The sequence below is a fragment of the Anolis sagrei genome, chromosome 1 (assembly GCF_037176765.1).
Source record: "Anolis sagrei isolate rAnoSag1 chromosome 1, rAnoSag1.mat, whole genome shotgun sequence".
Lineage (NCBI taxonomy): Eukaryota > Metazoa > Chordata > Lepidosauria > Squamata > Dactyloidae > Anolis > Anolis sagrei.
The window spans coordinates 316272217-316323487 of record NC_090021.1 but is presented as its reverse complement, the minus strand read 5'-3'; the positions used below and the strand labels follow the sequence as shown (position 1 = coordinate 316323487).

At 40.1% G+C, this 51271-nt stretch overlaps 1 protein-coding gene across 2 annotated transcripts; it reads left to right on the top strand.

Moving 5' to 3' along the window:
• The first annotated feature begins 6939 nt into the window (after nucleotides 1-6939).
• Nucleotides 6940-49030, top strand: LGMN (legumain). Of its 2 annotated transcripts, none has more exons than XM_060756531.2 (14): nucleotides 6940-7080; nucleotides 24268-24446; nucleotides 30963-31060; nucleotides 32320-32401; nucleotides 34401-34486; nucleotides 35300-35375; nucleotides 37689-37751; nucleotides 38401-38467; nucleotides 40455-40573; nucleotides 42494-42583; nucleotides 44273-44473; nucleotides 45927-46097; nucleotides 47224-47291; nucleotides 48164-49030. In XM_060756531.2, the coding sequence occupies exons 2-14, from the start codon at nucleotides 24303-24305 to the stop codon at nucleotides 48201-48203; spliced, it is 1305 nt and encodes a 434-aa protein (XP_060612514.2). In that variant the 5' UTR covers nucleotides 6940-7080; nucleotides 24268-24302; the 3' UTR covers nucleotides 48204-49030. The 2 variants fall into 2 exon arrangements, with proteins under 2 accessions (XP_060612514.2, XP_060612505.2); XM_060756522.2 differs by having other exon boundaries at nucleotides 6941-7061.
• Nucleotides 49031-51271: the final 2241 nt, after the last annotated feature.

Below are 51271 nucleotides of genomic sequence, written 5' to 3'. Positions count from 1 at the left end.
CTCAACAGAACATTTTCCCAGGCTCAGCCAAGCCTTCAAATGCTAATGAAGGTGGTCAGTTGAAACATTCACACCTAGCTTCAGCAGAGAGCTCTTTGCCCCACCCCAGTCATTCCACAGATATATAAACCCATTTTCCTATTTCCAACAGACCTCCTGAGGATGCTTGCCATAGATGCAGGCGAAACGTCAGGAGAAATGCCTCTAGAACATGGCCCTATAGCCCGAAAAAACCTACAAGAACCTAGTGATTCCAGCCATGAAATCCTTCGACAATAGATCTCCCTTTCTTTTTCATGTGAGAGTCAGTTTGAGACTCAGGGTTCATCTACACCAGGCAGGGGGAAACTTAATAATAATAAGTTAATAATAATAATTAAAAAAAAACTCTAAAATTACAACAGCAAAACAACAGAGAGTAAACAATCGGGCACATCTAATCACCTCTCAACAAAAGATTCCCCCAGGCACTGCCAAGCCATCAAATGCTAATTAAGGTGGTCAGTTGAAACATTCACACTTAGTTCCAGCAGACAAGAGTCCTTTGCCCCACCCTGGTCATTCCACAGATATATAAACCCATTTTCCTACTTCCAACAGACCCCACTACTTCTGAGGATGCTTGCCATAGATGCAGGTGAAACGTCAGGAGAAAATGCTTCTAGACCATCGTTTCTCAACCTGGGGGTCGGGACCGCTGGGGGGGTCGCGAGGGGACATCAGAGGGGTCACTGAAGACCATCAGAAAACACAGTATTTTCTGTTGGTCAAGGGGGTTCCGTGTGTCAAGTTTGGCCCAATTCTATTGTTGGTGGAGTTCAGAAAACCCTTGTATTGTACGTGAACTATAAATATCAGTAATTACAAATCCAAAAGGTCAATGTCTATTTCCCCCAAACTCCACCAGTGTTCACATTTGGGCGTATGGAGTATTCATGCCAAGTTTGGTCCAGATCCACCATTGTTTGAGTCCACAGTTCTCTCTGGATGTAGGTGAACTATAACTCCCAAACTTAAGGTCAATGCCCACCAAACCCTGCCAGTATTTTCTCTTGTTCATGGGAGTTATGTGTGCCATCATTAGTGGAATTTAGGATGCTCTTTAATTGTAGCTGAACTATAAATCCCAGAAACTACAACTCCCAGCAGTATTCTCGGGTATTTGTGCCCAGATTGATCCAGTGAATGAAAATACACCCTGCATATCAGATATTTACATTACGATTCATAACGATAGCAAAGTAGCAATGAAAGTAATTTTATGGTTGGGGGTCACCGCCACATGAGAAACTGTATTAAGGGGTCACGGCAATGGAAAGGTTGAGAACCACTGCTCTAGACCATGGCCATACAGCCCAAAAAAAACCCTACAACCCAATAATAATAATACTTTATTTATATACCGCTTCATCTCCCCAAGGGGACTCACAGCGGTTCCCAAGTAACATCACAAAACATAGAGTAAAAACAACATAACCATAAGATTAACAAACAAAATATATGCATAAAAATTGTCGCCATAACACACATATATTAAAAGTAATTCTGCCTGTTCAAGGCAATGAAAAATAAACGTCCGGGCCAAGATTTGTGCAAGCCCAAAAATTCTAGGGGACCCGGGAATTAAGTGTAATGCTATATCAGGCAACAATAATATTAGGTACGGGTCTGTGGCTGTTCATTCCGGGGCCGATTAGAGGAAATGATCTGGATAACTGGTAGGAAGAATAAAGCCGTATTAGACAATGTGTGGGTCTGAGTTAAAACTGGTCATTTTCAAAGGCTTGTTGAAACCACCAGGTCTTCAAGCTCTTACGAAACTTGGTCCCTCAACTTCAACTTCCACAATTCCTACCAGCCAACCTTAAAAACTCTGGCATAGACACTGAGAACTGGGAAGCCCTGGCCCTTGAGTGCTCCAGCTGGAGATCAGCTGTGACCAGCAGTGCTGAAGATTTTGAAAAGGCAGGAATGGAGGGTGAAAGAGAGAAACGTGCCAAGAGGAAGGCATGTCAAGCCAATCCCGACTGGGACCGCCTTCCATCTGAAAACCAATGCCCTCACTGTGGGAGAACATGCAGATCAAGAATAGGGCTCCACGGTCACCTATGGATCCACTGCCAGTATATCAATCTTGGAAGACAATCCTACTCGGACAACGAGGGATTGCCTAAGAAAGGAATTGTAGGAGTTGAAGTCCAAAACACTTGGAGGATCCAAGTTTCCCCATGCCTGATCTACATTGTAGTATTAATGCTGTTTTGACTGCCATGGCTTGATGTTATGGAACCCTGGGATTGGTAGTTTAGTGAGGCACAAAGCCACTACAAACAATAGTGCACCAATCACAATAGTGATAGTTGTTTGTTTTTTTACAATTTATATGTTACAATGTATATAAATAAAAATGTAACGTTTGTTTGTGGGATCAACATAACTCAAAAACCATTGGACAAATTGACACCAAATTTGGACACAATACACCAATCAGGCCAATGAGGGACCATCACTCATAAAAACACTGAAAAACACAGCATAAGCAACACACACACACACACATATACACATATACACAAATATATACACACACAAAACACATATACACAGGCTAGGCCACAGCAATGCATGGCAGGGGATGGCTAGTCTATATAAATAACAATGCAATGTTCGTTTGTGGGATTAACACAACTAAAAAAGCACTTGACGAATTGACACCAAATTTGGACACAATACACCTATCAGGCCAACAAGTGACCATCACACATAAAACACTGAAAAACACAGCAGAAAAGACTTAAAAATCCAAAAAAAAAAATTAAAACTACAACACATGCACAAAACCACACACACACATATATACACGCAAACACACATACACGGCCATTCTAAATTGCTCGATAACAGGGGGGAGGGCCTCCACACGTTCTCTCGAGCTAGTCCTGAGAGAACTTCTGGACACCCATCCCAGAAAGTGCACGCTTTCTGGGGTGGGTATGGACAGGCCCCAGAAACATTTGTGTTTTTTTAACATGGATTCTTCTGGGATAAAGGCCTGTCTGGACCTGGCCAGAGATAGCTAAAGATTGCAAAACTACATTAATTCCTAGCATTGAACCATGGCAGTTAAAGTGGTTTCAAACTGCATTAATTATACAATGTGGATGCACCCATAAGCCATACTGTGGTTCATTGAAGAGATTTCCTAACAGGTAAGCAGCCGCAGGAGATTACTTCCATGTCACAGAAGCACTGAATTTGCTTTGGGTTGTATGTTCAGCTATATTCCCAATAAGTTCAATTGAAACTCTATTGGACAAGATAAACACATCTAAGTTTGCTTCCCCAACTGCTCCCAGACTCACTGGACATACTAGCTATTAATAACTGGTCCTCCCTTCACTTGTAATTTCCACTCAAATCTATGGAGTTAATATAATGGAACTGTTTTCAGAAGGTGATACATATACAGGTCAAGTATCCTTTATTCGAAATGTTTGGGATCAAAAATGTTTTGGATTTTGGAATAACTGTATTTGCATATGCTTACATAATGAGATATATTGGAAATTTGAACCAAGTCTCATTTATGTTTCAGTTCATACAGATAGACCAAAAGTTTAAATGATCTTGTGCATGAAACAAATGTTGTCTATGTTGAACCATTAGAATGCAAAGGTTTCCATGTTTCAGTCACACATTTGGACAGTAATGGATTTTTAAATATTTGGGATTTCAGAATTCTGGATAACTGATGCTCAACCTGTACTTTAATGTGTTTTCCTAGTTGTTTAAGGAAACAAATATCAAACTATCATTTGTCTCAAGTCTACATATACGTACACACACACACACACACACACGTTTTCAGTCTTCATCCACCAGGGGACACTCTTTGAAAGCTTCCAGACTCCCTCCTGGGAAGATGAGGGCTATTTTTAATTTCAATACAATTCTGCTTTAATTAATTAATGTATTGATTCAAGTAACCCAGATGGGGGTGGGAGGGAGGTGGGTGGGGTGGGAGGTTTAAAGGGGTAATTAATTAAGATATACGGTAAAGGGAGTCACAACTGGAACCTGTATCCTAGCCATAAAGTTAGTAAACAGTTTTATGTTATCTTTTAGATGGCTAAGGTTCGTATTGTATTGTTTTGTTATCTGTATGAAGAAATTAATAAAAATTTTTTTTAAAGGAACTAAATTAAAAAAAAATCCCCCAAACTCTATCTGTGTTCATATTTGGGCAAATGGAATATTCGTGCCAAGATTGGTCCAGATCCATTGTAATTTGAGCCCACAGTGCTCTCTGTAGGTGAACCACAACTCCCAAGCTCAAGGTCAATGCCCATCAAACCCTTCCAGTGTTTTCTTTTGGTCATGGGAGTCCTGCGTGCCACGTTTGGTTCAATTCCATCATTGGTGGAATTCAAAATGCTCTTTGATTGTAACTATAAATCCTAGCAACTACAACTCCCAAATGACAAAATCATTTTTTGAGTGATGGTCACTCCTTGGATTAGTAGGTGTCTTGTGGCCAAATTTGGTGGCAATTTGTCCAGTGGTTTGTCCCACAAACGAACAATACATTTTTATTTATATAAGATATGAAAGACTTAGTAGCACAAGAGTTATTCGTTTTTGAATGTATTCCTACACATTAAGCCCCCCAGCCCCTACACTGCCATATAATCCAGATTATAAAAGGAGATAATCCACTTTAGCTGTTTTGAACTGGATTATACGAGTCTGCAGTGCCATATTATCCAATTCTGAGCAGACAATCTGGGTTTTACATGGCAGTGTAAAAGGGGCCAAAGAGATGTCTTGCCAATGGGAACCAAGTCATCCAGGGATGTAGTTTGGTTAGGCTCAGCAGGCACTACTTAGCAAGCTAAATAGTGAAGCAAACTACAACACACAGGATCCCATAGCATTAGTTTTTATTGTTTCTATTGTGGTGTTATATTGTTTTAATGCTTAATCTGTATTTTGTTATTGTGTGTACTGACTTGTTGTAAACCGCCTTGAGTTGCTGATAGGCTGAGAAAGGCGGTATACAAGTATCTATATAAATAAAAATGTAATGTTAGTTTGTGGGAGAAACATAACTCGGAAACCACTGGATGAATTGACATGGAATTTTGACACAATACACCTAGCAGTCCAACGAGTGTCCATCATGCCTAAAAGCATCATCCCCTCCCCCCAGTGGAATAGACTTAAAAAAACCCAAAATACACCATCCATATACACACACACACACACACACACATATATCTTGTAAGCTGCTCTAAGTCCCCTTTGGGGTAAGAAGGGCAGCAAATAAATGTCGTAATAAATAAATAAATAAACACATACGCTCATATACATATACACATGCACACATTCATACACACACACACACACACATATATGCACAAGCACACACAAATATACATATACACATATATACATACATGCACACATACATACACATGTACATATACACATATATATACACACACATATATATACACTAATATGCATATAGACAAGCATATACATATGCACAATATACATACACATAAACACATACATACACACACATATATATACATATACACATATATATACACAAATATGCATATAGACAAGCACATACATATACACAATATACATACACATAAACACACAAACACACAAATATATATACACATACACACACACATATATATATACACAAATATGCATATAGACAAGCATATACATATGCACAATATACATACACATAAACACATACATACACACACATATATATATACACATACACACATATATACACAAATATGCATATAGACAAGCATATACATATACACAATATACATACACATAAACACACAAACACACAAATATATATACACTAATATGCATATAGACAAGCATATACATATGCACAATATACATACACATAAACACATACATACACACACACACATATATATATATACACATACACACATATATACACAAATATGCATATAGACAAGCACATACATATACACAATATACATACACATAAACACACAAACACACAAATATATATACACATACACACACACACACACATATATATACACAAATATGCATATAGACAAGCTCATACATATACACAATATACATACACATAAACACATAAATACACAAATATACACACACACACATATATACACAGATATGCATACAGGCAAGCACATTCATATACACAATATACATACACACAAACACACAAATACACACATATATATACACACAAATATGCATATAGACAAGCACATACATATACACAATATACATACACATACACACATATACACACATACATATATACACAAATATGCATATAGACAAGCACATACATATACACAATATACATACACATACACACACATACACACATACATATATACACAAATATGCATATAGACAAGCACATACATATACACAATATACATATAAACACACAGATACACAGATATATATACACATACACACATCTATATACACAAACACACAAATATACACATATACACAAATATATACATACATAAACACATATACACACAAAACACATATACACAGAATGGGCCACAGCTATGCATGGCAGGGGACGGCTAGTAGTAAATAAATAAATAGTAGTATTGAGCCATGGCAGATAAACCAGTGTTAAAGTGCGTTAATTCTACAGTGTAGTCGATGCAACCCCCTCCCCCCCAATATATTGACACTGAACTTGTTTTGGAAGCTCTGCCTCCAAATCCCGGCATGCTGCGAGCCCAATCCCTGGGGAAAGGCCATCCTTGCGCAATGGGGGCGGCTCCCAGGGAAATCGGCTGTATTGGAAGGCCATTGGTCGCCAGGCCCGTCAATCACGCCTTAGCCCCGCCTCCGTCCCGCTCTGGTATAAAGACCTTGGGCTGGGTGCTGACCTCCCTCTGCTCTGCCGCCCACGGGCTTGTCTGCTTGCTGGAAGAGGAGATTGGGAAGCCGGGCGGCCAGCAAGGACTTGCACCGCCTTTCCCTGCGTAAGGAAGGGGCCTCCAGGTGGGTGGCTTTGTGTCTCTTTGGGGAAGGGGAATCCCTAGGCATGGGCCAACTTGGGCCTTCCCTCCAGGTGTTTTGGACTTCAACTCCCACAATTCCTAACAGCCGGTAGGCTGTTAGGAATTGTGGGAGTTGAAGTCCAAAACACCTGGAGGGAAGGCCCAAGTTGGCCCATGCCTGATCTATACTATATTTCGAAATCCAAAACATTGTGTGTCTTTCTATTGCTTTTGAGTTGGAGTATAAATCAGACTTTCTTGGAATCTAATGTTTCACCCATTCACTGGGTGTACTAATTGTTTGGGATTTGGGGCTGAGTCATCCCCTCCTGTCTTGCTAGAATAATGGGAATGATTGGGAGAAAGCTTGTTAAAATCTCACAAAACCTCTGTAACCTCTGTAATAATAATAATAATAATAATAATAGGAATATGTTTTCAAAGATGTCAGCATTTAATGTATTTGCTACCGATTTGCTACCGGGCCCAATTTAAGGTGCTGGTACTATCCTACAAAGCCCTAAACGGTTCCGGCCCAAAATACCTTGCAGACCGCATCTTGGCCTACGAGCCCACGAGGACCTTGAGATCATCCGGGGAGGCCCTTCTCTCGATCCCGTCTGCCTCACAGGCACGCCTGGCGGGGACGAGAGAGCGGGCCTTCTCGGTGGTGGCCCCCCGGCTGTGGAACGCCCTCCCTGCTGAAGTTAGACAGGCGCCCTCCCTTATGGCCTTTCGTAAGAGCCTGAAAACATGGCTCTTCGAGTTGGCCTTTAACTGAGTGCTATATCTTGGCAATGATGACCGGAATGGACCACGACTATGAGACTGACTATGACCCATGATATGACGAAGCGGATTTTTAGTATAAGTATATGTCAAGTAGTAGTAGCATGTTATGTATTGTTCTGATTACTGTAAATTGTCTTTTCTATGTTGTTGTTCACCGCCACGAGTCGCCCCCTGGGCTGAGAGTGGCGGTAAATAAGTGCAAGTAATAAATAAATAAATAAATAAATAAATAAATAAATTTAGGTTCTTGTGGGTTTTTTCGGGCTATAGGGCCATGTTCTAGAGGCATTTCTCCTGACGTTTCGCCTGCATCTATGGCAAGCATCCTCAGAGGTAGTGAGGTCTGTTGGAAATAAGACAATGGGTTTATATATCTGTGGAATGGCTGGGGTGGGGCACAGAGCTCTTCCCTGCTAGAGCTAGGTGTGAATGTTTCAGCTGATCACCTTCATTAGCATTTGAAGGCCTGCCTGAGCCTGGGAAAACCTTTTGTCGAGAGGTGTTAAGATGTGCCTGGTTGTTTCCTTTCTGCTGTTTCGCTGTTGTAATTTTAGAGTTTTTTAATACTGGTAGCCAGATTTTGTTCATTTTCATGGTCTCTTCCTTTCTGTTGAAATTGTCCACATGCTTGTGGATTTCAATGGCTTCTCTGTGTAGTCTGACATGGTGGTTGTTGGTGTGGTCCAGCATTTCTGTGTTCTCAAATAATATGCTGTGTCCAGGCTGGTTCATCAGGTGCCCTGCTAAAATTACAACAGCAAAACAGCAGAGAGGAAACAACCAGGCACATCTTAACACCTCTCAACAAAAGGTTTTCCCAGGCTCAGGCAGGTCTTCAAATGCTAATGAAGGTGATCAGCTGAAACATTCACACCTAGCTCTAGCAGGGAAGAGCTCCTTGCCCCACCCCAGCCATTCCACAGATGTTTAAACCCATTGTCCTATTTCCAACAGACCTCACTACCTCTGAGGATGCTTGCCATAGATGCAGGCGAAACGTCAGGAGAAATGCCTCTAGAACATGGCCCTATAGCCCGAAAAAACCCACAAGAACCTAGTGATTCCAGCCATGAAAGCCTTCGACAATGTATTTATTTATTTACTTTACTTATATACCACTGTTCTCAGCCCGAAGGCGACTCACAGCGGTTCACAACAAATACGAACAGCAAAAATTCAGTGCTACAGTATAGAAACAGTTAACAACCTAACACATGACACAATTAATAAACAATTACTACAATACCCATTCACTGTCATCTCATCATCAATGTAACTGATATAATAATAATGTAATGGCACAAGCCAGTCAAAGTGGTCCCAGTGGTGATTGACACACTGGGTGCAGTGCCTAAAGACCTTGGCCTGCACTTAAACACAATCGGCGCTAACAAAATTACCATCTGCCAGCTGCAGAAAGCCACCTTACTGGGATCTGCACACATTATTCGGCAATATATCACACAGTCCTAGACACTTAGGAAGTGTCCAACGTGTGATCCAATACAACAGCTAGCAGAGTGACCTTGTTTGCTATGGACTCATCCTGTTGTGTTTCAAATAATAATAATAATAATAATAGTACTACTAATAATAAGCTGACACGATATGAGGATTTAAAGATCAAACTGCAAGGACTCTGGCACAAGCCAGTAAAGGTGGTCCCAGTGGTGATCGGCACACTGGGTGCAGTGCCTAAAGACCTTGGCCTGCACTTAAACACAATCGGCGCTAACAAAATTACCATCTGTCAGCTGCAGAAGGCCACCTTACTGGGATCTGCACACATTATTCGCCAATACATCACACACTTGGGAAGTGTCCGACGTGTGATCCAATACAACAGCTAGCAGAGTGACCTTGTTTGCTATGGACTCATCCTGTTGTGTTTCAAATAATAATAATAATAAGCTGACACAATATGAGGATTTAAAGATCGAACTGCAAAGACTCTGGCACAAGCCAGTAAAGGTGGCCTCAGTGGTAATCGGCACACTGGGTGCAGTGCCTAAAGACCTTGGCCTGCACTTAAACACAATCGGCGCTGACAAAATCTGCCATCTGCAAAAGGCCACCTTACTGGGATCTGCACGCATTATTTGCAGATACATCCCACAGTCCTAGACACTCGGGAAGTGTCGGACATGTGATCCAGTTCCAGAGCTGGGGGGCCACCACCGAGAAGGCTCTCTCTCTCGTCCCCTCTCGTGCTTGTGACAGGGGTGGGAGTGAGAGAAGAGTCTCCCCAGATGATTTTAGTGATCGTGCAGGTTTGTAAGGGAGGCAGGATTTGCATCCAGTGGCACAGGAAGTCTGTCTTGCTGCATTAAGATCTCAAGGTGGTAGAGATGTTTATAATTTGAGGGAGTGTTCTGTGGAAACCTGGAATTTCCAGAGACTTGTTTGACCTCAGTAATGGAATGGCTCTCTCAATTAGATCAATAATGGATAGAATATGCCTACTGCTGCTGTTCCTTCTCTAATTCATCATTGCAAGCTTACTGTGCATTTATTAGGGCAGTTTTTTTTTGCCAAATATCCCCCAAATTGGGCTAGAGTTCACCTTGGGTGCACCTGTGATGTAGAATTAATGTAGTTTAACTGCCAAAGATAAAGGTTTCCCCTTGACTTTAAGTCTAGTCGAGTCCAACTCTGAGGGTGGGGTGGTGGGGGTGGTAGTGGTGGTGGTGCTCATCTTCATTTTTAAGCCGAAGAGCTGGCGTTGTCCATAGACACCTCCAAGATCATGTCGCCAGCATGACTGCATGGAGCGCTGTTACCGTCTCACAAAAGCGATATCTATTGATCTACTCACATTTGCATGTTTTCGAACTGCTAGATTGGCAGTAGCTGGGCCTTAACAGCAGGAGCTCACTCTGCTCCTTGGATTTGAACCACCAACCTTTTGGTCAGCAAGTTCAGGGGGGGCTTTTAACTGTCATGGCTGAATGCTGTGGAATCATGGGAGTTGTATTGTTGAATGCTATGGAATCACGGGAGTTGTAGTTTTTTCAAATTCTTTAGCATTCCCTGCCAAATAATTTTGTATATTTCCTAGCTGTGAGTTTTCTGGGCTATAAAATAATAATAATGAGACTTTATTTATATTCCGTCCTATAACCCAGAGGGGACTTAGAGAGGATACAAATCAACAAAAAGGCATGCATTCAATGCCTCGCTACAACAACAAATACATAATAATGCAAAAATAACCCATCATATAAAAACACATTATAACATGATAATTAGAGTTAAATAAAACATAATCTATCAGATAACTTATATCTAACCTAAAACATGGACATCAAGTATTCGCATTAATTAATAGGAGTCAACAAAGGTTCGCTACAATATGTAAGTTGATTACTGGTATGTGGCTAGTCATGTTAACTGGGCTGACAGGTGGGCCTCATCACACTAGAGAATGAATCCACTTTAAATCTGGTTGCTGCCTCCTGTAGAATTCTGGGGTTTGTAGTTTAGGGAGGAGCCTTTGATACCCTCCCTAAACTACAAACCTCAGAATTCTGCAGGAGGCAGAAACTAGATTTAAAGTGGATTCATTCTCTAGTGTGATGAAGTGGAGGGTCTACAAAGCCCAAGTACAATAACAGTTCTCAAGCAAAGATATATCATCATCTAATCCTCCTAATGAGCAAATGTAAGTTCTCAGTTGTTTTTTGAAGGAACGAAGGGAATTACAGACAGGAAACAATCAGAACTAGCTAACACCTTCAAACAAAGGATTTTCCCAGGCAGGAAGCAGCCAGTCTTTGAAGCTGCAAGGCTATTCAATGCTAATCAAGGTGGCCAATTGCAACATTCATACTTGCCTCAAGCAGACAAGAGTAATTTCTCTCACCCTGGACATTCCGGAGATTATATATATAAACCCCACTTGCCTAGTTTCTTTTTTTTTTTTTAAATAATCTTTATTGAGGTTTTAACATACAGGTATGCTTATAGGTAAAAAGACAAAAAGGATAAAAGAAAGGGAAAAAAGGAGAGAGAAGAATATATACATATTTATATATACAAACATGTACATATACTTATACATATTTATATATACAAATATGCACATATATAGGGGGAAGAGGGGTTAAGTGTAAGGGTGGGGAAGAACTAGAGGAGGTGGGTGGAGGGGGGGGGGCAAAAAAAAAAAAGAAAAAGAAAAGAAAAAGAATTAAAATAAAAAGTCCAAAAGTAGGAGTATCTCGACCTCCTGGTGTCTTCCGAAAATCTTCTGTTCATCTTGTTTAATCTTATCCTAAAGTATAAGGTAGAAGTAAAAGAAGAGAAAAAAAAAGAATAGTCCTTTATTTTTTCTTCTCTTCTGAATTTCTTTCCCCTCTTCTTTGGTTTCCATCCTAGATTTCTCCTTTCTCCTCTATATCATTGTCTCTTTCTTCTTTCCCCTTAAGTATTCGATGACGTCTTTCCAGTCTGTTTCTTTTCTTCCAGTTTCCTTGTTTTTCAGTAGTAGAAAAGTAAGTCTGTCGAAGTTACTAATGTCCAACATTTTTATTCTCCAATCATCTTCTTCTGGTATTTCTGTTTGCCTCCATTTTTTTGCATAACACATCCTTGCAGCCGTTAAAGCTAGAAATAGTACTTTATCTTTATTTTTTTCTAAATTGTTATCGTACATACCCAGTAGGAACAACTCTGGTTTCATTGGTAATTTTATTTTTAACATATTTTGTATTTCTTTTTGTATCTTCTTCCAATAGTCTTTCGCTTTTTCACAGGTCCACCACATATGAAAATAGGAACCTTCTTTCTTCTTGCATTTCCAACAGGTCGAACTTGTGTTGTTATATATTTTCCCTAGCTTTTTTGGAGTTAGATACCATCTTAGTGACATTTTAATCCAATTTTCCCTAAGATCGGTGGCGTATGTATATTTTAGCCTTTTCCTCCAGATTTCCTTCCACTCTGTTTGTCTAATGTTTCTTCTTAAATTTTCGTTCCATCTTTTCATGTAATTTTTATCCTCTTTAGATTCTAATTGCCATTCTAAGAGTTGTTTATATATTTTTGTTATTAGTTTCCTTTCTGTTTCTAATATTTTGTCCCAAAATTCTTTACCCTTTGAGAACCCTATTTCTTTATCCAATTTATACTTCTCTTTGATTTGCCAGTATTGTAACCATGATATTTTTTTCTCTATGGTAATTAATTCCTGTTGTTCCTTTAATATTAATTCTCCCTGATAATATTTCAAAATTTCTTTATATTTCGGCCAATCGTTCCATCCCATACATCTCCTTTGAGTCGCCTCCAATGGTGATACCCATAATGGTGTCTTTGTATAAAATTTCTTTTTATATTTTTCCCATACTTTCAGGATTGCGGACCTCACAAAGTGATTTCCAAAGTTTTTTTCCTTTTCCCTCCCACTTGCCTAGTTTCCAACAGACCACACGACCTCTGAGGATATCTGCTATAGATGTGGGTGAAATGTCAGGAGAGAATGCTTCTAGAACATTGCCATACAGCCTGGAAAACTCTCAGCAACTCAGTGATTCCGGCCATGAAAGCCTTCGGCAACACAATTTTGTTTATGTATAACAGTTCCATTAAGGCACAACAGCAGAGAATTAGTCAGATTTATAGGAAATAGGTGTGTCAGTTATTGGCTTGAGGAAAGGAATCTCTTGTGTTTTTCTCTCCATGCAAACTATAGTTGTTTCTTGTTTTGATCACGCTGCCTTTCCTGTGGAGGTATCTGACATTATTTTATTTATATGGGTCTCGTTAAGAGAGAAGTGTCATCATCATCTATGATCTTGTGTCAGCTGCCAAAGTTGTCCGCTAGGCAGGTTTAGTGAACTTTTGGCTTTCCAGTTTTGGAGCAGAAGTTCCCGCAAGCCATACAGGGTGAGGCTAATGAGTTGTAGGCCAAAATATTTGGAGTTCCCTAAGTTCCCCCATCCTTCCTGAAATGGCACAACTTTATTTGCAGAGTGGTGGATCTTGCAATCTAGCCTTGCTTGTTAGGCACAGTATATGGGTGCACACTCTTTGCACAACCTCCTGGCTGTAAATAAAATCATGGGGTGCATCTACACTCTGGAATTCTTGCAGTTTGACACCACTTTAATTGCCATGCTCAAGGCTGTGGAATCATAGTTTTACAAAGTCTTTAGCATTCTCTGCCCAAAGGTGTTGATGCCTCACCAAACTACAACTCCCGGGATTCTATAATTTGAGTGGTATCAAACTGCAATAGTTTTACAGTGTGGTTGCAGTCAGGAAGTTCTTCTTAATGTTCAGGTGGAATCTCCTTTCTTGTAGTTTGAAGCCATTGTTCCGCGTCCTACTCTCCATTCAGCAGAAAACAAGCTTGCTCCCTCCTCCCTCTGACTTTCTTTCACATATTTATACATGGCCCTCATCATGTCTCCTCTCAGCCTTCTCTTCTTCAGGCTAAACATGCCCAGTTCTTTAAGCCGCTCCTCATAGGGCTTGTTCTTCAGACCCTTGATCATTTTAGATGCCTTGGAGGAAAGGATTGCTGCCATTTGTGTGTGCTTTAAGATTTTACTTGTGTTTTCCCACTTCCAGATTTCAGAAAAGGAAAGCTGTCCCATAGCAGAAATAAGTGGGCATGCTTACATTTCAAGAAGCAGGGAAACGTTAATGTCAGAATATAATATCTCCCCAAAGGAAATTAAAAGCACACCTCTGTAGGGAAAGGGATGCTTAGGTTTCTCTTAGTGACCTAATTTTTGGGTAACTGTAGACACTCTTTCAGCCTGCAGCCAAATTCAATTACAGGTAATTACTTAAGGGCTACATTCCAGTGCTGGGCAGGGCCAAGGGCAAATTAATGAGAATAAGACTATCTATATTAACTTGAAGCTCTTACTGTCACTGGGCTTTAGGCTTCCATGGCTGGAATCGCTGGATTGCTGTGAGTTTTCTGGAATGTATTGCTATATTTCAGAAGCATTCTCTCCTGATGTTTTGCCCATATCTATAGCAGGCATCCTCATAGGTTGTGAGGATGCCTGTCAAAGATGTGGGCGAAACGTCAGGAGAAAATGCTTCTGGAACATGGCCCTACAGCCCGAAAAACTCTCCTGACATTTCATTCATGTCTATGGCAGGCATCCTCAGAGGTTGTGCGGTCTGTTGGAAACTAGGCAAGTGGGGTTTATATATATGTGGAATGTCCAAGGTGGGAGAAAGAACTCTTGTCTGTTTGAGGCAAGTGTGAATGTTGCAACTGGCCACCTTGATTAGCATTCAATGGCCTTACAGATGCAAAGCCTGACTGCTGCCTGCCCGGGGGAATCCTTTGTTGGGAAGTGTTAACTAACCCTGATTGTTTCCTGTCTGGAATTCCCATTTTCTGAGTATTGTTCTTTGTTTAGTGTCCTGATTTCTGGCATCAGTGAAATCCAGAAGTTAGAACCTTAGCATATTCTATAATTGTGTGGTGTACGATATAACAAATTTTGCAATCTTTTCTGTTCCTGATTTGAAAGTGTTATTTCCTGTTTAATTGTGCAGTATTTACTTTGAAAGTAGTTGTTACATCCCATAAACTTTGTTTTTGTGGCTGCCACAAACTACGTTGAATTGGTTGAGACTCTGAGATATTCATTGAAAAACTTTTGCAAAATATACTGCAGGATGTCCCGTGAAAACAAAGTTTTTGCAGTTTAATAAACTTTCTCCATGTTGTTATGATAAAACCAATTATGAAATTATTTTTAATAACCCAGGAACAAAAATAGTGTTACATAGTGTTATTGAGGGGCCCCAGATCAGACCTTGGACCCAGTGGCTGTGCAGACTGGGGTGTCTTGTAGTTTCCATCCACAAAAGGATTGTTCACAGCCTCCTGTCCAGGTGGTAGTGGTGGAAGCTTCCATTGTGTCCTTTCTTCCATCATGCCCAGCAGACACATTTCTCATAAATCTGCTTTGTCATTGCTGGGAATGGAGTGAACTTTGGTCTGATGGCTCGAGGAAATGTTTAGCTGCCCTGAGACCCCATGGGGAGAGGGGGCAGGACAGAAATAAAGTTTTGATTGATTGATTTACATTTGTTCTTGAACAGGATCTGTCAATTCTAGTTACAATATGCTTTGAGCAAAATGGAAATACAAGTTGGTTCTTCATAGAAAGGGATTTTTTTTGTTCAGCTAGTGCTCACCTAATTAGATAGGAATACAGTTAAATATAGTAGAGCAAAAGTGCTGTCTTTAAATAAAAGTACATTGCAAAGTTTGGAAGGCAGGATAGATGTGACTGGACCACAGTACTGGAATTCCCTGGTCAGCATGATTAGTGGCCCTGGTGGCTGGGAAATTCTGAGACATTTAACTGAAAGTGTTTTTTCCAAGTTCTTTATTCTTTACTGATTCTCTGGATCAGGAAGGAATTTGTGCATCCCTCCAGATGGGGTTGAAGTACAGCTACTATTATAGCAGGTAGTTCAAAATGATGGAAATTGCAGTCCAGTAACTTTGGTATTTCCTCAGGTAAAGTAAAAATGTTCCCCTGACATTAAGTCCATTCGTGTCTGATTCTGGGGGGTGGTGCTCATCTCCATTTCTAAACCAAAGAGCTGGCGTTGTCCATAGACACCTCCAAGGTCATGTGGCCAGCATGACTGCATGGAGCGCTGTTACCTTCCTGTAGGAATGGTACCTGTTGATCTCACATTTGCATGTTTTCGAACTGTTAGGTCAGGAAAAGCTGGGGCTAACAGCAGGAGCTCACCCCATTCTCCAGATTCGAACCGCCAACCTTTTGGTCAGCAAGTTCAGCAGCTCAGGTTGCTGTTCCCTGGATTCGAACCTTTAACCTTTTCAGTAAGCAAGTTCAGCAGCTCAGTGGGTTTAACCCACTGCGCCACTCAGGGCTCCTTTGTATTTCTTGCTGTGGGTATAAACTCCCATTAGAAGATGCCACTTCAGGAAATATTATGGGAAAGATGAGCAACAAAAAAGTTGTATTTACTGGAAATTTGTAGTTTCTGTACGAAACATACATTTCAGTTTGAGTTATGTGATGGACATCTTGAATTTCACTCGATTGTTTTCAGTTAAAACTGTTGTGTGACTGTAATGATCATATAGTGTAAGGTTGCTTTCTCCTGCTTCTTTTTTTAAAATATATTTTTATTTGGAATATGTTGCTCTTAAGAAGAGCTGATAGAAAGAAAGAAAGCTTCTTGAACCTTCATTATAATCAAAACAGTGTCTTTTTTGTGGTTGCACAATACTGTCCTCAGGGACTTCCTTTACTATGAAGTACCTGAAGTTGGCTTAATGCAGGTACCCGTGTTTTGTTTAATTTTTGTTAGCCCATAATTGGAAAAGCTACTTTTTGGGCTGCAGCTTCTCATATCTTGCAGTCATCATGGCTATTGACAACACTAAGTGGTGATTCAAGGGGCAATCAGAAAAGTAATGCTTTCAAGTTTTGTATTAGAACCTCATCACACTAGAGAATGAATCCGCTTTAAATTCAGTTGCTGCCGCCTGCAAAATTCTGGGATTAGCAGTTTAGGGAGGAGCCTTTAACAGCCTCACTAAACTACAAACCCCAGAATTCTGCAGGAGCCAGAAACTGGATTTTGAGTGGATTAATTCTCTAGTGTGATGAAGTCATTGGAAGAGTTTTGAGGCAAAAGCTTGAAAATTAAGAGGTGCTAGCTTCCCTTCTTCACTAAAAGGAGGGTGTGCAGGAGTAGAGAGAAAACATTAATGAAGCCATACAATCCAGAATACCGTTTAAAAACTCACAACTGTGTATTTGAGTTGCATAGTCAGCTGATGGTTAAACTAGCTCCTCTTGTTTTCTTAAGTACAGCATGTGATGCCAGAAAAATGTGATTTCACCTTGTCATTCAGGAGTTTCAACACCACAGAGAGGTTTGGTTTAGTCACATTTCTGAAGCCATCTGGTCCCCTATGCCAGATAAACACCATTGACCCACTGCAGATATTTATTATTTATTTATTTATTTCATGCATTTCTACCCTGCCCTTCACCCCTATCCTAAGGGGAACTCAGGGCGGCCTCACACAAGTATCATATGATGCCAACAGCATATAAACAATCAAAAATTACATTTAAAACATTAAACATCATTAAAAATACATTATACAATTCATTAAACAATAAATTAAACATGCCAATTAAAACCAAATCCAAATCAGGGTAAATCCTATGTCGCAGATAATTCCAATTGCCGCTGTCCACTAATTGAACGCCTGGTCCCAAAGCCAAGTCTTCAATTGTCTTCTAAAGGACAGGCGGGAGGTGGCCAACCTGATGTCCTTAGGGAGAGAGTTCCACAGATGGGGGGCCACTGCTGAAAAGTCCCCACCAACCTGTCTCTTGTCCCCACCAACCGTGTTTGCGAAAGTGGTGGGATTGAGAGCAGGGCCTCTCCTGACGATCTTAAGCTTCGTGATTATTCGTAACAATAAATTAAACATACATTCAGACAGGTAATCTGGGCCAGAACCATTCAGGGATTTAAAGGTTAAAACCAGCACTTTGAATTGCGCCCGGAAGCTGATTGGCAGCCAGTGGAGCTGGCGTAACAGAGGAATTGTACACTCCCTGTATGTTGCTCCAGTAAGTAACCTGGCTGCTGACCATTGGACTAATTGAAGCTTCCAAGAGGTCTTCAAAGGCAGCCCCACATAGAGAGCGTTGCATTAGTCTATTCGGAATGTAACAAATTCAATGGACAATTTTCCTGCAAGGCCCTTGTGGTCTCTTCCAGTTCTATGATTACATTTCACATTCTTAAATGGCAGTGACACAAATGCACATGCTTCAGTTTGACCAAAATCACATTGCTGCCATTTATTGATATGAAGCACAATGATCCACAGTCACGGGAAGTCACAGATATATATCTTATGGATCGATGGGTACCATAAATTGTTTATGGTGACCAAAGCAAAAGGATGGCAGAGAGCTCCAAAAGGATCTTTCCTAGACAGGCAGGTTGGGCATTAAAATGGAAAGTACAATGTCATCTACTCTAAAGTGATGCACAAAACCAAACATGTAAATATCTATACTCTTGAGGTCTGGGGTAGCAATGACTTATTTTGAGAGAGATCTTGGTTCTTGTGGTGGATCTTTTATCCAGTGTGTGCCAGCTATAAAAAAAAATACTATTTTGTGTTGGGTATCATTAGTAAAGGGGCCGTAATAGTACAGGGGATTAAACTGCTAAGCTGCAGAACTTTATGACCGGAAAGTCGATGGTTTGAATCCGTGTGTTGGGATGAACTCCCATTGTTAGCCTCAGCTTCTGCTAATCTAGCAGTTTGAAAACATGTAAATGTGAGTAGATCAATAAGTACTGCTCAGATAGACTTGTGTTGAGTCACTTCTATCAGGAGTTTTTTCCACCCAAACCTGGCAAGCACAAATTCTTACATAGATGCATTTTACATGCAAAATATTTTTACAAAAACTAGTTAAGATGAATCTGGAATATTAAAGGCTACACATGTTTGATGTGCAATCAGATATATTTACTAAGGAGAGATAGTAGAGTTCAGATGAGAGGCAGTCACCATTTGGTGGTTTGCAATTCAGATTATCGGCAATTTTGTTTGCTATTGTTTCCTTCTAATCTGGGATTTGATATCTGATGGAGTCATAGCCTGAATATCGGTGGCATACACAATGCAGGAAGATGGTGAACCATTTTCTGTAAAGATAACTTCGTCTCCATTGTAATCTTTAAGCTCTTGGCTACCAGCAGACTTACAGAATTGTTTTTGGTAGGACACTTCCTTATCAGGAATTAGGTATCTCAGTCTCATGACTGGAGCAAACTGCATTTGTTTGTAATTCTGCAGCTAAAAACTAGGAACTGAACTTTCACAAATGCCTATGTAAACTAAATTCAGATTACAGTATTTGAATTTGGGTGCGTCATGAGGTGGCGTGGTTTGCTGGAAATGACAGCCCTGGGGAAAATGGAAGGCAATAGGAGAAAAGGAAGATTTATTTATTTATCATGTCAGGAACGAACCAAACAGTTGTATTCCATTTAAACCAAACAAACAAACCACAAAGTTTGCAGACTTGGTATTCTATTAAATGTCCTTTGACCAGTATCTGGCCACTTGGAGTGCCTCTGGTGTTGCTGCAAGAAGGTCCTCCATTGTTCATGTGGCAGGGCTCAGGTTGCATTGAAGTAGGTGGTCTGTAGTTTGCTCTTCTCCACACTCGCATGTTGTGGAGTCTACTTTGTAGCCCCATTTCTTAAGGTTGGCTCTGCATCTCGTGGTGCCAGAGCGCAGTCTGTTCAGTGCCTTCCAAGTCGCCCAGTCTTCTGTGTGCTCAGGAGAGAGTCTCTCATTTGGTATCAGCCATTGATTGAGGTTTTGGGTTTGAGCCAGATTAACGGAAGATTAAACCAAGGAGCGCATGTTTGCAAGACTTTAATCAGAGTTAGTAGTGATGGCAAACCGGCAGGTATCTCATTCATAGAGTCATCATAAGTTGAGGCCAACTTTTCATAGACCTAATAAAATATGAAAATTGTATCCCGCTTTAGGCACAATAAAACTTGTTAGACCTTAAGGTACCACAAGTGACTTTCCCCTCCAGTTCTAAGACTAGCCATGGGTCTTCTTACATTTAATATGCGCACTATCATCACACATCACCTAGCTTCAACTGGTGGTGGAAGAGTAGCACTGAATTAACTCTAGGTTTCTATTTTTTTTTCATAATTTTTATTAAAGGTTTTTTTCATGCACGTCATTGGGTAAAAACATCACATAGGGTAAATCTTAGGGAAGGCAGGGAAGAGTAAGGGTTGATTGGGGAAAAGGGGAGGGAAGGAATAGGGTGATGGAGGTTGTATTTTCGTTCTTCTTTGTAATGGTGCAATAAAAAAAAGTTTTGATCTATAAAACTCTGTCTTCTTCCATATAAGCCTGCCAGGTACTTGAAATCTTTAAAGTATTTATTTAAATGAGGCCCTGTTCCATGTCTCGGTACTTTATGAAGTTAGGTTGGAAGTTACACTTAAGAGTGTTCCTATGGTAATCCTCCCATACCTCTGCATCTCCAAGATAGTGGGAGAAAGAAGGCACGTTCTTTTATCATACTCACAGCATTCATTTTGTGGGGAGTATAAAGGTAGAAGCTTGCAGTTGAAACTGAGAAGACTAGCAAACACAGTTTGTTGTATATCTCATAACAGGATATGCAGTGAATTAAGACAAGAGGAGACACCCCCCCCCCCCCGGTCCATTGACTCTTTTGACCCTTCAATAGCATGTCTTTATTATCTATCAGTTCCTTCAAAATAGCCAAACAGACCCTTTACCCACATTTGGTAGTGGTTAAAATTAATTGTATAATTAATTCAATATCTAAAGGACATTATGGTGTTGGCAAGTACAACCCCCACCACTCCCAAACAATGTGGTTAATAGTGATAGTCATTGTAGTCAAAATCATCTTGCAGAGGCTGATCTGGCCTCCCTCCTTTTTAAATGTGTGTATGTAAACAGCTCGCTCAGCAAATTCTCTTCTTCCTGTTATGATCACTTTTGGGTGACTCGGGAACTCTGTAATTTACGCAAAAGCAATCATGAACATACTTAGTTGTGTATATTCAGATTTAAGAACTTAAAAGAGGTATGATCTCTTAAAAGTTCTAACAGTTGTGCTGTATTTTCTCTTGATTCCCCCACATGTAGTTTGTACATATATATCAGAATTTGTACATTCACCACTTGAATAAATAGCATGTAATAGTAGGGTGGTGACTAAGAAGAAGAGCTGTTCAGCAGTGGAACTCTCTGCCCTGGAGTGCAATGGAGGTTCCTTCTTTGGAGGCTTTTAAACAGAGGCTGGATGGCCATCTGTCAGGGGTATTTTAAATGCAGTTTTCCTGCTTCTTGGCAGGGGGTTGGACTGGATGGCCCACGAGATCTCCACCTCTATGGTTCTATGAATCAAGAAGTCTCCATGATTAATCTTCATTGTGCTATGAAATGAGTAGCTGACCTTAGGAAGATTACCATACTTTTACCCCATTTCTTTCCCCATCTGTAATCGGTAGTTAGAATACTGACTTAAACATTCGTATAAACAGTCTGTTAGAATGAGAACTAAATTAATTTCTCGATAAGTCCTCAGCAGTTTGCTCTCTAGTGGTGAATGAAGCTTGCACGTGGATGTTCCTCCAAGTTGCCTGTTGATTAATAGTGACCCCATGAATTTCATGGGGTTTTCTTAGACCTAGGAATGCTCAGAGTTGGTTTTCATAGTCCCTACTTAGGAAATACAGTCTGCAACACCTAGTATTCATTGAAGGACTCCCACCGAAGTATAAAAATGGACTGACCGTGTTTTGCTTCATGTTCCTTGATTATTTTGAGTTCTGGGTAGTCTGTTAATATATTTGTTTTTGTAGTTTTTTTATTGTATAGACATTGAATGTTTACCTTCTGTGGCAGGAATCCATCCTGAGTCCCCCTGGGGAGATAGGGCAGAATATAAATAAAGCTATTTATTATTTTATTTATGATAACTATAAGGACTTAAAGACCTAGTTCTTGCTACGGTATAGTCTTCTTCCTTTCCTCGTTCACCAAGCATGACCAGCACTTGCCTCCTGGCTGTCTAGTGGAGCATGTCCTTCCTCTTTCATGTTTTTCATGTGGGAATACCCAATAATGTTGAGAATGACTGGCAGTCCTTTTCAGTTTGACTGAGCTGTGATGTTACTTATGTATAAGTTCCATTGGTTAGCTAGTGCGCATAGAATTGCAGCCTGAGCAGGATTTGGATGTCCCACAATCAAAATAAATGTTGGTAGAGAAAGGAGGGACCTCATTTGAGGTCATTAACACCATGTGTTTATTAGTATGTTGCCGTATGACCGCTTTTTATTATTATTAATGTATTTTGATGATGTTGTTGTTGCTTGTTGTTTATGCTTTGGTTTTATTGCTGTAATATGTTGTCCGGGCTTGGCCCCATGTAAGCCGCTCCGAGTCCCCACTGCGGAGATGGTGGCGGGGTATAAATAAAGATTATTATTATTATTATTTATAAGAGGTCACTGTTGGTTATTCAAAATGGTGAGCCAAGGGTCAATTTCCAAACCCCGAAGATCCCTGGAATTTATGGAGTACAAGTGTGCCAGTTCCGTTTTCCTGATGTTCAGGTTTTTTTAGAGTACTGAGTGATCTTCTACGTTACATTAAGCTATATGGGTTTTTGAAAAATGTATACAAAAATCATTGTCATGTTACATATAAATGGTTGAATTGCTGACTGATGGAAAGGAGAGGATGCATAAAAGTCCCAACTCTTATTTGTTTGATTTGGACTAAGACCCCAGAGACCGAAGTTCAATTCCCTGCTTAGCCATGAAAGCCCTCTGATGACCTCAGATGAGTCATATACTCAGCCCCAGAAACCACATGATAGAATCACCTTGTAGTCATAAATCAGAAAGAGCCTGAAGGCGCAGGATAACAACATCCAGTTTGTTTAGATCTCCATTGTGTTGTTAATATCTAATCCTGGAAAATTCATACTCCCAGGGCATTTACTTAACTACATCGTCTCACAAGACTTTGTAAAGAGTGATCCATTCTGTCTTTTTAAATGGATAGTGTTGTGTACAAGTACTTTGATCTGAAATAATAAGTCAGAGGATATACCAGGGAGGATCTCCTTGGTTACTACCCTGTGTTCTTTTGCATGTGTTCTTGTTTCCCTCCACCTTCAAGATCACCCTTGAGCAGTGGTTCTCATCCTGTGCGTCTCCAGATGTTTTGGCCTTCAACTCCCAGAAATCCTAACAACTGGATGGGATTTCCCTCCTTCATTAAAATCTCCCCTAAAATAATGTGCAACTGTTGAACATTGCTATGCACCAATGAGGGTTTCCCCCCTAAAGGATATGCAGCACTCTTTCAACTTCCTTAATTTTAATGTAGGCAGTCATTCATATACTAAATAAGGAGGGAGCCTGGTTGCATATGCATAAAAACAAACTGTCCAAATTGTTCTCCTCTGGGTTTCAACTGTTACAAAAATGAGCAGCCTTCTCAAGATAAGTTTGGACTGCAATGATGAGGTATCGGGAATTTTAATCCAATAAGATTTGGAATTACCCCCCCTCCCCAACACCTCAAAAATCCTTAAATCTGAGGAAACCCTGCATGAAATGAAGTTGCTTTCGACAGGCCAGCTCAAGTTTTATCTGCCAAGAGGTACTTCAACTGCCTCCACCTAGATCAGTTTCAGAATATTGTCATCTCTGTGCTTTGAAGTCTACTTCAAGATTATTGTTAACTTTTTCCATGCCTATAATTTTTTTAAATGCCAGTTTTTAATCTCTGCATCACATTATTTTGTTTCAGTTCCACAGTTCCTGTAGTTCTGTAGAGCAGAGAAAATGACCATGAAGATAGCAGTATTGCTGGGCTGTATCCTGGGAATTGGTGCCTTTCCTGCATTTGAGAAAGTCCCTGAAGATGGAGGCAAGCATTGGGTTGTCATTGTAGCTGGATCAAATGGTTGGATGAACTACAGACACCAGGTAAGAGCAGCAACTTAAGGTTGAATGGAGGGCTTTGCATCAAATCTTTCCCTTTCTCATCAAAGGCGGGTTCTTTGTACGTAGCTGTTTTAGCAGAGAGGATTATGAGACCTCCAATCCAAAGTAACCCTGCCAATCACTGCTCTTGTGTGCATATGCATCACTCAGGTTTATTTCTGTACTAGTTAAAATGCAGATTGAGTATCCCTTATCTGAAAGGCTTTGGATCAGATTTTGAATTTCCTGTATTTGTATATACCGTATATACTCTAGTATAAGATGAGTTTTTCAGCTCTTTTTTTTAAGGCTGAAAAAGCTCCTCTCAGCTTATACTCAAGTCAAAGTTATTTATTATTTCTGTTGTTGTTATTATTACTATTATTTTAGTACATTTATTATTTTACTCTATTATTATTTTATTACATTTATTATTTTACTCTATTATTATTTTATTACATTTATTATTTTACTCTGTTATTATTATTATTATTACATTTATTATTTTACTCTATTATTATTATTGCATTTATTCTTTAACTCTATTGTTACTGTTATGTTTACATTTCCATTATTTTACTCTATAATTTTACATTTATTATTTTATTCTCTTTATTATTATTGGAAGAATACGTAAGCACTTTTACATTGAAGAAGGTTAGAATAATGGTTTAATCAGAGTTGGACAGTCTTATCTTAAATTACACTTTTATGTGAATATTCAAAAACATTTAACCTACTGATGCCTCAATTCATGTAATTTTATTGGTATCTATCATTATTTTGAAATTTGCCTGTAACTGCTGCATTTCCCACCCTCAGCTTACACTTGGGTCGGCTTATACTCGAATATGTATGGTACATACATAAGGAGAGAAGCCTTGAAGATGGGACCCAAGTCTGAACATGAAGTTAATTTATGTTTCATATATACCTTATACACATAGCTTGAAGCCCCTTTTATTCACAATATACTTAATAATATCCTATATGAAGCAAAGTTTGCGTGCTTTGAACCACGAGAAAACAAAGTTGCTCTATCTAAGCTACCCAAATGGACAATTTTGGATTTTGGAGTAAGGGATACTCAACTTGTATTGTCACTAGGAAGGAATTGTCTGTTATAATGAGTTTGGGCATTCACATGAGCTTATTTCTTTATTTACAACCTCTCCCTATAGATCAGAGAAGGAAACAACAAACATAATACAACATATAGTATCAGTTAAAAGACTTAACATTTTTTGTTTGTGCAGTCATAGATGTTGAATCTCTGTATGAAAATCATAGACTTATAGAATCAAAGAGTTGGAAGAGACCTCATGGGCCATCCAGTCCAACCCCCTGCCAAGAAGCAGGAATATTGCATTCAAATCACCCTCGACAGATGGCCATCCAGCCTCTGTTTAAAAACCTCCAAAGAAGGAGCCTCCACCACACTCTGGGGCAGAGAGTTCCACTGCTGAACGGCTCTCACAGTCAGGAAGTTCTTCCTCATGTTCAGATGGAATCTCCTTTCTTGTAGTTTGAAGCCATTGTTTCGCGTCCTAGTCTCCAGGGAAACAGAAAACAAGCTTGCTCCCTCTTCCCTGTGGCTTCCTCTCACATATTTATACATGGCTATCATATCTCTTCTCAGCCTTCTCTTCTTCAGGCTAAACATGCCCTGCTCCTTAAGCCGCTCCTCATAGGGCTTGTTCTCCAGACCCTTGATCATTTTAATCACCCTCCTCTGGACACATTCCAGCTTGTCAATATCTCTCTTGAATTGTGGTGCCCAGAATTGGACACAATATTCCAGGTGTGGTCTATAACAGTAAATAACAGTAAGATTGATAGATGTTTAGTGATTAATGTCATTACAAGCAAACTGCTTAAACCAGTTAGTGAGGAATAACTTAGGATGCTGTATATATTTAGCTTGGAGAAGGAAAGACTGGGAAGTTGATGCAGGGTCACTATTATATACAAATTCATACTTCCATATCGAACACATCTTTCAGAGTATCAACAATATTATTAAATGGGCAGAATTGGTGGATACGAAGGACTTGACTGTATTCCAAAGCAGACAGCTTTGTTAAGGAAGCGGTCTGCAAACACTTAGAAACAAATGCAGTCATCGCTAATAGTCAACATGGATTTATCAAAAACAAGTCATGCCAGACTAATCTGATCTCTTTCTTCGATAGAGCTACAAGCTGGGTAGATGCGGGGAATGCCGTGGATGTAGCGTACCTGGATTTCAGTAAGGCCTTCGACAAGGTCCCCCATGACCTTCTGGCAAGGAAACTAGTCCAATGTGGGCTAGGCAAAACTACGGTGAGGTGGATCTGTAATTGGTTAAGTGGACGAACACAGAGAGTGCTCACTAATGCTTCCTCTTCATCTTGGAAAGAAGTGACAAGTGGAGTGCCGCAGGGTTCCGTCCTGGGCCCGGTCCTGTTCAACATCTTTATTAATGACTTAGATGAAGGGCTAGAAGGCATGATCATCAAGTTTGCAGACGACACCAAATTGGGAGGGATAGCCAATAGTCCAGAGGACAGGAGCAGAATTCAAAATGATCTTGACAGATTAGAGAGATGGGCCAAAACTAACAAAATGAAGTTCAACAGTGACAAATGCAAGATACTCCACTTTGGCAGAAAAAATGAAATGCAAAGATACAGAATGGGGGACGCCTGGCTCGAGAGCAGTACGTGTGAAAAAGATCTTGGAGTCCTCGTGGACAACAAGTTAAACATGAGCCAACAATGTGATGTGGCGGCAAAAAAAGCCAATGGGATTTTGGCCTGCATCAATAGGAGCATAGTGTCTAGATCTAAGGAAGTAATGCTACCCCTCTATTCTGCTTTGGTTAGACCACATCTGGAATACTGTGTCCAATTCTGGGCACCACAATTCAAGAGAGATATTGACAAGCTGGAATGTGTCCAGAGGAGGGCGACTAAAATGATCAAGGGTCTGGAGAACAAGCCCTATGAGGAGCGGCTTAGGGAACTGGGCATGTTTAGCCTGAAGAAGAGAAGGCTGAGAGGAGATATGATAGCCATGTATAAATATGTGAGAGGAAGCCACAGGGAGGAGGGAGCAAGCTTGTTTTCTGCTTCCTTGGAGACTAGGACGCGGAACAATGGCTTCAAACTACAAGAGAGGAGATTCCATCTGAACATTAGGAAGAACTTCCTGACTGTGAGAGCCGTTCAGCAGTGGAACTCTCTGCCCCGGAGTGTGGTGGAGGCTGAAGGGGCAAGGAAAAAACATTGGAGAATGAGCAGCCTTATGTGGGCAAGAGAATAAGGATTAAGTGTTGGAGGATAAGGACTAGTAGGTGAAAGTCTGATCTGTGAAATGAACTTGCCATAGAGAATTTATAAGGGCTTTCAGTGACCTAGAATTTTACACCATTAGTAGCCTTGGCTTTTTCCGTGACTAGGATTTCAGAATGATTTGTTTGTAGAAGGAACAACAACCTAAACAACAATCATCTCTTTTGGAATCGTTCTGATAGCACTTTGGTTTTTATTTCTTGTACCAATACCGCTTGACCTTTCTTAATGAACTTAAAAGGAGGAAATGTCTCAGCACCTGGTGAAGCTGTGAGCTAAGCCGCACCTGGGACGTGAGCCAAACTAAGCAGACGGTACGGACACATGAGACTGTTCCTTAGAAAAGGGTCAAGCTGCAGTTCAGACAATGCAGAGAAGGTCAAGTTTCAAAAGGGAACGTAGAAGAGATGTCCCCACCTCACTCAGTCAATAGAAGGACTATCAGTATTCCTATGAAAGATACGAACTATGTTTTTTCCTAACTTAGTGGCATACAAACTCAGAGGCATCAGTTTGTGGTTCAGTGCAAGCTGTGTTCCCTAGTGCTTTATGCGTTTTATTATTTACAATGCAGTAGATTCTCAGCTAACCAGCACCCATGGGGATTGATAAATGCCAGATAAAAGTAATTTGTGGTTGCTTGAGGGTTTCCAAAGAGTAGATCCCATACTATACTATACCACACCTTAAACTCTGTATTAACATTGAAATATATCATTTGTCTTAATTTACTTTTACTTTTTGTAATTCAGTTTTACTGTATTATCAAAATTGATTTTCTTGTTTTTATTTGAAGTATTATTTCTTTAATTTGTTTGCTGGTTGCTTTAAAGTTCTGATTAATTGAGAATCAGCTATATTTATCCTCTTGAGACAATACTGTTCACAGAATAAATAATTTAAAATAGTGGTTCCCAACCTTTTTTTGACCAGGGACCACTCTCCAACATTAGTACCAAAAGGGTTATGAATCAGATTGTGGTTAACTTTAGATTCACTTTGGTTATTTGGGGTGTTGATTCAGAAAATTGCATTGGATAGACCAAATCAGCTGTAGTTCCTGATACAGTACATACATCTTCTAGTAGTTGCCATCTGCTCGCCCACATAAAACCATATTTAATAATCTACAGCTGATGTGGTCTATCCAATGCAATTTTCTGAATCAGCACCCCAATTAACCCCAGGAACAGGCCTAAAAACGAAGACACCAACATATTTTTTTGGGTTGGGCTGTGTTATTATATGTGGATTTTAATGCTCATGTTTAAAAAAAGAAGGGGAGGGGGATGAGGTTGAAAAAAAATATACAAAAAGTGGAGTGCGAGACCCAAAAGACTGCCCCTAGCTACTTTAACAACAACAACTACTACAATTTGGGGAACTAAAAAGGGTCTTATAAAGGGCTGCTTTCCCATTACAACTAATGTGTGGCAATGGGAGCTAATAATAATAATAATAACTTTGGAAAATTCAACAAAATTCACAATTAAAATTCAAGTTAAAATCCACTGATGAAAACCAGATTAAAACCCACAATTTAAAACAGACTTAAAATAATAAAAATAATTCATTTAAATTGAAATCTAACTGTCAATAGCATTTATTTTCCTATCTCATACCTAATAGTAGAACAGTGTTAAAGTCAAAACATTTACGGTAAAAACAGTCAAGTCTTTAAAGTCTGTTTAAAACAGCCAAAAAATGAACCACATGTATATACCATAGAAAGCAACATGAGCATGGATCTCTGTCCCTTGGTGCTTACAGCTTAAATGTAAGTAGTCGAGAGAAAAATGGGGAAAAGTAAGTGGAAGGGTTGGATTTTCTCACGTATCAGTGATTCACTTGGCTTCAGAAACCGTGACTCCCTTGCCTCCTCAGTAACCTTAAGTAAATTATGTCAACCACAGTCTGGAAACACAATCTGTGCTGGTTTAAACAGGATATTGGTACATAGACTTGTGGAGGACTTTGTGAGTTTTTATGCAATAGATGTTCTTGTTTACTCAGCTCTTAGGTTCTTTTGAAAAGCCATTTGCTGCAGCGTGTTGAGAAATGGAAGCCTATTTGTCCCAGTTCCAAGTTGGACAAAAGAAAGGAAATATTTCTCAGCGTCCAACAGTGAGAACTGGCTGAGATCTTAAGTTTTCTAAGAACATAAGAGGAAATAGGTTGAAGACCAGAGATGCTCATGTTAGAATGACTATTAAAGGTGCTGCTAGGTTGCTTCCCCGCTCCCCTCCTTCCCACTTGTCCCTTTTATGCTAGAGTCTTAAGAGGAGTCCTAAAAGCATATTTTCAGGAAGTCATGACACAAGACAGATTTTATTTTTGCAATTGTTTGGCATCCTTTTCTTGCAGCAGCAGAGAAGGATCATTCAGACAACTAGCTTCCCCATATGCATTTAAGTCCACCATGTCCTAATTTGATAAAGTGTAGAATTGCTTAAAATACAGAGATCCCCTCCAAAAGTAGTTATTGTAATGAAAATTTCCTTGATTGAGGTGTCACAGGGTGGATCACAATGCACACATACACGGCAAACGTTCAGTGCTGTTTTTAGACATACAAGACATACAGACAGATAGAGGTAATCCAACAATTTTTCCACTTCGCATACTGGAGGTTGCTCGATTTCGGTCACAGGGGGGAGCTGATGCTTCATCCACTATGGTGCTGAGACTTTTGATCGGCGTATTTCTTTCTTGCTATTTCTTTCTTGCTCTCCGGCATTTTTATGGTGTCATAAATTAACCTCCCTGCTTTAAGTGGTCCCTAATTTCTCTACTCACAGGACAGCTGTTTTTGAACTGCTTAGGTGAATAGTAAGCTGGGCTATTAACATCGGGAGCTCAATCCCGACTCGGGCTTCGAACCTGCCACCTTCCAGTCGGCAGTGATTTATTGTTGCTAGCAATTAACCAGCAGTGCTACCAGCCCGGTTACAATTCCTCAAGGCATTGGTGTTGTTTTGCACAAACATAGCAACAAGCTGCTTTGGCTGATTGAACCTGTATACATTTTACTTTGAATGTGCTTTGAGTATATTTAGAGAAGGGCGTGTTTTTTTTACTGTGAAATTTGAGAATATGTAAAGATAAACACAAAATCTGCAATGTTTCCTTTGCTGCTAGTAGTTTATTTAAAGGCAGTCTATAATAAATGGCGTCTTGTGTCTTTTAGGCTGATGCGTGCCACGCTTACCAGATTGTGCACCGACATGGCATTCCAGATGAACAGATCGTTGTTATGATGTATGACGACATTGCCTATAATGAAGAGTAAGTAACAGTAGAACCTGTTTGTTCTTGTATGCCATCCTGACAGTCATGGTGTTCATGTGTGCATCTCTCCTTTCTCTACGTATTTCATGGCATAATAGTTGAAATCACATGATAGTCACACACCCCTTTTATGGAAGACAAAATTGATATTTTGCTCATCCTCACGTAATAGTCGCACCTTCCGTTCACTAGCCCAGGCAAATGAATTAAGGGTGCAACTGTCCTTTTAATAATAATGATAATAATATACTTTTATTTATTTTATTTATATTCTGCTTTGTCTCCCCCGTGGGACTGAGGGTGGATTACAGTACACATATTTAGCAAATATTCAATGTTGTATTATGAACAAAGACAGACAGTATCTAAACAGAAGCAAAGGCTTCACATCTTTTTCTATCTTTGGCATCTGGAGGCTGTGCTTGACTCCGCCCATGGGGCGGGGATGCTGTCGTTCCATGTTCTGTACTGAGGAGCTTTGCTGTCCTTAGACGCTCTCCCAATCGAATTGCCAGCATGTCCGCAAGGGCGCCTTTTATTACCTCCCCACCAAAGTGGTACCTACTCGCATTGCTGTTTTTGAACTGCTAGGTGAGTTGAAGCTGGTCTGACAGTTAGAAGATCACCCCAACACAAGCTTGAACTGTTGACCTTTCGATCGGCAGGCTTTTCTGCAGCTGGAGATTTAACCTGTGTTGATAAAGCCTAGCTTTTGGTGTTGTGGGCTTGTCTCTGTACCCATCGCCAAAAGGGAATGAAGGCAGATGGGCAGGGAGTGAATTAACTTTCTTTGAGGGCACACCTATGCGGACTATTACGAGGGAGGTGAAAGAAGCCCCTCAAAATTAGTTGTGTTTATGACGATTTTTTGGTGAAATATAGTATATGCATTGTATTGTGTTATATTAATATCAATGGACACAGACACATGTAAACACGTATGCAGAGGTAGTGATATGGTGGGGGGAACCACGGCAAGAGAGCCCTTCTTAAAATACATTCTGGCCCCTGGAGATTGCATACAACCTGTCGGGTACAGTTTGTTCACTCCTGCTATCATCAATGGCTTGTTTGCTATGACAGCTTCAGACAACTTAAGTCCATGGTCTGAACTGCCATGGCTTTTATGCTGATAAATAGAAACGTCTAATAGCTGCCTGATTCCACTGACATGTCTTTATCCTTAGGAGTTGATTCATCTGAGAATTGAATTTGTAAGACTTTCAGTATTGCTGTCTTTTTCTCGCCACATCCAGGAATCCAACCCCAGGCATTATTGTCAATAGACCCAATGGCACAGATGTGTACAAAGGAACACTAAGGGACTACGTGAAAGAGGTAGGGCTCGGGTTTCCTTGTTCTGTTCTCCAGGGACATTGTTGGCTCTGAATTACAGTTTCCCATTGCATTTTCCACAAAACTATGTTAAATTCAATAGACTTAATTCTGTAACGCCTTTGCTTAGGTCAACTTTGCTTAGGAAACTTCACTCAATTGATCGTGAGATTTATCCACCTTTACATTTGCTGTGTATTTATGTCATGCAGATTTGGCAGAGATAAGTACCATATATACTCAAGTATAAGCTCAGTTTTCCAGCCCTTTTTAAAGCCCTCCCCCCCCCCCCTTCGGCTTCTCCTCTAGTTAAGGTTATTTATTATTTAACTCTGTTGTTGTTATTGTTATTATTATTATTATATTACATTTACTATTTTACTCTATTATTATTATTATTACATTTACATTATTTTACTCTATTATTATATTCTTTTATTCATTATTATTACATATATTTTTCTCTGTTATTATTGCATTTATTATTTTACTCTATTATTATTATTACATTTGTCATTTTACTCATTTATTATTGCTATTACGTTTATTATTTTACTCTCTTTGTTATTATTGGAAGGATACGTAAGCACATTTACATTGACAAAGTTAGAATAATGGTTTAATCAGAGTTGGACAGTATTGCCTTCAACTACAGTTTTATGTTAATATTCAGAAACATTTAACCTACTGATGCCTCAATTCATGTAATTTTATTGGTATCTATTTTTATTTTGAAATTTACCAGTAGCTGCTGCATCCCCCACCCTTGGCTTATACTCGAGTCAATATGTTTTCCCAGCTTTTTAGGATAAAATTAGATGCTTTGGCTTATATTTGTGTCGGCTTATGCTTGAGTATATATGGTAATTTATACCTTGGAGGTTTGCTGGGGATTAGCTCATTCATGAGTGGTGATATATGAAATCAGGACTGGTCTTTACAATAAAGGGCAACAAGTATGAAACGACTTGAAAGCACACAACAACAACAACAATCCTATCTCATCAGCCAAAAAGCAGGCCACACTTACCATTGAAATATTAATAAGTTTATATTTTTTAGAATTGTTCTTAATCTTAATTATTTTATTGTTCTTAAGTGTTTCTTGCACTACAAATAAGATACGTGCAGTGTGCATAGGCATTCAAATTATCTTTTTTTCAAATTATAATCTGCCTCTCCAACAATTTGAGAGACTGTGACCTGGTCCTCTGTTTAAAAAGTTTGAAGACCCCTGTGATGAATTAATAATGGTTTAGAATTTGGGCAGAGCACACAATCCATGGATTACTTCTGTGTTACGGACTCGAGGGTCCATTCTCAGTACACAATGTACAGCTACATTCCACTTTAACTGTCTTGGCGGTGATAAAGTGTAGTATAATCCTATAGTTACATAATGTAAATGAGCCCTGGGTGTTACTGAATTGAGAGCTTTACACTAGTTACTAGTCTCTGATCCTTTGATACTTTGGGTTAAATCAGGCTACATAGTTCAGAATCTTTAACACAAAATATAGGTAACCTTTCTTACACATAAGCTACAAATAGCAAGAGAAATCTGATTATGTAGCAAGAACAGCTGTTGCAAATAATGAGCAAGGATGTAAGAGTGAATTGTACCTTCCCTAGAACAACAGCATGGCATAGAATACAGGATTTGGCATAACCTTGCAAGGTGTGTGTTCAGTTCGTGACTGGTTGTCCAGTCCAGTTTGACCTGTTTCCTCATCTGATCTTGTGTGCGCTCTAGAAACACCCATGTAAAAGAAAGTGTTGTGCTTGTGATCTGCTTCTGGCCTTCACAGTGCCATTTGGTTAGCTGCTGTGTGAACATGCCAGTCTAGATAGACTGTGCATCTGGTCTACCAGGGCTCTTAATATGCTCTTACAAACTCAGAATCCCCTAATGCACTCTTTAAAAGCTACTGTTACGTTTAGTCAGGAGTCCCCAAAGACACGTGCTCGTTGTCTTTAACTGTAAATTTCCACTTATCTGCAGCATGTTACACCGGCCAACTTCCTTGCTGTGCTGAGAGGTGATGCTGAAGCAGTGAAGAACAAAGGATCAGGAAAAGTGATAAAAAGGTAATATGCAAAAGAAGAGAATGTGTGACAGAAAAAAAGGACTTCATCTTATAGATCAGTGGTTCTCAACCTTCCTAATGTCGCGACCACTTAATACAGTTCCTCATGTTGTGGTGACCTCCAACCATAACATTATTTTTGTTGCTACTTCATAACTGTAATTTTGCTACTGTTATGAATCATAATGTAAATCTCTGATATGCAGGATGCATTTTCATTCACTGGATCAAATTTGGCATGATACCCCACATGCCAAAATTTGAATACTGGTGGGGTTGGGGGGGTGTTGATTTTGTCATTTGGAAGTTGTAGTTGTTGGGATTTATAGTTAACTTACAATGAAAGAGCCTTCTGAACTCCACAATAGAAATGAACCAAACTTGGCACACAGAACTCCCATGACCAACAGAAAATACTGGAAGGGTTTGGTGGGCATTGAATTTTGGAGTTGTAGTTCACCTACATCCAGAGAGCACTGTGGACTCAAGCAATGATGGATATGGACCAAAGTTGGTACAAATGCTCTGTATGCCCAAATGTGAACACTGGTGGAGTTTGGGGAAAATAGACTTGATATTTGGGAGTTGTAGTTGCTAGGATTTATAGTTCACCTACAACCAAAGAGCATTCTGAGCCCCACCAACGAAAGAATGGAGTCAAACTTCCTACATGACCAACAGAAAATATTGTGTTTTTTATGATCTTTGGTGACCCCTCTAACACCCCCCAGGTTGAGAAACACTGTTACAGATGAACAGTCTCAACTGTAGTGGTCAGAAAAGTCCAACAAGTATTTTCTCTCCCCAATTACAGTGGCCCCAAGGATCACATCTTTGTCTACTTCACTGATCATGGCAGCACTGGAATGATAGCTTTTCCAGAGGATGATGTAAGTAATTTCTCCGTTTTCTCTAAAACAGAATATTTTATGTGTTCCAAGTCAAGTATTGCTAAGCTTTACATAGTCATTTTTTTCAATGCAGAATATACAAAGCTACTTTATTGTGGGTCAGATGAATGGTTCCTCTGTCCCAACATTCTTTTCATGGTTTGTGGCAAGATCTTCCTTTAGTTTTGATGCCTGAAAACGAGTAAAAATGTCTCTGCTCATTATACGGTATATTCTGCAACCAGATTGCTGATTGGACCCAACAAGGAGAAAACAAGTGCTGTTTTGAAGTTGCTTTACTGTCTATTTGTTTGTAATTCGGCACAATTTTGTGGATTGGTTATAACCCATAAAATCTAGCAAGCAGTTGTAGTAAATTTTATTACGGTTGATGACCAGATCATAACAGGGGACCCAGTCCAACACATTCACATCAAACTCAAGGGGTTATATGCTTAAAATTTCAACTTCGACCATAATAAAGTTTACTACGACTCCATAAAATCTATATGATTTTAGTCTAGGTTGTGTTAGTTTTAAAAGCATGAAGTCAAATTTTAAAAGCATTAAACAATGAGTCCTTGAAAATAATTAAAAACACTTTTTACTTTGGCAGTTAAGTGGCATTGCTTTCAAGGTGGCCCTTAGTTTGAGCAGCTGCTGATTTCTATTCACTTGCTTTTCATATGTTTTTCATATGTTTCATGTTTTTGGCTTTCTTGTTAGCTGCCTTAAATTTCATTTGTAAAGGAGGGAAAGCAGAATAAAAAGAGCCATGCTTTAGCATATCTAGTTAATCACCAGCAGCAACAGATCTTCCCAATTGGAAGGTTGGCAGATCAAAGCCTGGGTCAGGGTGAACACCTGACCTTCTGCCCAATTTACTGTCCACTTAAGTAGTTAGAAAACAGCTGTAAGTTGAGAAATTAGGCATTGCTTAAGCCAGGGAGGTATTATATGGTACCATAACAGAAATACCAGAAAAATGCCAGCGATCAAAGGCAGGAGGATGTCTGTGATCAAGGCTCTTCATCATAGAGTAGTGGTTCTCAACCTGTGGGTCCCCAGGTGTTTTGGCCTACAACTCCCAGAAATCCCAGCCAGTTTACCAGCTGTTAGGATTTCTGGGAGTTGAAGGCCAAAACATCTGGGGACACACAGATTGAGAAACACTGTCATAGAAGATGGAGCAACAGCACCACCCTGTGGCTGGAATCAAGCACAACCTCCAGGACACCAAAGCTGGGAAGAATGTCGACATAATACCTCTATCTGTTAACTGTCTTTTCTGTTTAATGGTATTGAATGTTTGCCATGTATGTGATTGTGATTCGCCCTGAGTCCCCTTCTGGGTGAGAAGAGTTGAACATAAATGCGGTAAATAAATTAATTTATAAGTTAACTTATTTATTCAGTGGAGCCCCCGGTGGCGCAGTGGGCTAAACCGCTGAGCTGCTGAACTTGCTGACTGAAAGGTTGGTGGTTCAAATCTGGAGAATGGGGTGAGCTTCTGCTGTTAGCCCCAGCTCCTGCCAACCTAGCAGTTTGAAAACATGCAAATGTGAGTAGATTAAAAGGTAGTGCTCCAGCGGGAAGGTAGCAGCGCTCCATGCAGTCATGCCAGCCACATGACCTTGGAGGCATGTACAGACAACACCTGATCTTCGGCCTAGAAATGGAGATGAACACCACCCCCCAGAGTCAGACATGACTAGACTTAATGTCAAGGGGAAACCATTACCTTTTATTTATTCAATAATTTGCTTTTCCTTAATGTGAGAACTAGGATTTTAACTCCTGTGCATAATAGGATAGGATTTTAGGTATATGGTTTTAAAAGTTTTTAACAGTTTATGTATTTATATGTTTTTTGTTGATGTTTAATGTGTTGTATTTTATATACTTTGTTTTGCAATGTGGCACTGAAATGGCCAATCTGTAAGCCACCCTCAGTCCCTCTCGGAGTGAGAAGAATGAGGGTATAAATATAGGAAATAAATAAATAAAATTAAATATCTCTGAAGTGAGTTGGGCCATTTGGCAGTGGTTCGTTCAATTCAGAGAGATACAGATTAGCGCTGTTGGAATTGAGCTCTGAATAATAAACTCTTCTGTCACACGGGACAGTGATAATAATGGCAATATTTTGCTCAAGATTAGATTGCTGATAAATTCCCATTCTCAAAGTGCTTTGTATTTCAGATATTCAGTACATTATATAAAGACCTGCTTTGTGTGTCTCATTACACTGCATTTCTGTTTCCTTTGTGGGATGACAATGGGATATGAACACGTGCGTTTTTTGTTTTGCAGCTTAAAGCAGAGGATTTACAGAAGACTATTAAATATATGTACCGCCACAAGAAATACCAGAAGGTAATTTTGTAGTCCAGCACATCTGAAGGCATATGTTTGGGAAATATTGATATTAAAGCATGATGTGTACATGCCTGCAAACACAGTAGGCTTATTTGTCTAAGTACTGATCTTTATGCAGCCAAAACAACAGCAACAGTATGTAAGAGAATGATACCAACAGAAGTGAAAGCAAACTCACAAGGTCAAAATTCCCCCAAAAGATCCTAGTGAGAGCATTTGCTTTTGTTTTTTTTTTTGGCCTGGGTATTTTCCAGATAGGATTCCTTTGTTGAACTAAATACTAAGTAGGACTGAAGCAATTGTAAAACTGTTTTTTGTGCTTTCTAATCCACGTTTTCAGAGGAAGTGCCTTGAAGTGCATGTCACACAATCCAGTTTAATGAATGTCAGAAACGGATTTTTTTTTTACCATAATCACATTATGCTCTGGGCTTCTCTCTCAACCAAGATGGAGAGTGTTCAACTCTTAACAGGCTACAAAAGTTGCCCAAAATTTCTAGAGGGTTAGTTGGCAATACTAATGTGAAGCAGGGAAGGTGAATGTGGGGAGTGAGAAAGGAAAAGGAGATGGCAGAAACAAGGGAAATGTTGATTTTAGTGATCTAATTTCTCTGATGTGTCTCACAATGTCTCGCATACATTGCAGATGGTGATCTACATTGAAGCATGTGAATCTGGGTCAATGATGCAAGGTCTGCCTGATGATATCAATGGTAAGCGATCAATCAGCATTTTGGCTCAGGATCCATGAACCGATTATACTCAAAATGTTCAAGGGTGGGAGGAACATGAAACATTGCTAACACTGTGTTGTTGAAGACTTTCATGGCCGGAATCACTGGATTGCTGTGAGTTTTCCTTGCTATATGGCCGTGATCCAGAAGCATTCTCTCCTGACATTTTTCCCACATCTATAGCAGGCATCCTTAGAGGTTGTGATGTCTGACATTTTTGAATTAATTCTGCTAAATGATTTAACTATTAGAAATCTTAATGTATTAGCCTCCAGGTGAATGCTTTCCTTTTGATAGCAAATGCTTCGCATTTATTGTTTTCATCTGTGGGTTAGGTTAGAACAAATTTTATGCTAATTCATTTTAGAGTTTGTGTGAAAGTGGTAGGAAGGAGTCTAGCAGTGACTTCTGATCCATACTCCAAAATTTTTTTCAGGAGAAGAGACATTTCCCATTAGGTTTCTGGTGGTGGCAAATCTTACCCACTATCCCAATTTATATAGCACAATCTCAAGTATGTTTGTTAATGGGAATTATAAATGGGAATCATAGTATGTTCCACACCTCAAACTTTCAAATACTTAATCAAATACTTAAAGAACTGGGTATATTTAGCCTGCGGAAGAGAAGGCTGAGAGGAGACATGATGGCCATGTATAAATATGTGAAGGCACGTCAAAGGGAGGAGGGAGCAAGCTTGGTTTCTGCTGCCCTGGAGACTAGGATGTGGAAGAATAGCTTCAAGCTATAGGAAAGGAGATTCCAGCTGAACATTAGGAAGAACTTCCTGACTGTGAGAGCTGTTCAGCAGCAGAGCTCTCTGCCCCGGAGGGTGGTGAAGGCTCCTTCTTTAGAGGCTTTTAAACAGAGGCTGGATGGCCATCTGTCAGGGATGCTTTGAATGCGATTTTCTTGCTTCTTGGCAGGGGGTTGGACTGGATGGCCCACGAGGTCTCTTCCAACTCTATGATTCTTTGATCAGCCTTTCCAAAATGGTAGCTGTTGTGATGTTTGGATTATAGTTACTGTCATCCCCAATACTAGCATTGTTAGTAAAGGTTAATGTGAATTATAGTGGAAACATTTGCAGAACACCAGATTGGGGAAGGCTACCCTGCCAGTATGTCCCTTTTTAACCCTGCCAGTATGTCCCTTTCCTATACCTGCACGTGCTACATGAGTGAAATCACTCTTTCATTCAGTCCGTTTATATCCTGCATTTCTCTCACTACGGGACACAGGATCTTACTACACATGTAAAAACAAGAGAAAAGCTATTAGTACAAAAAAGGGTTTAAAAAATTAACAATTCCATTATAGCACATTTAAAGCGCAATAAAAATTAAAGCACTGCCCTATTGTTATGTGCCTTGATGTCCTTTCCGATTTACGGCAAACCTATCATGGGGTTTTCTGAGACTGAGAGCATGTGACTCACCCAAGGGTTTTTGGGCCAAGCAGAGAATTGAATCCTGTTCTCCAAAGCCATCCCCTATGCTGTCTCCCAAACACACAGCAAAAAATTCAAAGCTCCTTTGGCTTCAACAAGTTGAGAAGCAAAGGCCTACAGTTAGCAAGTGAGTAGTGAGATAGCCAACCAAACTCCCATGAGATGGAGTTCCACGGCTACTTTGTGGCAAGGCTGATCTGGCTCCCTAGATACATGCATTAGTGTCAAACCTCTTACAGTCCCAAGATCTCTAAGTCAACTGAATTTGCTTGGAGCTGAGTTGTCAATCTAATTCAGTGGTTCTCAACCTGTGGGTCCCCAGATATTTTGGCCTTCAACTCCCAGAAATCCTAACAGCTGGTAAACTGGCTGGGATCTCTGGGAATTGTAGGCCAAAACACCTGGGGACCCACAAATTGAGAACCACTGATCTAATTGCTTGAACAGGTCCATCTGACAACTACATATCGGCAACAAGGAGGACATCCATCAGTGTTTTTCTATTTTGCCTTGCAGTTTATGCCACGACTGCTGCCAATTCCCATGAATCTTCGTATGCTTGTTACTTTGATGAGTATAGACAAGCTTACCTTGGTGACTGGTACAGTGTCAATTGGATGGAAGATTCAGATGAGGTGAGTGGCTAACAGAGCTAGCCAGCGCTCTATTAATATAGGTAATTTCCTAAGATTACAGTCAGCCCTCCACATTCGCTGGATTCCTGCTAAAGTGGGGAAAAAATGAGAATTTTAGAATATATTTTTTTTGCCTGAGATAATACCTCTCTATGAATCTCTAGTCCTACAGCATGGCTCTATGGTCAGTTGACTGTAAGGTTGTACTGGAAAACCTAAATATTCTTAATGTTAGCTTCAGTAGTTTAAAGCTGACATGTTGATGCACGTATAGTACAGTTAATCCAAAGTAAGGTGGCAACATGGTAGTTTTAGATCACAAGTTTATAAATTTCAAAGCTATCATGACAGCTCCACTCTAAAGAAATAACATTTCCAAGCTGGAATCACTATGTAGTGAAAATTACTCTCAATTTGTTGTCGAAGGTTTTCATGGCTAGAATCGCCGGGTTGCTGCGAGTTTTCTGGGCTGTATGGTCATTTTCCTGTAGCATTCTCTCCTGATGTTTTGACCACATCTGTGGCAGACATAGTCGGAGGTTGTGAGGTCTGTTGGAAACTAGGCAAGTGAGGTTTATATATCTGAGAATGTCTAGGGTGGGAGAAAGAACTCTGTCAGCTTGAGGCAGAATGTTGCAATTGGCTGTCTTGATCAGCATTTAATGGCCTTGCTGCCTGGGGGAATCCTTTGTTGAGAAATACTCTCAATTTCTTGTGAGCAGGGTGCCTAAAATACTTCCTGCTCTCTTGTGGAATTGCAGTTCAGCAGAGCTAGGACAGCAGCAAAATCCCAACACTGTCGTGAATACTGTTTTCATGAGGCAGCCAAAGGGGAGAATCAAGCTTTGCAGAGTCCCAATACAGTGAACGTAGGGGGAGACTGGGATTTCTGCACCAAAAGACCCATCTTCTCACCTAATTAACACTTGGCTGGAATGTTTTCTGGATGTGACTAATCTGTTTCTTGAAATGGGAACCTTTATCTGAGTCACATGTTTCAAGTTTTAAGGAAACAGGTCTGTGGTCGATAGGGATGATTGGGCAGGCATTTGTCATCCTCCTGTTTTCACTTTTCCTCAGCATGCCATACCTTCTATACTATGTGCCATTTAACCATATCTGTGAACATCTGGGAGATCTGGATACCTTACTTGGGCTTATCCTATCTTATTCTACTCCAAAGTTGTCTATTGGGCTTTTATAATTGACCAGGAATTGATCTCTTGCCTTGGCAGCCTAAGTTCTGTGTATTGCCCAAACCTCCCTATGTCTGGAAAATGCAAGAACGGAGAGAGATTGTTATATGAGTGGTACTTGAACCCACTTCTTCTTTGGTCTACGTATGGGTAGAAACCCATGAAATAGTTTCTTTTAGCATGGCACGTATCAGTATATGAGCACATATGAAAGCAGAATTGCATATGAAATATTCATGTGGCTTTCTGCATCTCAGTGGGCAATACTGGGACATTTAAGCTATATGTCTTTACACATAATGTCATTGGAGATGGTGGAAGCATCTTGTGCTCATGAATGACTACTGAGCAGATACCTACAACAGGTTTACATACTATAGATATCTTTCTTAAAGATCAGTCAAGTCAATCTCCCAGAGCTTTCCAGGACCTGGAAAAGTGTCTGTAATTGCCAGGATCCCAAGCCAGCAAGTTTGCTAGTGATTCTAGGGGATGTAGTCCAAAAATAACCTTTCAAAGCTCTGAGCCAAATGATCTATTATTGGGCTTTCAACTGAAATACTGTTTTAACCTTCTTTAGTGTCACTTAAGGCTGAAATAATGTTTTAATACTGTAAGAGTTGTGCGTGCATGCACTTTTTCTTGTACTTATGTGCCCCGTTCTGTCTGAGCACTGGTGGTTTATCCACATGCAAATATGTTTCTGCTTTTCTTTTGTTTGCAGGAGGATCTGAAAAAGGAAACTCTCCATAAGCAGTTTGTGCTGGTGAAGAAACACACAAACACCAGTCATGTGATGCAGTATGGAAACTTGGTGAGTCATTGAACTGGGAGCTGAGGGCAGAAGACCTCTCTGGTCATCACTTTTTGAAACCAAGGGGAGAAGGTCTGACCTTGGAAGATAACAAATGTCCTGTAGTGATTATCTCTTTTGCTGGAGATTGCTTTTAAAGCTGTCTTTAGAAATAGTTTGGAAACTTTAGCTTATTTAGAACTTCAGCTAGAATATTAACTAGAGCTGATTACAGCAAGCATGTGACTCTTGCAATTGCGGTTTTTATTGTCTACTCGTGTCTTTTTGCACAAAACTCAGAGTAGTGTTTTTCGCCTACAGAGCTCTTAGCCAGCGATGGTAGGCTTGTATACATGCCACATGTGTTTTCACCTAAAGTTCCCATCTGCCTTTGCCAGTAGGGTAATGCTCAAGATCCTGCTAGGTAGACCAGCAATACATGGAGAGAGAGTTGCCAGACGTACAAGCTGGGTTTAGAAAAGGCAGAGGAACAAGAGACTAAATTGCCAATATCCGCTGGATAATGGAGAAAGGGGGGATTTCAGAAAAACATCTGTTTCTATTTTATTGACTATTCTAAAGCCTTTGACTATGTGGCAATATCTAGGTGGTATGGGCATACCAAGTCATACCTGAGGAAACTGTATAAGGACCAAGTAGCAACAGTAAGAACTGACCATGGAACAACAGACTGGTTCAAGATTGGGAATAGAGTACAGCAGGACTGTATACTCTCAACCGACCTATTCAGCTGGTATGCAGAACACATCATGCGATGTTCAGGGCTCAATGAATCCAAGGCTAGAGTTAAAATTGGTGGACAAAACATTAGCAACCTTAGATATGTAGATGATACCACTTGGATGGCTGAAAGCGAGGAGAAGCTGCGGAGCCTTCTAACCAAGGTGAAAAAGAAAGTGCAAAAGCTGGGTTGCAGTGAAACATTAAAAAAAACCCAAGTTTATGGCAACCAGACTGATTGATAACTGGCAAAAAAGGGAGAAAACATGGAGTCAGTGACAGACTTTGTATTTCTAGGCACAAAGATTACTGCAGACACAGTAATTCAAGCTATATGGAAAGAGATTCCACCTTAACATTAGAAAGAATTTCCTGAAAGTAAATTGGTGTTGGACAGTAGTATACATTGCCTTGGAATCTCTTTCTCTGGATGTTCCCAAACAGAGGCTAGATGGTCATCTGCCAGGAGCTCTTTGTGTCTTCTTTGTGTGGTAAGAGGTTTGACTGTATGGTCCTTGCGGTATGTTCCATAAGGAAGACCACCACTGCCAGAAAGTCCCAGTCAGCAGAACAAATCCATAAAGTAACATTTCTGGATTCTACATCAACATCCCATATTTTATCCGCTTAGCTGAGCATTTTGGAAACTAATAGGCAGAGGCTCCTCAGAGTTTCAGAAATTCTGCAGTGCTCTGTTGAGACATCAGAAATTGAACCTGGGCTGATTTCCTGTGCAAAGCCTGTGCTGAACTATAATTCCTTTCCCTACCTGCTTCTTAAGGTTGCTGCAACAATGATAGGACAAGCTTCAGTATCTCCTCCAGCAATGCAATGACTCTTGAATACTCTTTCTGATTGGAGTGTTATGTGGTCTATGGCTTTATGGCCGTGTACTAGCAGCATTTTTTCCTGTTGTTTCACTGGCATCTTCTGACCTACTTTGTCATTCTCACTTTTCTCACTTTTCAGTCCATCGCTAGTATGAAAGTGGTTCAGTTCCAAGGCACAAGCAAATCCTCCAGTGCTCCCATTTCATTGCCTCCAGTAAGTCGCTTAGACCTCACTCCCAGTCCTGATGTGCCCCTTGCAGTCATGAAACGCAAGATGATGTCCACCAATGACGCCCATGAGACTAAGAAGATCTTAGAAGAAATGAAGAGACATCTAGAGGTAAGAATGAAGATACACGTTACGTTCATGACTGTGTAATATGGGCTTCAGTAGCAGAGGATTTAGCAAGTGATGCTAAATAGGAATGGGAAGAAAGAATAAAATGCCAGCGAGCTGCTGAAAATGATTAAGTTGCATTAGTTTAGATGTCCATGCCGCCTTGAAATCCCAACTTCAGGGGATTGCTTTTGGTCTCCTATACATGTGATCTAGGCTGTGATCCAGAAAGAAAGCACACTCCAAATAATTGCAAGTTTTTGTTCCAGAATATCCTCCAAAGCTCTCACAGTAACCAACGTTTACATATGTTTGGCATATTTTGAGCTTTTCCTCACAATTTGAATCTGAATGGAAGTTGCTGCAGATAATCTATTGTCTTAAGCTTGATTCCCTTATACCAGTGTTTCTCAACCTAGAGGTTGGGACCTCTGGAGGGTTTGCGAGGGGGTGTCAGGGATCGCCAAAGACCATCAGAAAACACAGTATTCTTTGTTGGTCATGGGAATTCTGTGTGGAAACTTTGGCCCCATTCTATTGTTGGTGGGGTTCAGAATGCTCTTTGATTGTAGGTGAACTATAAATTCCAACAATTTCAACTCCCAAACGTCAAGGTCTATTTCGCCCAAACTGCACCAATGTTCACATTTGGGCATATTGAGTATCCATGCCAAGTTTAGTGCTGATCCATCATTGTTTGAGTCCACAGTGCTCTCTAGATGTAAGTGAACTACAAGTCCAAAACTCAATGCCCACCAAAACCTTCCCATATTTTCTGTCAGTCGTGGGAGTTCTGTGTGCCAAGTTTGGTTCAATTCCATCGTTGGTGAAGTTCAGAATGCTCTTTGATTGTAGGATAACTATAAATCCCGGCAGCTACAACTCCCAAATGACAAAATCAACCTGCCCCCCAACCCCACCAGTATTCAAATTTGGGAGTTTTGGGTATTTCTGCTGAATTTGGTCCTGTGAATGAAAATACATCCTGCATATCAGATATTCACATTACGATTCATAACAGTAGCAAAAATGGTTATGAAGTAGCAACGAAAATAATTTTATGGTTGGGGGTCACCACAACATGAGGAACTGCATTAAGGGGTCACGACATTAGGAAAGTTGAGAACAACTAACTTATACACACTTCCTCTTTACCCATATCCTGGAGCAACAATTATTCTTGGAATACAGTACAACCCCTTTGTCTATGAGGTGCTCATGGTTTTATTGACCCACTTCCCATCAAAATGTGGCCCCTTTAGGCATTTCCTATGTCCTCCGAGGTGGCTCTGATATTCTTGGGTCAGAAGTCCTTCATTTTAATATGATTCATCATTATCTATTGTTTTGCATATGCCTGCAAAGTTCAGGGATGTATTCCCCATGGATATGGGCTTATGCTGTATTTAATTTACGTTGGTAACAAATCAGGTTCTCTTTTTCTCTTCTTGTACAGGCGAAAGAACTAATCCAGAAGACAATGCACAAGATTATATTCTTCGTAACAGACTCCGAGGAGCGTACTGAGCATGTCTTGGCAAGCAGGTTACTGCTGAGAAACTACGACTGCTACTACACAGCCATGGAACATTTCAAAAGGCGATGCTTCAACTGGCACATTCCTGTGGTAAGACTCCTCAGTCTCAGGTCACAAAGCTTTCTCTGACACGGAATAATTCTTGTCTGTGCCACATAAAAAGGAGGGACCTCCAATGTTCCCCCAAACATTCACATATGCCCACTTGTTTCCGTCTGCACTGATACGGCCATCAGTTATACACATATCTGTACTTTTCTTGGCTAGCCCAAGTTACATAAATGGAGATTAGGGCCGTAGTCTGGACGACTGTGTCATATCCAGTATCACAGCCAATATGACTCTTCATATTATTTGCTGGGGTTCACAAGAAGGGTGGATGCAGTTGCATTCATCTCCTGGTAGTTGTTTTCCATAGGCAAAGGATTGGCCAGTGTGTGAACCAGTCAGACCAAGCCGACATTCACTTTAATTAATTTTTATTTATTTATTTACAGTATTTATATTCCTTCCTTGTCACCCTGAAGGGGACTCAGGGTGGATCACAGAGCACATATACGGCAAACATTCATTGCCGTTATACACTGACAAGACAGACTACTGTACATATATATATATAGAGGCTTTTCCATCTTCGGCATCTTGAAGGCTTGTGCTCGGTTTTGGCCACAGGGGGGTGCAGTCTCTCCATCTTCCCTGCTGAAGAGCTTTGTTCGGAAACATCCTCCTTGATCAAATTGCTGGCATTTTTCTGGCATTTCCTTATGGGTGCCTTAAACACCTCCCTGCTTTAAAGCAGTACTTATTTCTCTACTCACATTTTCTTTCAAACTGCTGGGTAGGCGGAAACTCGGCTATAAAAAGCTAGGAGCTTATCCTGACCCGGATTCATGTTTTTCACTTCTGTGAGCATACTTGGAAGAGATGTCATAGTTTCAGTGTTGGGCCAGGGTTTGCATCTCTGCTCAAACCATGGGTGATCTTGAGCAAGTTAACATTCCCCTAAGAAGAAGAAAAGGCAATTTCCCTCGAACAAATTGTACCAGTAAAACCCTGTGATAAGGCCACTATATAATGGAAGTGGTTTGAAGATACACAATGACAAGAACAAGATATTAGATGAGAAGTACATCTTATATACGAACTGCCTATAAACAGAATGAGGGAATATTTGTAATGTGTATGTAATATCTCTCATGCTTGCTTCTGTTTTCAGTATGAATATGCTCTGAGACACCTGTATGCCTTGGCCAATGCCTGCGAATCAGGATATCACATTGACAGGTAAAAATAAACTTGAAGATAAATTATTGGCGAATATGCTTTTAAGAATTGGATATTAGTGATACCAGCTGGCCGGCTAGTATCCCGTGTCTGCACACAAATGGACAAGCGGAGAACAGATTTGTATGTACAGGCAGTTACGGACAAGATAGGTTGTGTAGGTTTGCTCCCAAGTTTAATTTGTTTGTAAGTCAGACAAGGCATATTTTTAAGTGTATATAACTCTTCCCTATGCTGAGATAGATAGATAGATAGATAGATAGATAGATAGATAGATAGATAGATAGATAGATATCTCAGCATATATATCAGCAAGGGTAATATACACTTAAATAAAGATATATAAAATTATGGATAGCATAGGAAAGTGTGTGCGTGCACGTGTGATGATACACACACACTTCTCTATGCTTTCCTTATATATATATATATATGTGTGTGTGTGTGTGTGTATACATATATGTGTATACGTATACATATGTACACACACACTCTTCCCTATGCTATCCATATATATATATATATAGAGAGAGAGAGAGAGAGAGAGGGATGGCATAGGGAAGGATTAATACCTCTGTTGTGTTTGTTTTGCTATCTGTTCAGAAGATTTCACCCCACTTTCTGTCCCTGTGATAAGGATTTTGAAAAATTGGGGCTTGTAGAAATAAGGATTATTGATGAAGCTTCAGCAAAGATACCTTTTCACCATGATTACTCTTTCAGGAGTGAATTTCCCGTAGGGGAAGATTTCTCTTACTTCCTGTTGTCTCACCCTGTTTGTAACTATGAGTCTGATGTTTGTAACTCTGGGACTGCCTGTATTTAGTATAGTGAGGGTGTTCATGTATTTCAATTGTTGTTTCCTCTTGCAGGATATTACTTGCCATGGACCAAGTATGCCGTGGATATTAACACCACCTCCATTGCCACCACTATCTAATGAGTAATCCAGCAAAAAGTGATGATGTGATTGTAATCAAAGCAGGATACAAAGAAAAAAAGAGGCCAGTTAAATGCATCCACTACAAATCATAAGAAGAAGCCTACAGTTGCAACTCAGCTGTGGGCATGTTCTGCACCTTAAAGCCTTCATTGAGTGAAACATGATGTGTGTATTTCACTCTGAAAATTACTTCTGAAGCCCCCCTTGATTTGAGAAATATATCAATGTTGTCACAATTGCCATAAATGTATTTTAGCTCCAGTTATGTTAATGTTTTGCTGCAGTTCAACTGGCTTCCTTAAGTGCTCATTTTAACTGAACTTGGTTCTGTTGGTTTTTTTAGTCTAAAGCTTTCACTCAGGGTTTGATGATTAAGCCTTTTGAAGAATTGTGTGATGAATGTCACAAAGAGGCCTGTGGTGAAAAGTGTGTTTTTGTTCTTTTTTTTTTTTAATAAGTGTGAATTGATGCTTTAATGACCCCAGGGATACACTGTTAACTGAAAACGTTTTACAGTGTGTGGCTCAAAGATTTTAAAAGCCATAGGTTTCATTTCTCTTAACTTTACAAAATTCACTTTGCTTTAACGATGATCAGGTTTTCTTTGAAAGTAATCAAGTGAATTCCATTTGTGATGGAGACGCTCTTTTCCTCCCTCTGCTGAAGGAGACTGCCTACTGCTGTTTATGTTTTGGATTCCAATGTAATTGTATGTTTACACAACTTGGTGGGAAATTTTGCAGTATTTGAAGCAACCTGTGAATAATAAAGTTGAGCTGCTCATGCAGCCCTTTAAGCTTTTGTTTCTCATCTCTTTTTCAGTGGGTGGTTAAGTTTTGGAGGGTTTTTTTTTCATGTCATGAGTGACTTGAGAAACTACAAGTCACTTCTGGTGTGAGAGAATTGGCCGTCTGCAAAGACGTTCCCCAGGGATGCCCTGATGTTTTTTGATGTTTTACCATCCTTGTGGGAGGCTTTTCTCATGTCCCTGCATGAGGAGCTGGAGCTGACAGAGGGAGCTTTTCCCTGGATTCAAACTTCCAGCTTGTCGGTCTTCAGTCCTGCCAGCACAAGGGTTTTACTCATTGCACTCCCGGGGCTTCCCAGTGGTTAAGTGAGAGTCTGCTTATATTTCAGCCTTGTTACAGCAACCTTTGGAACCAGGCATTGGTATCTTTTGAGTTTCTCAGAAACCACATTTTGGAGTTATCTTGAGGAGAAGAAAGACCAAAGCTTCTGTGAAAGATTTCACTTTGTTCATGTTGAATTAACATTGCAACCATAGATTAACTTATGGCATGAACAGCAAGTGTTGTAGCAAATATGCCCTATTTGACAACATATTGTAGGAGCTTTCTTTTGACCTGGCTGCTACCATCTTGATACCTTGGACATTTCAGGAGAGGATGTGGCTTTCCAAATGTTAGGTCACTGCATCTACTGTCACTTACTGTGGGTTAAACCATAACTAGAGTAAATCTCTTGAAATCAGTGAAATGTCCATACTGCTTGGTTTAGAAATCAGCATTTGGTCTATTAGTTTCATTGCTTGCAATACAGGTGGAAACAATCTTCTTCCTTTATACCAGTTTTTCTCAACCTTCCTAATGCTGAGACCCCTTAATACAGTTCCTCATGTGGTGGTGACCCCCAACCATGCAATTATTTTCGTTGCTACTTCATTTTGCTACTGTTATGAATCACAATGTAAACATCTGATATGCAGGATGCATTTTCATTCACTGGACCAAATTTGGCACAAATACCCGATATGCCCAAATCTGAATACTGGTGAGGTTGTGGGGGGATTAATTTTGTCATTTGGGAGTTGTAGTTGCTGGGATTTATAGTTCACCTAAAATCAAAGAGCATTCAGAACTCCACCAAAAATAATATGGGGCCAAAGTTTCCACACACAACTCCCAAGACCAACAGAAAATACTGTGTTTTCTGATGATCTTTGGCGACCCTCTGACTTTCCCTCGCGACCCCCTCTGAAGTCCCGACCCCAGGTTGAGAAAAGCTTCTTTACACTTGTGCATGGGCACAAGTTGTTTTCGAAGTCTCCCTCATCCATTGTATCAATTATAAGCAAATCAACTGGGTTAGACTGTCTTCAGCATATTGGCCCTGATTGATTCATTTCTGGAATTTCCCTGCTTTTGGGGTGTTGTTCTTTATTTACTGTCTTTATTTACTTTATTTACTGGTAACCAGATTTTGTTCATTTTCATGGTTTCCTCCTTTCTGTGGAAATTGTCCACATGCTTGTGGATTTCAGTGGCTTCTCTGTGTAGTCTGACATGGTAGTTGTTAGAGTGGTCCAGCATTTCTGTGTTCTCAGATAATATCCTGTGCCCAAGTAAGTTCATCAGGTGCTCCAGGGGTTACATCAATATTACATGAAACCTGTAAAAATAACCAAAATGTTTTTGTGCGGGATCATATTGGTTAATGAGCTAACAAAATGTGTTTTCGTCTTTCTTACATGGAATCTGTGCACTCAGCAATTAGCTGTTCTTCTGGGGGAAAATTGCTCCATGTTCCTAACAGAATGAAGAGTTTGCAAGGAAACACATGTCTGTTTCGATTGTGCAAGGTGGCCCATTCAGAGGGCAAAGTTCCCAGAAGCAGAATAAATGTTGCCCAGCCGGTTGAAGAAAGTCATGTAAACCTCCTGAGCCACATGACTCAAATGAGTCACCCACTCTTCACATGACTGCAATGGGTCATCACAAACACCACCACCAGCCTGCCACCCCAGTGCTTTAGTTGTAACAAGGACAACCGAGAGGACCAGCTAGGAGAGAGCTGCCATCGCAGATAGTTCACAAGACCTCTATTCCCCATTTCAATTAACTAGTTGCCAATAAGGAGTTAGAATCATAGAGTAGGAAGAGACTCATGGGCCATGCAGTCCAACCCCCTGCTAAGAAGCAGGAAAAATGCATTCGAAGCACCCCTGAGAGATGGCCATCCAGCCTCTGTTTAAAAGCCTCCAAAAAAGGAGTTTCCACCACTCTCTGGGGCAGAGTTC

Excerpts from the sequence above, each read along its gene's own strand:
- LGMN (XM_060756531.2), top strand. The coding sequence starts at position 24,303 with ATGACCATGAAGATAGCAGTATTGCTGGGCTGTATCCTGGGAATTGGT. Across the intron at positions 32,402-34,400 it reads TAAGGGACTACGTGAAAGAG|CATGTTACACCGGCCAACTT; the intron begins GTAGGGCTCGGG and ends ACTTATCTGCAG. Across the intron at positions 35,376-37,688 it reads TAGCTTTTCCAGAGGATGAT|CTTAAAGCAGAGGATTTACA; the intron begins GTAAGTAATTTC and ends TTTGTTTTGCAG.